Genomic DNA, 71,312 nt, shown 5'->3' with positions numbered 1-71,312 from the left:
ATAACGCGCTCTCGCTGCTGCTTCTGCACCGCATACACCTACTGTATACACGCACTGCAGACAGAGTACGTGTGAACCTGCATAATGTATAACAAATCTATTTCAACACCTGAGGCACCGCTACAATGAGCTCTATGACCAAAGCATGGCAATAAAAAAAACATGCCTAATAATTCAGCACTCCTGAATATAAGGAGTTTTTCACTTCCAGCCTTCAAGACAATTATATATCACTCATAAACTGATTAAATAACAAATGTATAGTATTTATTAAGAATGATGTGATTTGGAATTGGTAAAATGTGCTTGGAAAAAAATATCACCAGAATATCAATGTGACTAATTATTATTATTATGCACTCGGCGAAAAAACATTTTTAACGATTTTATTGATCTATACGCACTTGTAAAATATTTTTGCCTGCATTACAGCTTAGTCTTCATCTGTGAGCTGAACTGTTTTACTGTTACATCCACCATGAGATTGTGTAAATGTCATGTCACAGAATGTCTGTCATAGGTCAGTACCAAATAAGTTTCAAATTATTTACAGAATAATATAAATATATATCCATGTGTATGTATTAAAAAAAAATATTTTTATGTTGCAATTAACATAATTCTTAACCTAATTATGTAAAATAATGTTGCCTGAGCCCTACAAATTGTACTAGGTTTTTTTTTTTTTTGGCCCCAAAACTGACAGAAAAGGATAAGGCCTAAGAGATTTCTTAAGCTGTAATGATGAAAAAATAAAAAACAACAACACACAATTACTGATTTTTTTTTTCTTTTTTTTTCTTCTGGTGATTAAAGAGATGTTAACTCTCTCTCTCTCTCTCTCTCTCTCTCTGTCAGGCAGGCCCTCAAGCACCCCCACCCCCCTCCCTTCACACACTCAGTCACCAACAACAAAGTCAGTCACTTCAGTCACCAACAGCACACACACTCAGTCACCAAACCCCTCCCTTCTCTCACACAGAGAGAGAGTGGCCTTAGAGAGTGAGATCAGATGTCTGACAGTTTTTTAATTTTCTGTTATCCATACAGTGTTGTAAAATCGTGAAACTATGCATATTTCCTCAGAATGACTTGTTCTATGTATGAAAAATGGGTTCGAAGTGTTTGCAAGCTGCAATTTAAAAATACAAGACAATTAATGTTTCCCTTTTTACTGTCATTTCAAAAAATCACCACGGCAAAACCATTCAAGCTATCCAAAATCCATTCGCAATTTAAGTTCCTCAGTGTTTTGGCATCATGTAGAAAAAGTTTGGTGTGTATAGTGTAATTTTCCTCTGAGGAGTATGCATTAATTCACAGCAATATTTTTCCAAAAATCCACATTTAAACCAAAATAGCCAACTTCCTGTTGGTCGTAGCTGATAACTGTGAATTAGAAAGTTGTCCGTCTTGATAAGAATAATATATGTACTGAGTTTGGTGTCTGCAGCTAAAACTAAGCCCCCCACTTTTGACAAAAGGTGGCGCTATAGAGTGCCCCCTCCACACCCTATTATGATCTTTTGCCATTGTATATCTATCATTAATTCTGATATATGTTTTGTGTTTCATGTTATTCTGAGCATGTTATCTGCCTCAAAATCACCAGAACAGAATATTCAAGATTGACACGTTGCCATGGCAACACGATATTAGATATCAATATCCCCACAACATATTTACATCGTCCGTGTTTTGTCATTATTCTGATGAAGTTTGAAGCAAATCGAGTAAAAATAAGATGCTGAATTCAAAGCATTTTGAAAATGACACATTTCCTGCTACCAGTTGGTGGCGCTATAACTTTGGCTCCTAATAGTGATATCTATGCGATCGGCATCATACAATGAACAACCCCCTGAAGTTTGATTAAAATATGTGGATGTTATTAGGCACTTCCTGTTTCTCATTTCTCGCCCTATTTTCAACGCCTCGCCACGAGCAAACCGTTCGAGATATCAAAAATCCTCTGGCAATTTTTCATCCCCAATGTCTTGAGATCATGTTCACCGAGTTTTGTGGCGAATGGGTGGAAATCCTCAGAGGAGTATATCAAATTCCAGAGCATGCACCTTTTAAACAACCCTGAATAGCTGACTTCCTGTTGGCGGAGCCTATGACATAGAGTGCAAAAGTTGTTCGGCTAAATGAGATCTATAAGTGTACAGAGTTTCATATAAATACATGCAAGTTTGTGTGAGCTATGGTTCAAGATTTCTGACTGTGTTCCAGGGGGCGCCGTAGAGCCCCTGTGCCACGCCGGGAGCCAAGTCTCTGCGGCGTCCTAATGACCGCAGATTCCAATGTGTGTGCCAATTTTCAAGAGTTTTTGAGCACTTTAAGGCCCCCAAAAAGCCCTGTTTAGTCGAAAGAAAAAAAAAAAAATAATAATAATAATAATCCTAAAAACAAGAGAGACCTCCCCCCACCCACTCGCTCGAGCCCTAATAATAATCCTTAGAAAAACAAGAGGGCCCTGCGCCCATTGGCTCGGGCCCTAATAATCCTTAGAAAAACAAGAGGGCCCTGCGCCCATTGGCTCGGGCCCTAATAAGAATAATCCTTAGGAAAACAATAGGGCCCTGCGCCCATTGGCTCGGGCCCTAATAATAATAATAAAAAAATAATAATAATAAATAATCCTAAGGAAAACAATAGGGCTCTCGCCCTCCAGGCTTGAGCCCTAATAATAAACAAAGCAGATACAATAGGGTCCTCACACCATCAGTGCTCGGGCCCTAATTAAAGCTGCAAGGAGCGATGAAAGGCCCCTCGCACCCGGGCTCACCACCAACCGGTGGCCATAGGAAAACAGCGAACGTTGGGCCATATGCTTATAAAAAGGTAATACATTTCCTGCTGCCAACTGGTGGTGCTATGATTATAACTGAATATCGGCATGTAAATGTCTTCAGGCCAGGACTCTTACCAAACATGCAAAGTTTCGGGCAGATCAGACATTGCATGTTTAAGTTAGTCTAAAAGAAGTAATTTCCTGCTGCCAGCAGGTGGCGCTAAGACTATAAACAAATATTGGCCTAAAGATGAGTTCAGGCCAGGACCCATATCAAACACAAGAACTTTGGGCAGACCAGATATTGCATGTTTATGTTAGTTTAAAACAAGTAATTTCCTGTCGCCAGCAGGTGGCGGTATGATTATAACTGAAATACTGGCCTTAAAATCTGTTGAGACTAGGAATCTTATCAAACATGTGAAGTTTAGGGCAGATCAGACATTTCATGTTTAAGTTAGTTTAAAATAAGTAAATTTCCTGTTGCCAGCAGGTGGCGCTATAATTATAATTGAATATTGGCCTTTAGATGTGTTCAGGCCAGGACTCTTATAAAACGTGTGAAATTTGTGGCAGATTGGGCATTGTATGCAAGAGTTACAACAACTTCCTGTTTCATATTATTAATAGCATCCTTTAAAACATAGTAAGTGTTGCTAACATGTTTGAGAATATTTCTAGCATGATTAGCACACAATGGCATATTTTATGGTGTTGCTAATAGTGCATAAAAGTATTAAAATATGTCACTTCCTGTTGTCAGTAGGTGGCACTATAACTATAACCAAATATGAGCATGTAGATATCTTCAGGCCAGGACTCTAATCAAACTTGTGAAGATTGAGGCAGATTGGACATTGTATTCACGAGTTACAGTAATGTTCTACTTCACTGCATTAATAGCATGCTTTAACACAGAGCTAAGTGTTGCTAGCATGTTTAAGCATGCTTCTAGAATTTTGCCAGCCTATTTAACACATGTTGATGCTTTTTATTATTTTGCAAGGAGTCCATAACAGTGTTAAACATGCCACTTCCTGTTGCCATCAGGTGGCGCTATGACTATAATCAAATACAGGCAAGTTGATGTGTTCAGGACAGGACTCTTGTGAAACGTGGGAAGTTTGGGGCAGATCAGATATTGCTAGCCTGAGTTACAGCAACTTCCTTTTTCACTGCATTAGTAGCATGTTTTAGCACTTAGCTAAGTGCTACTAGCATGTTTTAGTATGTTTTTAACATGTTGCCAGTGTATTTAGCACTTCCTGACACTTTTTGATATGTTGCCAGGAGTCCATAACAGTGTTTACCATGCCACTTCCTGTTGCCAGTAGGTGGCGCTATGACTATAACCCGAGTAAAGGCATGTTGATGTGTTCCGGACAGGACTCTTGTCAAACGTTTGAAGTTTGGGGCAGATTGATCATTGTTTGCCTGAGTTACAGCAATTTCCTGTTTCACTGCATTAGTATCATGCTTTAGCACTTTGCCAAGTGCTTCTAGCACGTATAAGTTTGTTTCTAGCATGTTGCCAGCCTATTTAACACTTGTTGACACTTTTTAATATGTTCCTAGGAGTCCATTACAGTGTTAACCATGTCACTTCCTGTTACAAGCAGGTGGCGCTATGTCTATAACTGAATTTGAGAATGGGTGTTTGTTCAGGGCATAACACCTATCAAACGTATGAAGTTTGGGGCAGATCGGACATTGCTTGCCTGAGTTACAACAACTTCCTGTTCCATAGTATTAATAGCATGCTTTAGCACTTAGTTAATGTTGTTAGCATGTTTGGGAATATTTCTAGCATGTTTAGCACACAATGGCATATTTTTTTTGTTTGCTAATAGTGCATATCAGTGAAAAGACATGTAACTTCCTGTTGCCAGTAGGTGGCGCTATAGCTATAACCAAATATGAACATGTAGATGTCTTCAGGCCAGGACTCTAATCAAACTTTTGAAGTTTGAGGCAGATTGGACATTGTATGCTTGAGTTACAGTAATGTTCTATTTCACTGCATTAATAGCATGCTTTAACACTGAGCTAAGTGTTGCTAGCATGTTTTAGCATGCTTCTAGAATTTTGCCAGCCTATTTAACACATGTTGATGCTTTTTATTATTTTGCAAGGAGTCCATAACAGTGTTAAACATGCCATTTCCTGTTGCCATCAGGTGGCGCTATCACTATAATCAAATACAGGCATGTTGATGTGTTCAGGACAGGACTCTTGTGAAACGTGTGAAGTTTGGGGCAGATCGGATATTGCTAGCCTGAGTTACAGCAACTTCCCTTTTCACTGCATTAGTAGCATGCTTTAGCACTTAGCTAAGTGTTGCTAGCATGTTTTAGTATGTTTCTAGCATGTTTCCAGCCTATTTAACACTTGTTGACACTTTTTAATATGTTCCTAGGAGTCCATAACAGTTTTAAACATGTCACTTCCTGTTGCCAGCAGGTGGCGCTATGACTATAACTGAATTTGGTCATGAGTGCTTGTTCAGGACAGAACACCTATCACACATGCGAAGTTTGGGGCAGATCTGACATTGCTTGCCTGAGTTACAGCAACTTCCTGTTTCACGGCGAAACATCAAACTTTGTCAGGCCGCCAGGGACACACCCCTTGACGAAAACTCAAAACCTTCGCAATTTAACATCACAAAGGTCTTATGATGACCCTCACCAAATTTGAAGACAATCCGATTAAAACTGTAGGAGGAGTTCGTCAAAGTACGGGGCATGGAAATGGCAAAAACTGCACAAAAATCCTACAGGAAATTCAAAATAACTTACTTCCTGTTGGGTTTTGGATTTTGTACCAAGAGACTTTTTTGTTGATAATGGTGTGTTACACGTGTGTACCAATTTTCATGCATGTACGTGAAACGTAGCTCGAGGCGCACTCCGTTGAAATTTAATAGGTGGCGCTATCGAGCCATTTTGCCACACCCACTTCTGAAACCTATATCAGATGTAAATTTTCGCCAGTTCTGATGCGTGTGCAAAGTTTCGTGAGTTTTGGAGCATGTTTAGGCCCTCAAAAATGCGACTCATTGCAGAGAAGAAGAAGAAGAAGAAGAAGAAGAAGAATAAACGGAGCAATTCCAAGAGGGTCCTCGCACTGCAGTGCTCAGGCCCTAATAATCCTTAGAAAAACAAGAATATATTATATACTAAATATAGCTGCAAGCAGAAATTAAGGGGCCAAGCACAACAGAGGTAAAATGAAGAGCTAAGGAGCTGTCTTTAATTACTCAGTTCTCCAACCCTGCTCCTGGAGGGTTGAAGCTGAACTCTGCAGTATGGTAGCTCTCCAGGAGCAGGGGTGGAGACAAATTTTAAAGACTTTTGTTGATACAACATTTTACTACAGAACTCAAAATGACAGATGCCCCAAAAGGCCCAAGGAAAATTAGGTATCGTTCGATTCACCATTCTGATTTTAAACAAAGTGCTTATTCTTTAACAAAATATCTTCATGTTTATGGCAGAAGATACAATACTATACAATACAATCTTGAAGATACGGTACAATCTTAATATTTACAGTCGCAATTTATTCTGAAGCAATATTTTTATCAGTGTTCTTTCAGCTTTTACATACTCAAATCTGCATATTTTTATTTACCTTTACAAAGGCCTGTTTTTAAACATAAAAGATGAATACTGATATTTGAAATTATTTAAATAATAAAAAAAAGATACTTTAAATGAGAAATTAAAACCGCCAGTAGGGGGCAGCAAGTGACTGTTAATAAGTGAGTCATTGCGATTGAACCGAATCATTTTCAAAGTTTGATTCATTCAGGAACGAAACACCATCATTTTGCTCAGAGACAAAATAGCCCTGTGGCCACTGATCTCTATTATACATCAGTGGTTGTGGCTTTGTTTGGAATTATTTATGTTGTCGAAAAATACACTATCCATTATCAGTCACCATTTAAACTGAATGTAGGCTAATGAAATTAGAAGAATCATTCTCGCGTCTCGATGCTTCGCTTGTTATGTATTTGTAGGGTGGGCGGGTCAACACGATGTCATATTTTCCACACTCACCACGTCGAATATAAATCAGCCTTGATACAGAGAAAGGGACTGATGGCCGGCCAGCCAGGATTCGTCTTTGGGAGAAAAATGAGCAGATTTTTTTCTTTTTATTTAATTTTATTTATTGTTTTTATATTTTTTATTTAAATTTATGTGTGTACTTCTAACATGTTTGGTTGGTAAAATAAATGTTGTAAATTCAAATCAGAGCATCTTGAGCATCATGTCTGGAATGGATGTATTCTTGAGTCTATAAGGTAACAATAATATAATAAGATAACCTTGTTTGAAATGGGTTTGGCTAAAAGAAAATTTTGGTTTCGTCTATACTACTAGGTACTTGTACTATACTGAATTGGTTAAATAGAATTGCATTACTAAAAAGAGACTAAAATACAATTTTCATTGACTAAAACTAGACTAAATGTCATCAGTTTTCGTCAACTAAAACTAGACTAAATGTCATCAGTTTTCATCGACTAAAACAAGACTAAAATGTTATCAGTTTTCGTCGACTAAAACTAGACGAAAATAGTCATGAATAATTCTGTAAATAAGAATTAATAAATAAGACTAAAATAAGACTAAAATGCTCAGACTTTTAGTTGACTGAAACTTGACTAGACTAAAAAGAGTATGAACGTGACTAAAACCAATAAAAACTAAAATGACAGCTTCACACAAAGACTAGACTAAAACTAAAATTAAAACAGGCCGCCAAAAACAACACTAGTTACAACTAACCCTGCTGTGTCGTGTTTACCTCAGCACTGGCTAGCAATCACTTTGCATTTTTTCACATCTTTCAAAATGGTACCATCTTTTAGCCAAGAAGACGATAATCACAACAATATAAGATTGGACTAGAATACTTTTACACATTCTTCAAAAATCGAAAAATAACTACTATAAGAAAAAATACTTACATGCTGCTGAAAGAGTTTCTCCTGTGGTTATCATCCAAACTTCGCTGAAATTTCTTGAAAGATGGTGGGAAGACATCTGCCGACAGTGTGGTGAAAAGCCCGGAAGCACATCGTGGTTAACCATGTGCAACTATCTTAAAAGTCTGTATTACTTTTTACACCGTGTTACTTTGTGCCCTGCTCTCCCATACTGTGTTTCATAGTCAACACATGGCTTTTTGGCTAGGTTTAAAACAAGGAAAAGTGCACTTTTAGATAAAACCCTCGACGTTAACAACACCTTTAAACAAAAAGGCAGCAGTATTGAAGCATTTCAGATTTCTTAAGCACGTTGACGAAGATACTGCTGACAAGAACAAAGCAATTTGCATGATTTGTCATGATGAAGTGAATTATTGTATTAGTACTACAAATCTGTGGGACCATTTGACAAGACATCACCCATGTTGACCAACTCCTTTTCTTGCAAAAAAAGTTTCCAGTGAGGCAGTGTTACTTTGAGACTACTGTTAGTCCAGTGTGTTAAAGTATTAGATTTCTTGCACTGTTCATTTACTATGTTTTAAGGTATTATGTTTTATTTAATCTTAAATGTATAATAACCTAATTCTGTATAAACAAGGCATGTGACTGTTCTGATGTGCACAATTTTCAGCTCTTATTCTGAAGAAAAAAATCTGACTACTCATTGTATAGATTTTTGATTTACTGAGGTGGGTTTTGTTTTAATGTTGTTTAATGTGTACCTGAAATAAATAGTTTAAAAAACAAGTATGTGGCTCTAAATTTCTTTTCGTTAATTCATCATTTGTAAACTGATGTTCACTGTTCAGTTTTGTAAATATCAATGGCATTTGTATTAAATCTTTATTCATCAAATCGAGAATCGAATTAAGAATCAAACCGATTCGAAAGTTTGTGAATCGGAATCAAATTGAATCGAGACATCTGAATCGATACCCAGCCCTAATGTAAACACAGTCAGTTATGTTTACAGAACAGCACAAGACATCTGATATGACGAAATGGATATGTGCATTAGTGTGAATGCAGCCTATTAAAGGTGCCACTGTCTGTGATCTCATCGGTAATAATTAAGCAGCAATAATGCTGAGTAAAAAAGAAAAACCCATAACCTATGATTGTCTGTAAACTTTTGGATACTTAAAGAACTCTCAGATATTGAAAGTACTTTTTGTTAATCACTTGTAATTGTCTTTTCCCCCCTTTATTACATTATATTTGCTATATTAGTATACTTTGAGTCTGTCCAAATACACACACTTGCGGTACTTGGGCACTTGAGAGGAACTAAGCAGGAAGTAAGTCTCAAGACACTCCCAGGTCTTAAAAATGCCAAAGAGCAGTGCCCTTAATGCACACTAAGCCACTTCGGAGTGGTATTCAAGGCTAAGGTATTCATCATGCATCATGTTCTGGAAATAAATCGTGAGACTTTTTGCAGAGATCTCGCAAGATGTCACAGAAACATTTCTAGTGTTAGTCAATTATTAATAATAATTAGGTATTGCATATTGCATTTACTAGTAAAATAATAAAGTGTTGTACATTTTATTGGTGCAAAGATAAGTATGTGTATTTTGTACATTTGCAACTACTTTTTATCACTTAACTACAAACACCACAAAATAAATTGTTATTCAATTGTGTCGTCTGTTATAGCGACTACTGAACAGACGTTCATAAGTTTATTTTAAAGGTGACCTATTATGCCCCTTTTTATAAGATGAAAAATAATTATCTGGTGTCCCCAGAGTGTGTATATGAAGTTTTAGCTCAAAATACCCCACAGATAATTTTTATAGCTTGTTGAAAGTGCCACTTTTAGGGTATCATCCAAAACATTTCATTTCTGTGTTTGTCCCATGTGAGGCAGTCCGGTGTAAAATGATTAGCACAAACATATAGGACTTTTCCAATTTTTTTTCCCCGGGACATTTCCTTCGAAAATTAAATTTAACCACTGTGGCCTCAGTGGTCTATGGAGACTCCTATGTTCATTGGTGCATCCCAGCATACGACACTTATAATGCCTCTTTGGCACAGACATTGTATCTCCAGCAGCTACAGCAAGAAAACAGTAATTGCGGACTGCTGCTTCTCACTCTTTTTTTCTTTGGTTTTAATTTGGCAGTTTGCAAACAAAGTACATAATCGCCATCTACTCAACCCTCTATGGACACCATGGCAATAGAATCGCCATTGGCTAGTAAATTTTTTAGTTTACTCATCAGACTAATATTAAATATTTGATATACTATTTTATATATGTGACCCTGGACCACAAACCAGTCTTAAGTGTCAATTTATCAAAATTAAGATTCATACATCTCAATACATCATTATACATTATACAAGCTGAATAAATAAGCTTTCCATTGATGTGTGGTTTGTTAGGATAGGACAATATTTGGCCGAGATACAACTATTTGAAAATCTGGTATCTTTCTCAAAATATTGAGAAAAACACCTTTGAAGTTGTCCAAATGAAGTTCTTAACAATGCATTTTACTAATCAAAAATTACGTTTTGATATATTTACAGTAGGAAATGTACAAAATATCTTCACGGAACATGATCTTTACTTAATATCCTAATGATTTTTGGCATAAAAAAAAAATATTTGTGGCTATTGCTACAAATATACCCCAGCGACTTAAAGGAGCCATGTGTAATGTCTGGCAAAAAAATCAAGTCATACTCCACATTCCATACCAGATGGGGGCAGTATGCCTCAATAAAGTGAATTGGTCTACTCTAGAGTAACAAAACGAGAAACGGAATAGTCTCTATGCTCCGCCCCTACCTTCACAACAACCCTAGAGCCATAGCCGAAGCCTAAAGGACGTTTTGCCTCCAGAGGAACGTTGGGTGATGTCAAGTGATTTTGAAACATGACATCTTCAAGCTACTCCCCTTCACCTTTACCAGTGAATATGTTCATATTCGTTTTGTTCATATTACATTTTGAATTGTATATACACATTATTTGAATTAAATTAATTTGACAGACAGCATTCTGTCAACATCATTGGTCAACATCAGACAAGCTGATGTTGACCAAGCTAGCGCCAACCAACGTACGGGGCTCTCGCTCTCTCCGTGAGACACACGCAATTTCAAAAACTTGACCGCTCTGAATATAGTGAGTGCGCGCGCGGCCGGGGCTCGCTCGCTCGCTCGCTCGCTCGCTCGCTCTCTCTCTCTCTCTCTCTCTCTCTCTCTCTCTCTCTCTCTCTCTCTCTCTCTCTCTCTCGGGTTCATTATCATCGAAGACATTTCAAGCTTCTTAGGTTATGTTACATTTTAGCATCTGCTTGGTAGAGACGGGCTTTGGTAGATAACAGGTGAAAACCGGATCGGATCTGTGGGTAAGTTATAGCTAGCTAATTATCAAACGCAGCTACGGTTAGCCATCGCTAACATTAGCACGTTTATCGAACAGCCTTCGATACATTTCTATGTTTATAACTTCCCGAAAAAAATACGCAAACATATAAAACAAACTTCTAGCGAAATACTAACAGCATCTTACTTACCAATCCAAAAGAAATGGTGCAAGTTCGGAGTCGAAGCTCATTTCTTTCAAGTCCATCAGTTGTCTCCAGCGATGGAAAGCAGTGCCGATGTTTACTCTGTTTCTGCTCCTTTTCTTATCGGATTTGATTTGTGATTCCGAGCGCGGTTGCTTGACATCAGCTTCAAGTACGCCCACAAGCCATGCGAGTTATTCGTGTATTGCAGGTTGGCTGGTGGTTATGTTGCCCGCATACCGCCTCCCATGGCCGAAACTGGTATTACGACACCTGTCGGGCCGTGGCTAGTAATGCTAATGCTAATTAAGGTTGATATCTCTGCAGCACTATAACTTGACATTTTTTTAATGACATCATCGCCCTTATTTCTTCTCATTCTTTTGATGCGTGTAGGTCATTTTTTGGATATTTTTACCTCAATTTTTACACATGGCACCTTTAAGACTGGTTTTGTGGTCCAGGGTCACAAAGTCAGCTAAACATTATGATATGATATTATGGTAATTAAGCGTTATATGATGATAGAGCCTACGTTCACTTGAACTGATTTGCTGAAATCAAAACAGGAATGATAATAGATGAGCACCAGTCAATGAGATTGTCCTTTGTGCATTAGCTCCGCCCACTACAGGAGAACCTGGCAGTTCTTAAAAGTTGAAGAATTCCAAAGGAACACTGTTATTTTGACAGGAAAATACAACAAAGAAAATTATTTACATGTAGCGCGTTTATTCTACATGTTATGTAAGACTCTCTCGCTCTGTCTCTCTCTTTGCGTGTGTGAGACAAAGCGACGGTGAGTTGTGAGCCTTTACACTACAGTTTAGGGTCAAATACAGGTGCGCTGCGCATCCATTCAGATGAATTGAAAAATAGCACAGATTGCTTGACAGAGAATGAAACTGTGAGAGTGGTGTCTATGCTAATAGGGCAGAGAGCGTAACAAATGGTCAGGACTTTTCCCTAGTATGACATGCATATAGGGAGAAATCTGGAACCGCTCGTTTGTAGAGACCGTTTATGATTTATTGGGGGGAAAAAAAAGTAGGTGGATATATTTTTACCATTGTTGGCTGTTTGTTTTCACACATTCTGCTTATAACCTTATAAAAGGTTATAAGGTTATTTTTTGCATAATAGGTCACCTTTAAAATAGAAAGTATTGAAAATCAAAATAAAGCTCTGTAATGCTTGAACATCTGGGCCAAATACAGGAAATATGTCATGTAGAGGCGGACAGAGTAAACAGCTTTATTACTTGAGTAAAAGTACTGATACCCCTTGCTAAATTTTACTCAAGTACAAGTAAAAGTACTACAGTCAGATGTCTACTTAAGTAAAATTACTGAAGTACTTGTTTTTAAAAGTATACTTGAGTATCAAGAGTACAAGAGTACATTTTCTAAATATTGCATTACTACTGCCACAGTGCTTACATTTATGTACAGAAACGTCCTACATGGAGTTATGAAAAATTTTAATGTTAATACCTTGGAGAATGTAAAAGGAATTGAAAGTAAAATCAAATCATTTCCATGACAGTATTAAAACCCTTCATCTCACAGACATACAGGCTAAGGCAGGAGAAAATACTTTCAGCTGAATAACACCATTCTCACACACACAATCTATGTGTGACAACTCTGTGTGTGTGTGTGTGTGTGTGTGTGTGTGTGTGTGTGTGTGTGTGTAGTGTACTTCAATTTAATCAAATGTCATGAAGGATAGCTGAATGTGATTGCTGATATGCTGTGTCCCAATCAGTGGCGCCTGCACAATCCAATCACGTTTGAGAGGGAAACAATAAATTTCCGAGATTTTTCTTTTTTTCCGTGGCACAATTTTTTTTATCGGGTCCCAGAGTGGATACATTTGAAAATGCTGCCTTTGCGTTTTCGTCTGGACGGCGAATCCGTATATTTTCTTAAATGATGAAGTCATCAGCCCACGTCTCGCCCTAATCAGACACCGATACGTCACGTAATAGCAACAAAAACATGAACAAACACTGAACGATTGTCTTTTTATTAACTAACATTAACACAGATTAATAAATGTATTGTTCCATGTTCGTTTGTGTACCACGCGCAAGGTTTATGAGCATAGACAGTAAAAGAAATGGACACAGCGACCCCATTGGAACTCAATTGAGACAAGTGAAGCCCATTTTTAGCGATTTTTAGAACTTCCGTTTCTGACGCGCAGACTCCAAACTAAGCTTGATGAGGTCAGCAACCTGTCTGACAGATGTAAATCTTCTAGTAGCTGTGCGTGCAAACTGCCATAGTTAATCTTGCAGAGGAGGGCGAGCTTGAGCGGGGAGTTCTTTGGCGTGAGTGAGCAGGAGTAAGTATTCTGATTAATTATTTTGTATAGTATTTTAAAATGTAACGCCAGTACGCCATTTCTCTTGACGTCTCCCCGATTGCCTGCGAGCTTCTCCTCCTATCTGTACGGTAATTTCTCTACTGTGCGACAGAGAGTCGAGTGGTTATGAAGTAATCGTTAGCCTATTTTTTTTAAAAAACTGTTTCTACGGGGCCATAATGTAACATAGAAGGTAATGGAACCCTTTATACATTGTCGTGTATCTTTAGAAATAAATAATGGACAAATGGAGTCTTTAAACGCCACAGATGTAAAGTTATTCGCTGTCAAAGTGACGCCAAAATGAATGGGAGTCAATGGGATGCTAACGCAAGTGAAGTTCTGCTACAAGATGGCGGCACGCGGCCGACTTCAACTTCCGGTCGACTTCCTTCCCCCCTGTTTATGAGCATAGTCCAAGTCTTCTTCTCCTTTTTTAGTGTATCTCTGTGGCAGAATTACAGCGCCACATGCTGGTCTGGCATGTATACTACATGGTTTTGCGGTTTCGTGTGGACGCATATTTCTTGAGACGAGGAAAAAAAAGATCGGATTGGGGTAAGCTCCGTCTTCCGTGTGGACGGGGCCGAAGAAGTAACGGGTACTTACGGTTATGGATAGAAATGTAGCGGAGTAAAGAGTACAATATTTGCCTCTCAAATGTACTTGAGTAAAGTCACTCCCCAAAAATGATACTCGAGTAAAGTACAGATCCCTCAAAATTGTACTTAAGTACTGTACTCAAGTAAATGTACTCCGTTACTGTCCGGCTCTGTATATATATCTATATATATATATATATATCTATATATATATATATATATATATATATATATATATATATATATATATATATAGATATATATATATATATATATATATATATATATATATATATATATATATATATATATATATATATATATATATATATATTAGTGGTGGGCCGTTATCGGCGTTAACGTGCTGCGTTAAACGTGAGACTCTTATCGGGCGATAAAAAAAATATCGCCGTTAATCTATTCTCAAAGTTGGGTTGGGAACTGGGTCTATACTACGATGACTTTCACCGTGATAGTTTAGCGCGGATGTATACCTAGACGAATTGCACTGTAGGGGGCGAGAACGAGTCCTCTAACCTGTGTGTATGCCTACTGTGAAATTACCAAGCTTCCCCCCCCAAAAAAACCTCGACAAGACTCACGCCTGTTTCACACATACTCCGTCTGCAGCGCGTATGCAGTCCGTGTGTGTGTGGTGCAGAAGCAGCACTGACTCATTGTGCTTTCACACAGGACACGTTTGCAGTCCGCTACTGATCCGCGGCTTAGTCCACAAACACAACATTTGTTCATTATTCTATATTTCAAACCATGTTTAAAAAAAAAAAAAATTGTGACTTTTATCACAGAACAGTAACAGTCTTTCATAATCATAGGCATTAGTTTAAACTTAATAAATATAAACAACATATTATTCATGCATTTGACTTCTAGGTTTGCATAATAAGCTGCTCAAGCAAGCGGCAAAACATTTAAACACAACAATTGGCCGACTTTTCTTGTTGGAATATCGCAAATATTTAAAATTAAAGCACCACTGACAGAAACAGTCATGCTTTTTGCGTTTAAATCTTTATTACAAGCAATCGCACGGTTCTTAATGAACTTTGTTTTCTGCTTCCATAAAAGTGCATAGGCCTATATCATGTTGCCTCGTTTATCTAAAGGTGCCTTGCCTTGCTAGGTAATTAATCTCAAAACTCGACATTAGTAACTTACTTTTAGCAGCATCAGTCGCGCGCGCTCACAAGGGCTGCATCCGAAAACTGAAAAATGCTGCCTTCTAAGGACGCATTCCAAGGTAGGAAGGCATCAAGGCACATCCGAATTCAATGTTAGCTTCATTTCCTTTCAAATGAGATGCCTTCATCTTGCCGATTTTTAAAGGCAGCACAGATGTATCCTTCGCTGCCTTTGATATCCCACAATCCTGAACGTTACATTCCGTGACAGTTAAGCCAAAAAATAAAGATGGCGTCTGAAAGTTGCGCTCGGTGGTCAGTTTGTGTGTAAATGTTTGTTTTTGATCAAAGTTTTCCACTTTTGATGTAATTTCTAGCGAGAAATTAATATTGCAGTAATGAAATATCCACTTAGTTATCACCAAAGCTCTCTATATTTAGCTGTAGATCATTTAACCGTTACACTGCCTCAGAAGCCTGCCCAAAATCAGTTTCGTGAGGTGCCTTCGTGCAAAAACGCTGCCTGCAAAGTCATTGCCTGATACGGCAGCGAGGCAGCAAGTCACCTGCCTAAGTTTTCGGATGCAGCCAAGATCTCCCGGTTGTGAATTGAGTTCACTAGAGACTCGCACTAAACGGTTCATTTAAATCAGTGAGTTGTAGACTCGAGAACAGCTGCAATCAGATCATTCTAATTCGTGAATGAATCGTTTGGTGCGATTTGCGAACCGATTTAAAAGGTTCATTGAAAAGAATCAGTTCGTTCTTGAATCAGACACCGCTTCTGCGTCTCAGAGCACGTGATATATTATAAGGAGTAACGATATGTTATGAAATGTAAAAAGTTACTTAAAATAAAACTACTCCAGTAAAGTACAGATACTTGAAAAATGTACTTAAGTACAGTAACGAAGTAAAGCTACTCCGTTACTGTCCACCACTGTAAAACTCTATGTACAATTTGTGACTTGCCCATCTACTTACCTTTGCTTTGGAATGTTGCAGGGCCGGTGCCAGCAGGTGGTAAGGCAGATGTGTAGTAATAATACAAGGCCCGCTAGAGGCTTTTAGAACATCAGCGGCGTAGTACTGCTCAAGCCATGGTGCACGGGCCCAGTTTGGCTTAGTTTGGGCTATAGTTGGGTCCCCTTTACTCAAAACTAGAGTGATGATTTCTTGTATCCATGTGGTTCCTATGAATCAAGGGATTCAAGGGAAGAGAAAATTAATTATTGAAAGGCACAGATAATATCTTGCCTGAAAAAAAATGTTGTAGCTTAATATTTACTAATTACAACAACAACAACAACAACAACAAAAAAAGTAGCTTACTGCACAAAATAAAATAAACACATAACCCAAATAAAAATGGTCCTTTAAAAGAAGGACTAAAGATGAACACAGAAAATGCATTTCATTATTACCTGATTTTGGGTAGGTGACAATTACAGTATCTGTATCATGAAACTTGAAGTTGGTCGCATAGTTCAGTTAGCCTTGAGTATGCATGTGCCCAGGAAACATAAAGCTGTGAAAAGTTTGGTGACATCTAGTCGAGCCATATCTGTATGTGTGAATCAATGTCTGCAAAGAGGAATATTAAACAGACAGTCTGGTGATCTGACAATGGTATTAAACTGTCAACTTACATAGGAGGAGAAAATGGAAGAAGACTGATATCACAAACCTATAAGCTGAAAGGGGAAGAACACAAGCATGGTAAACAGAAATTACCTGAGAAACCGGTTAACGAGTAAATTCCAGGTCAAACCTATGACAAAGGGATTTGTTGTTTGCAGTAATATATAGCTTGCCTAGCAAAGCTTTATATATACAGTATATATATATATATATATATATATATATATATATATATTTTTTTTTTAATTTCCAAATTATAATTATAATATCATCATAGGACATTAAAGGTGACACATCATATGAAAATCTGACTTTTACAGGTTTTAAGTGCTCTAATCAGGTCCCCGGTGCAGCTACCAACCAAGGAAACATGAAAAAGATTAACCTAGTAACTTTGTTTTAGTAAGCCTTTTTCTGCAAACGTCTGAGAAAATGAGCGGTCAGATTTAGCTCCTTTGGTGACGTGGCAAAGGGATCTTATTATAATATTACTGCCCCTTAATCTGTAAGTTTACACCCATGACGTGTCATTTTGATTTTGCAATGGTTTACAGTTCTAATGCCGTGGCGAAAGTCTGAGCAAAACATACTACTGTTCTGCCTCTGGCTGCACAGAGGAGCACAGAACACTTTAGAGTCCCAGCCTCAGAGGAGACAACAGAGCAGTGGATTTATTGATTTATTTACTTTATATTGCTGCTGCCTGCCACATAGATCTAAAATAAACATGCAATTATTTACCAGCAGTTTACATTCACAGACATAACCAACTGTTTTTGTAACTCGTGTGTGTGTTAACCAAGCTGCAACCTCCCGTATTTTGTATCTATATAGCTAATTTTGCCCTTCATGACAACTGTGAAGGGGGTGAATTTTTTATAACTCCATTTAAATCTTATTACTTATCACTTTTACTTTTACTTCACTACATTCCAGATCGTACTTTTTACTTCACTACATTTCATAAAATATATTGTTACTCCATAATATAATATATCATGTGCTCGGACACGCAGAAGCAGTTTCTGATTCATAAACGAAATGATTCTTTTCAATGAACCTTTTAAATCGGATCGCAAATCGCACCAAACGAGTATGATCCGATTGCAGCTGTTCTAGAGTCGACAACTCACTGATTCAAATGAACCGTTTAGTGCGAGTCTCCAGTGAACTGAATTCACAAGGAAGAACCGGGAGATCTTGTGAGCGCGCGAGCGTCTGATGCTGTTAAAAGTAAGTTATTAATGTCGAAATTTAGGTTTAATTATTGTAACTGAAAATCATATTTAGGTCAAAACTGTCAGTTGTTTGTGAACTAAATCTGCTGGCCACTGAAATGCTTTTCAATGCTTGGAAAAAAATCATCCTCACTAATTGAAGACGCCATTTTGTATTGTTTTGCGTTTTTTTTCCCGCATTCATTAATATGCATAGTGTGCAAGGTCTCTGTGTGTGACGAATTTTTCGGATCACGAATACGAAAAAACGCGTGCGAAAATTTCGGACTCAGTGTGCAGTGACCAAGCCTCATCACGCATCATTTCCCACTGCCATAATAAACGTCTGTTATAAGCCTTCATGCAGAACAGAACAATTTCGGGGAACGGAGCTCAAAAAATGTGAAGGATAGGTTCGAGTGATTTAAATTTTATCTAAAGTGTGGATTTACAGAGGTGACAGACACCGCTCCAAATGATGTAAACGAATAGACGTACCTGTGAGGAGACGAGTTTTCTCGACTATTGCTCCACACTAGAGTTGCTGAGGCTGAGGTAAATTCTCGAACTTGCCTCGAGGTATGCAGAGCCTCTGCCTCCTTACGACTTTTTTTTTTTTTCAACAATTGCACAGTTTACATGAGCGTTCATCTCCATTATAAAAATAACACATTGTGCAGTTTCCAACAATGCAAGTATTTTAACATAAACAAAAAATAAACAAAAGACTCACATCATCACATTTTGCCAGGGGAAGTGCGGACTTACAAAAATATATCAAATTGTTTACACACCTTCACAGTTTTTGTCGCCTTTTGATTAAGAGAATACTTAATCGTGTTGACATATTGCTTGACCTCAATGTTAAAGCCAATAAAAGATGTTTTGGAATGCACAAACTTACATTTATGAATGTAAGATTTTGCCAAGAGAATAATGAGATTAATAATGAAAGTTTCACTAGGCCTAGTCTTAGTTCTGTTGAGGTCATAAAGGCCAAAAAGAACATCCTTCCAAAACAACTTGAAATCTTTCTCAATTTTTTCTGCAATAAAATTACAAATGTCAGACCAGAAACTCTGGACAAAAGGGCAGATTTTTTAACAATATGATCATTAGATGGGTAAAACTTATGAATTATTTTAAATGATACTTCTCTAATTTTGTTGGTCAGCAAATATTGGTTGGTAAGAGCCAGACCTTCTTCCAGTCAATGTTTTGCACAAATTTATTCCAGTATGGAACCACATATGGGACTGTGATAATATCTGTTTTGAACAGGGATCTAATTAGTTTATTGTTCTTACCATTGTTACAAGAAAAACAAATCTTACCAACTGAAGTATCAGTCAGCGATAACAAAGTTAGTTGTTGTGTGTCCAATCTTGGTTGAGCTCTATATAACATGCAGACACCAGAGGAATTTGCTCCAAAGACTTTGGCATAATCTCCAGGAGACACAGGAATTTTGTATTCTTCTAGAAACTCATTATAAGAGTAAAGACAACCAATAAATAAAGATTTGTGTTTAAACAGTATGTCTTTGTTGTTCCATATGTAATATTTGTTGGGTGAAAAGTTGTGTTTGAAAATAAGAGACCATGAAAGGAAGGCCTGGCGGTGAAAGGATGACATTTTTATCGGGACTTTATCAATATTATAATTACAGGTTAAGAAATAGCTCAACCCACCCAGTTTTGACAGAATATGACATGGTATGACATACCAAATAGAATTAGGATTTTTAAAGAAATGTTTCAACCAATTTACTTTAAAAGTATTATTAAGAGTACAGAAATCGATAAAGTTTAATCCACCCTTTTCATAGTCATTTGTTAGAACTGACTTCTTCACATGATGAGTTCTATTTTTTCCATAAGAAATTAAAAAGTAGCTTGTCAATCTCAGTAATATGTTTTTTGTCCACATACAGAGATAGAGCTGGATATGTTAACCGTGATTTAGTAGGGTTCTGCCTCTGAGGGAGAGATCCCGCAACAACCACTGGTTCAGCTTTTTTCTGGTTCTTTGAATAATAGGGTTGAAGTTCAATAAAGACCTTTTTTGTTGGTCCTTGGTAATTGTGATACCTAAATGAACAAGTTCACTCTTGACTGGGATACTACAAATGGAAGATTTCATGCTGTCCTTAATAGACATGATTTCACACTTATTGATATTCAGCCTTAAGCCAGAGGCCATGGAAAATTTTTCTATGGTATTTATTGCACCAGAGACTTGATTTTCATCTCTAAGAAAGAGAGTGGTATCGTCCGCCAGTTGAGATATAATACTAGTGTTGATAAGTAACAGTGGGCTGTCGAGATCGGCACCATATTTAGCATTATAACTCAGCACCATAATATAACCTTATCATCACACGTAAAAAAAGAATAATGTTCAATATGATATAACCGTATAAGTAAGAGACGTATAAAGATTATAACGTTACCCCCCCTTTTTTTTTTCTTTTTTTTTGAACCAGCAGGAACTTCACCTGCTATCTAAGTAACACAAAATTTTACCCTGAGATAAAACAATTCAGAGTAATTATCCTGGAACGACCTGAACACGAGGCACATCTTAGACAAACCTTCTGAACTAAGCTTGACAGATCACAGATGAATTTCCGAACCATTCACGAATCCTTTTCCTCCCACGAAATAGGCCTTTTTTCCTTCATCCCGAGCTTTCTTTATGTGTGGCCACAGTTTTTGTCTGTTCTCTCTGTCCTCTTGGGTTAAGTCCTCTGAGAAGCGAAGACCGTTGTTTTGGAGATAAGAGTTGTTTTTTGCTGCTTTCCAAACTGCATCCCTGTATCTTCGAGAGATAAATCTCATGACAACGCCTCTAGGTTTCGTCTGCTCTTGCCGAAGTTTTCCCGACTGGTGCGCGATGTCTATAGCAGCAGGGAGGCTTTCCTTTTCCTCCGGTAGAATCGCCTAAAAAAAACACTGGTTACTCGCGCCCGCACATCCTCCTCCCTGTCCTCTGTCAGCCCTTGGAGCCACAGGTTCCACCGGCGGCTGTATCGCTCCAGCTCACTAACCCGGTTCATGGTTTTCAAAGCAGAATCCTCGTTCCTTTACACCCTCTTCTCAATGTAAACCACCTTTGCATTTAAGACTTTAATGTCGCCGCGTACAGATTCCACCATTTTTTCGAGGGTGTCGCTCCTGTTGTTAATAAGATCAGCCAAGGAGCGCACTGCATCATCTGAGCCGAACCCGGCTTCTCTAGTAAAAGTTGGTTTCTTATGAAGCGGAGGCTTACTTGGCGTTATGGGCAAGGGCAGAAATTCTTCTTCGAGGCTTGTTTGCTGGTTGCAATCCATTCCGTCGTTGGTATACTCGTGGTCGCTAGCTAAGCAGCTAGCCCCCTCCTCGTTGGACATGGAGTCGTTAGGATGCTTCTGTCCGGACTTTCTAGGCATTATAGTTGTGTTCGTTTAGTCTTTCACTGAGAGTTTGTGTTAATCTTTTCTTGTAAATAATTTCAGCTGCATTTGCAGAAGCTGGCGGTCAATATGTGCTTTAAAACCGGTTTAATGCCGAGAGCTCGTAACCTTGCGGCTATTCACTCCGCCATCTTGCCCCTGCCTCCTTACGACTGTAAATCAGACAAATAGAGAGAAGACGTAAGCCCCTGCCATTCGTTAAGCCACTCCCATCGGCAGGGCCGCTGCTGGCCAAATGGGTGCCCTAAGTAGAATAGTATTGTTGTGCCCCCTCCTCCTTCAAAAAACAAAAAAACAAAAACAAAAACAATAAAACAAACAACAACAACAACAAAACTTCTATAGGGGCTCAAAATAGACCTTTAATAAAAAAGTAAATAAATAAATTGTAATTAAATTGTATTATTTATACATTGCAGTTGTAGCTCTAGACAATTACATATGGCTATGATTTTATAAATACATTGTCTTATTGATTTTATAGTCTCAAGCATTCAGAAATCCCACAAAATAAAATTAAGCAGTTTTACTACAATAACCATGGATAATTTTGGTAAGGGTTGTGATGTCCACATGTTTTTGTTGAAGAAATTAAAGAGGCTGTAGCATTTCTATCGCAAAAGGGGGGCAAAAAAATAAAAATAAAAAAATAAGTGGATATTTGAATTAAATGTTTGGTCAATATAAAACAAGAATTTCATCGTCATGTAAGTGTAACAACATCAATTGCCAAGCCATTGCCCTTACGAAAATTAACCATGTTTTTTTTTTTTTTTGTAGTAACTATGGTTTAACCATGTTTTTTTGTAATAACTATTGTTTAACCATGTTTTTTATTTTTTGTAGTAACTATGGTTTAACCATGTTTTTTTGTAGTAACTATTGTTTAACCATGTTTTTTTTTTGTTTTTTTCTTTTGTAGTAACTATGGTTTAACCATGGTTATTTTGTAGTAACCATGTTTTTTTTGTTATTTTATTTTTTTAGTTACTATGGTTTTACTGCAAAAACCATATAGTTAAACTATGGTTCATTTTGTAGTAACCAAGGTTTTTTTTTTTTTTTTTTTTTTTTTGTAGTTACTATGGTTTTACTGCAAAAACCAAATAGTTAAACTATGGTTCATTTTGTAGTAACCATGTTTTTTTCTTTTTTTTTTTTTTTTTTTTTTTTTGTAGTTACTATGGTTTTACTGCAATAACCAAATAGTTAAACTATGGTTCATTTTGTAGTAACCATGTTTTTTTTTTTTTTTTTTTTTTTTTTTTGTAGTTACTATGGTTTTACTGCAATAACCAAATAGTTAAACTATGGTTCATTTTGTAGTAACCATGTTTTTTTTTTTTTTTTTGTAGTAACCATGGTTTAACTATGGTTTTTGTAGTAAAACCATAGTAACTACATATGAACCATGGTTTTACTACAATAACCTTGGTTTAACCATGGTTTTTGTAGTAAAACCATAGTAACCATAAAATTAACCATGGTTTTTGTAGTAATGCCATAGTAACTACAAAATTAACCATGGTTTTTACAGTAACCATGATTAGTTTTGTAGAAGAAAACCATAACTGCTAAAATGAACCATGGTTTCACCACAGCATTTGCAGCAGAACCAACTACAAAATGAAGAATGGTTTTACTACAGTATATATACGGATTTAGCTATTTCTTACTCTTAATAGAATAATCATAATTAATCTTATTATAATAGTTTGTGAAAATGAAACAATCATATAAAATTTGGCAAATGTGTTTTTTTTTTAAGTTATTACAACAAATAACATTTATAAAACACAGCGTTGAATAAGTTACATTTTATTAAAAGTTAAAAAAGTTATTTAAACTGTAGCAATGCAAAATTGCTTTTCACTGTATTTTTGATAAAATAAATGAAGACATTAAAAATTATATATATATATATATATATATAGTGTAAAAGTATATATTTTGACATGGGTCTACTAATGAGTTTATCTGGTTATCTATGAATTATTTTTCATACACCCAAAATGTCATAACTATTTATCGTTAAATATAAATTTTTTAGCCTACTGAATTCTCAGCATTTGACATGTTTTATCTTTGAATGTAAACATGGCAAATAAAATAAGCAATTGCAAATTGTGAGTTTTAAATTTATTCTAAGTCTTCATAAAAGTAAATATGTTTTCATAAAATTACTAAATTAACATGGAATCTAACAAAAATAAATTAAAAGAGCCAACAATATCTTAAAGGCATCTTTTTAGATAAGACAAAAATACAGCCATATCAGATACATGTTTTAAAATGAACAATCAATGAATGAACTAAAAAAATGTATGATCATTTTATTTAATCTCTTTATTACCGTTGATTTATGACAGTGTTTCAACACTATACCAACATCCAAATTTAAGCACCATTTCAAAATATCTGTATATAATCCAGACATATAAAGCCAAGAAAATATTTAAAAAGCACATAGACATTTCCATACATCTTTTAACATGCGCATCTAATTGTCTTTTACCACTAGTATATAGGACTACTTGTGTTTAATAACAGTACAGTAACAAATCATTATGTAAACAGATAATTGTGTAGTTTACAATGTTTAAAACACACACACATTTCTGTTGTACGCGTGCATTAAATTTTCTCATGACACAAGAGTGTTGAACTGCTGGACTGGTCTGTTAAATAAATAAATAAATAAATAAATAATTGTATGGTTTACAATGTTTAACATTCATACATGTTCATCCAGCTAGTACATTGACATGATTTTCTTTTAACAAATGAAGGACACCAGTCACATCCATACATGCCATTAAACTGTGTGCTATCTTTTAGCATCACAAGCACTTACAACTGCATAAACTCTACTAGTGCGAATCTCATCACCATCAATCCTCTGTAGTCCAGTCTCTTTTAAAACTTCCATCTACTTATAACATAGACATCTGATTGTCTTTTAACATTACTATATAGGACTACTTGTGTGTTTAATGACGGAGTACAGTAGTTATGAATCATTGTGTAAACAGATTTTGAAGTTTACAATGTTTAAAAACACATATTTCCTTATTATTTTTCAATGTGGATTAAAATTTCTCCTGACACAAGAGTGTTGAACTCCTAGGACTAATCTGTTTAATAAAACTTAAATGTATGGTGTACAATGTAGCTTATAGATATTTAGATAAAGATATTTGATCTAATAACCCAAGTGGGTAAAGCTACCTATCTGTTCAGATGCTTGTAACAACACTAAACTAAGCTTTTAGTCTGTTTCGATTGTTTACACAATTGGGATCACATACTGCTTTTCCCTAATCTTGATGAAAACACTTTTTTTTTTTTTTAGTGATGAAACCGGAACTGCAATTGTTTCGAGACTCTCCGTTACCTCGGTCACAAAATCAATATTGAAGTTTAATTGTCTGTCTGTGAATGGCGCTTTTGCTTTTATTTGAGAGGACGACCTAGAATTAAAGGCATTGATGTGCAGGAACAATCACTAAATCCACAGTCACAATGATCCCTCAGCAAAACTAAATGCTGAATACGCAAAAAGCTTCCATCCTGAAGCATCGTGGTAGAATTAATGCGCTTTCGCATTTTTGTGTACGTATCGGAAGTGTACAAAATGCCATCATGTAAAAATCTTTTGAAGAACTACAATGGACGAAGTACGATAATGTGAAATGTTCGGTTAATAGCAGCAAGTTGGCTTGGTGACAGTGGTTGAAATTTTGGAGTGCCAAAGAGATGTAGACTGTTTAAAATGAGCAGATTTTTTTTACCTGTCTCATTCCCCTAAGTCTCCTGCAGTAACAGAAAACAAGACTATTTTTTGTTCTATTATTGTTTGTCTAAAGATGTAACGCCAAAGGAGAAATGTGTGGGAGATCTGTTCAGGAACACACTGGGTACCATGAAAATACAGCATGAGATTATGATTATTACTTTCAAATGCAAATGCTGATATACACCACAATGGACCCCATAACTTGACAGTATCAGCTAAATCAGCCTTCAGCTTTATGGGGGAAGTCGAGGGCTAGTGGTTAGAGAGTTTGACTCCTAACCCTAAGGTTGTGGGTTCGAGTCTCGGGCCGACAATACCACGACTGAGGTGCTCTTGAGCAAGGCACCGAACCGCAGCATAAATCATGGGTGTTCACGGTGTGTGTGTGCACTTTGGATGGGTTAAATGCAGAGCACGAATTCTGAGTATGGGTCACCATACTTGGCTGTGTGTCACGTCACTTTCACTTGTTAAATGTGTTAGCTGATGAACATTAAAGCTGATGTGTTCTCTGCCATATAACGGTGCAACTTGTATCACAAATTTATGTAAAGCAAAATCAGCCTTTTGTATAAGTTGTTGAAATAAATAGACATAGTTAATTGCAGTCTGCCTTTTACCCCTGATTTGTGGCTGTCAGATTGCATGTGATTTTACAGTGTTAATTTCCATTGTTCCCAGCTTAAATACCCTTTTACAAACGCAGCAAAATCCTTCTCCGTTTTGCCCATCAATGGGCTGCAACCAAACTGTTCACCTTCCAGCCACTTCTTCTGGAATTTGCACTTTCCTATTTTTCTGCTTTTATTCCTGTCAGTCAGCCGCTTTCCAAAAACCCTGCGTAATGGCAATTTTGCACCGGCCGAAAGCAATTACCAAACTGGTTCCGTGTTTAACACACTAATGTACATATTTTGCAACAGCAAATCAAAGTTATTAATTATGAAGGCTATATTCAAAATAAATTGATAATATACATTTTTCTTCAATACTATCCAGGGCTCCAGACTAACTTTTTTTTACTAGGAGCACTGTAAGCCCCTTACTGAACATTTTTAGGAGCACAAGCAGAAAATTTATAGGCACACCTTAAATCAACCTGCAACACAGTTTTTCACATTTCCCCCCATTTTGACTGTATTACCAACAAATGCCTTTTACAGAAATTACAATGTGCAGTTGTATTTTAAGTTCACAGGCTCCAGACTAACATTTGAGGGCAGTAGCACCAGAGCCACTCAGATCTACGGACAGTATTTGTTAGCACTGGGGGGGCTGAAGATAAAGCACTGAGCTTGAGTTGAGCTGTAGATCAAATTAACTTTATTATCATTCACAATGTCTTAATATTAATTCAAATCAAAATGAGTGAAAATGTAAATTAGGGAGTGGAAATAGCTAATGAATGCTCCTCTGCAGCCACTGTTATGATTGTAATTTAATGTGATTTTTATTTTTAAATAAGTGTGAGTTTTCAAAATTTTTTGCCAGGGACCTCTGGTTGAGTTGACACGGAATGATCCAACACATACTAGCCAATGACTTCAAAATAAACACTTTACTAATTTCAAATTCAAACAAACCTTAGGTGCAGTCTGAGAATTTACATCAATGCTCCACTCAGCATTTTGTGGGTCATCCACTTCCTACAATAGAAAAAAAACCCATTTTAAACCGCTACAGAATTGCACCGCAAGCGTGAGCGGCACGTCAGCTTCACGTCAGCATAACTACATCGTCACTGCAGCTGGGTATTCACACTGGAAGCGTTTGTACAGCGTCACAGCAGCGACTCTAAATCTACATATAAGCCAGCATTTTTTTTTTACAAAGACAACTATAAACTTGATAGTCTTGAAAGATTGTTAAGATGGGGAGGTATACAACATTCGCATGTAAATAGTAAACAACAAAAACAACCAAGAAAACCGCTCCGATCTTGTCGTTTGTCACTTCGATATGTTTACAAGACTGCAAACTCCGCAGATAAAAACTCGGGTTTCGGGTTTAATTTGGGTAGTGACAGTGCTAAATAAATTATAAGATAAATGTATATTTCTTGACTTGTTCACTTTAGTTTTTATATATATAATATATTTATGTGTGTATATTCTGTTTGGGTTAAAGTATGGTATGTGTGTGTGTATATACAGGTCCTTCTCAAAAAATTAGCATATTGTGAAAAAGTAAATTATTTTCCATAATGTAATGATAAAAATTAAACTTTCATATATTTTAGATTCATTGCACACCAACTGAAATATTTCAGGTCTTTTATTGTTTTAATACTGATGATTTTGGCATACAGCTCATGAAAACCAAAAATTCCTATCTCAAAAAATTAGCATATTTCATCCGCCCAATAAAAGAAAAGTGTTTTTAATACAAACAAAGTCAACCTTCAAATAATTATGTTCAGTTATGCAGAAATGACTGCTTCAATGCGGCGTGGCATGGAGGCGATCAGCCTGTGGCACTGCTGAGGTGTTATGGAGGCCCAGGATGCTTCGATAGCGGCCTTAAGCTCATCCAGAGTGTTGGGTCTTGCGTCTCTCAACTTTCTCTTCACAATATCCCACAGATTCTCTATGGGGTTCAGGTCAGGAGAGTTGGCAGGCCAATTGAGCACAGTAATACCATGGTCAGTAAACCATTTACCAGTGGTTTTGGCACTGTGAGCAGGTGCCAGGTCGTGCTGAAAAACGAAATCTTCATCTCCATAAAGCTTTTCAGCAGATGGAAGCATGAAGTGCTCCAAAATCTCCTGATAGCTAGCTGCATTGACCCTGCCCTTGATAAAACACAGTGCACCAACACCAGCAGCTGACATGGCACCCCAGACCATCACTGACTGTGGGTACTTGACACTGGACTTCAGGCATTTTGGCATTTCCTTCTGCCCAGTCTTCCTCCAGACTCTGGCACCTTGATTTCCGAATGACATGCAAAATTTGCTTCCATCCGAAAAAAAGTACTTTGGACCACTGAGCAACAGTCCAGTGCTGCTTCTCTGTAGCCCAGGTCAGGCGCTTCTGCCGCTGTTTCTGGTTCAAAAGCACACGCCTGTGCACGGTGGCTCTGGATGTTTTCTACTCCAGACTCAGTCCACTGCTTCCGCAGGTCCCCCAAGGTCTGGAATCGGTCCTTCTCCACAATCTGAATCAGGGTCCGGTCACCTCTTCTCGTTGTGCAGCGTTTTTTTTTGCCACACTTTTTTTTCTTCCCACAGACTTCCCACTGAGGTGCCTTGATACAGCACTCTGGGAACAGCCTATTCGTTCAGAAATTTCTTTCTGTGTCTTACCCTCGGCTTGAGGGTGTCAATGATGGCCTTCTGGACAGCAGTCAGGTCGGCAGTCTTACCCATGATTGCGGTTTTAAATAATGAACCAGGCTGGGAGTTTTTAAAAGCCTCAGGAATCTTTTGCAGGTGTTTAGAGTTAATAAGTTGATTCAGATGATTAGGTTAATAGCTCGTTTAGAGAACCTTTTCATGATATGGTAATTTTTTGGGTTTTCATGAGCTGTATGCCAAAATCATCATTATTAAAACAATAAAAGACCTGAAATATTTCAGTTGGTGTGCAATGAATCTAAAATATATGAAACTTTAATTTTTATCATTACATTATGGAAAATAATGAACTTTTTCACAATATGCTAATTTTTGAGAAGGACCTGTGTGTGTATATATATATATATATATATATATATATATATATATATATATATATATATATATATATACACACACACACACACACAAACACATACATACACATACCATAATTTCACCCAAACAGAATAATTAAACAAGTTTTAATGGGTAAATCTTCTATAAATATTTTTGATTCTTCATTTTCTTTTCTGACATTCTCCAGTTCTTGTTAAAACACACTAGACATGCTTATTCTGTGCATTTTGTGTGAAATCATATTTATTTTGTCCATCATAAATTGTGCTTTCACTTTGAGCGTGAGCAGCGCAGCAAAAATAGACTCAGCTGCGAAACCTCTCGCTTCACTGCTGTTTTCGCGACGCTCCTGCTTGACGCTCAAGTGCTGCTCCTGCTGCCAGTGTAAATGCACTCATTGGTTAACATGCACGGCGGAAAAAATATGGTGCTGCTCGCGCTTTTGGTGTGAAACGTGTTTTATTATTTTAAATTGCAATTCGAATTTTTTTTTTAATGTTTTGATTCAAGATTCTGTCACCATCTTTTCATTCTGATTTCATTCCAAACCCATATGCTTTTAAAATCCACAGACCACAAAATATATTTAAATATTTAAAAGAACCTCCAAGCTGCAGATTTAATTTCACATATTCTAGCATCATATTCTAGTAGGGTTTTTTCTCATTATTTTAATCATTCTTTGTAAATGAAAATTTGTGGCAAACTATGGTTTAACATATTATTCTACCCCAATTCCATGACTTGTTATTTTGAACAGTACGGGAAAAAACTGTAATAAACCTTTTTTCATTTGACATCACTGCTTTGTTATTAATATATAGCATGTACTACGCTTAGCCCAAAAGATTACAGTGCAAAATAAACATCAAAATGAGATTCTTTTTTCAGTTTGTCAAAAGTCACGTAAACGTTATAATTTCCTAAGATGTTGGCCAGCAACAAATTTTTTTAATGTCAAATGGAAAACTATCATTTCATTTTTGGAACTCATACTTGACAGCTCAATGTCATCGTAGCTTCAATCATATGACAGAAAGAAGCATTAATCTGAATAACTAACTAAATTAATGAAATAGAGCAAGCTCTTGTAAACTTGATAATCTTTTTGTAATATCCTTTTGTGTTCCATTGATGATAAAAAAATAATAATATGAGGTTGAATAATAGATATATTTCATTTCTGGGTAAACACTTCATTCTACACACCTCAGATTCCTCATCTGAACTGTTAGTCCTCTCATGGTCAAAAGAATTATTGCTTTCCTGTAAAACATAAGTCAATAAGTCAATAACACGCAGAAAACAACGCGAGACGAAAATAAAAGTGAAGTGTGCAATGTCTGTACCACAAGTATGACCTAATATGGAATTGCAAAAGCAAAAGTTTTATCAGTCAGACTTTCTAAAATACTGCATGTCATTGGTCAGATAGAAATACCAATTGTTGCAGTATGTCCTGCAGAGATTAGCTTGAATCCTAATCAAACATTATAATAAACTAAAGTGTAATATATAACTATTTTAGCTTACCTCTGGTTCAGCTTCTGGATATTCATCCACATCTTCAATCTTTGCTGAATCTGTGTATTGCTACATATCACATTACAAATATTATTTGGCTGAGATTTTGGGACCTTTCATCTTAGACAAAAATACCCTGGGACACTTAAATCAAATAACATTTAATACTGACCTCACGTTCAGTTTCTGGAAGTACCTCAAAATCTTCTGAATTGGCTGGTTCCTAAAAAATATTGTATAACAGAAGTATTTATCTATCATGCCATTGCTTGGAAAAACGATTCAAAGACCACATACTTGACTCTTTAAAATGTACATTATAACTAACGATTAACAGGTGTTTCTGTTTATTTGCCTTAAAAGTAAATTTTACTAAAATCAAAAACTTTTTTAGTTAGTAACTTCTTACATAAATTTAATCACACAAACCTGAGATTCCATTTCAGAACATATGTTGCCATGTATTGTTTGGGCATCTTTTGCCTAAATGTTTTAAGATATAAATGGATAAGTGTTTGTCCACCATAACCTTGTAAAACAAGACAACTGATACTTATGCACTGATGAAAAAAAAAAATTAAAAGCTTAAGTTAGCATGAAATTGAAGTTGCGACTGACTTCGTGTGGTACTTGATGTCCAGCTGCCTCTCTCTGGAAATAAGTTACTGGGTGAAGCTTAATTATGTTTATGGACAGGGTTTAGGAGACTTTTCAAGCTCCACTCATTACATACAGAACTTGGCTGTTTGATTGGATTGTGAAAATGATTTTTATATTGAAAATAGTTTCACAAAAATAAACAAACAGATAAATTGTTTACAGTAACATTAAAAAAAATGATATGATCAATTTAGATTTTTTTCCTGACTCAAAAATATAGCACATGAAATCAACCAAAAAACATTTTTCTTGATTCATAAACAATACACATTGTATTTTAACAACTGATGATTTCTGTGGATATCAATGTAACCTAATGCCTCTCTACATTAATTATTTACCTGCAACCAGCGCCTTTTGGTAGTTGCAGGCATCTCGGCCTCCACATCCAAAGGATACTTCTTGTATGGGCCTCGCTGCGCCATTATCAGGTCGATTTGATTTAACAACTGTTTAACATTTTCTAAACAAATATGTAAAGAAAGATTAGGCACAGACGTATCGCTGCTAAACAGAATAAAAGACTGTAGGCCTAACATATTACTCACCTTCATGTCGTCCACGACCGTACTGGTTGGATTCTGATAGCTTACTGATTTAAGTCGACAAGACCTTGTTCCACGGCAAAGTTCCGATTTAAAAAAAAATGTAAATGAAAACTAAGTGATGAGTAACGTTACCCGTAAATAGACATTTTGTATGAAAGATTTTATCAGTAGACAAGAGCTTGATAGCAGCCAGTAGCACGCTCACAGTTCAAAATGAAAAGGGCGCGAAATACATGTATAGAACATACCGCATGTATGCGTACTCGCGTGAAGTAAACGGACGGTTACAGTAAAGTTTAAATTGTGGTTCCAGTTCCAGAATAACTTAGATCGTACAGATCCGCTTTGTTTACCTTCGCGAGGACGGAGCGTCGGAATTAATCGCTGTTTGCCTCGGGATTACGTGCGGTCCACTTTACAATTGGAGGAATTGTAGGCACAGCCTAAAGATAAAAGGACGCCGGGGAAAAATTGGATGTGACACCGGTAGATGCGAGCCTTGGAGCCTCGGCGTCGTGGGGAGCGTGTGCTGGTCGAGCAGAGCGGCTGCTGCAATAGAGCACGGAGCTCGCGGTGGTGTCTGGCGGAGAAGGCGCGATCCTGGGCCCAGTATTGGCCAGAGAACTGAAAAATCCCCAATATAGACCGCGTCTTCTAAATGAGAGAAGCTGAGTCTACCATATAATGGCAAAAGGTGCAAACCAAATGCTGATAAACCGTCAATGGATAGGGGAAAGTCAGCTGTATTTATACCCTAGTGTTGATTATCTTAAGTGAGCTCCACCTGTGCTAATTAGGCTAAGTATCTGACGTGCTCCTCCCGAACCTTGTTAATAAAACATCATTTGCTGAACCACAGACAACGTAAGGGTCCAGTTCTTCTTCTCCTTAGCCCAAGTAAGACGCCTGTTGCCCAGTGGTCCAAAGTCCTCTTTTCAGATGAGAGTTTTTGTATTTCATTTAAAAACCATGGTCCTAGAGTCTGGAGGAAGGGTGGAGAAGCTCATAGCCCAAGTTGTTTAAAGTCCAGTGTTAAGTTTACACAGTCTGTGATGATTTGGGGTGCAATGTCATCTGCTGGTGTTGGTCCATTGTGTTTTTTGAAAACCAAAGTCACTGCAAACGTTTACCAAAAATTTTGGACCACTTCATGCTTCCTTCTGCTGACCAGCATTTTGAAGATGCTGATTTCATTACCAGCAGGAATTGGCACCTGCCCACACTGCCAAAAGCACCAAAAGTTGGTTAAATGACCATGGTGTTGGTGTGCTTGACTGGCCAGCAAACTCACCAGGCCTAAACCCCATAGAGAATCTATGAGGTATTGTCAAGATGAAAATGAGAAACAAGAGACCAAAAAATGCACATGAGCTGAAGGCCACTGTCAAAGAAACCTGGGCTTCTATACCACCTCAGCAGTGCCACAACCTGATCACCTCCATGCCACGCCGAATTGAGGCAGTAATTAAAGCAAAAGGAGCCCCTACTAAGTATTGAGTACATGTACAGTAAATGAACATACTTTCCAGAAGGCCAACAATTCACTAAAAATGTTTATTTATTTATTTATTTATTTTATTTAATTTTTTTATTGGTCTTATGAAGTATTCTAATTTGTTGAGATAATAATTTGTTGTGAATTGGTGGGTTTTTGTTAAATGTGAGCCAAAATCATCACAATTAAAAGAAACAAAGACTTGAACTTCTTCAGTCTATGTGCATTGAATTTATTTAATACACGAGTTTCACAATTTGAGTTGAATTACTGAAATAAATTAACTTTTCCACGACATTCTAATTTATTGAGATGCACCTGTAAGTGCCCTGCGAAGTGGACAACACAGGATATTCCACCATGATTCCAGTTCGAAGCGAATGTTTATGTTCCATTCAAAGTGCACTGAAGTGTGCGAGACATGAATTTAAATTGTATTTATTTACAGAGGTATATGATGTCAAACTTGTCCGTGAAGACGTTGCGCAGCATAAATCCATGAATGAATGTTCCGAAGTGAGGTAAACTTCAACAGATTTCCCCTGCTCAGGGAGTAGGGAGCAATAAACACTGTGTAGGGACCATGTCAATGGGAACACAGTTCATGCACGGGGGTCACTTCTAATGAGCTGATTATACGAGTTAAGTTTGTTAACAAAGAGCTTGTTGTTTGTTGTTTCTCCGATCACAAATGCAGACATGGTTTTATGTTCACGCATTGCGATGCAGTGCATAAAAACACAGTATAAGTCATTATAATCCATAATTATGTCCCCACTGGATGCAACAAATGGCTCGCTTGTAATGGGTTTTATTGTTTTTGTCTTGTCTCGCCGGTGTTCTGACCGGGACATGCATCACAGTATGACAAGGGACGTAACATTTCCATCACACACTTGAGGCATTCGGCCAAGCACAAAGCACTGGATAGCTGGCCAATCAGAGCACACCTCGCTTTTCAGACCGATGAGCTTTGTAAAAAACTATGCGTTTCAGAAAGGCGGGGCATAGAGGAGAAACAATAATGTACAGTATGTGGAAAATAATGTGTTTTTAACCTTAAACCGCATAAACACATTTAATTACACCAAATACACCAATTAATGTACTTTTTAGCAACATCATATGACCCCTTTTAACTCATTGTACTGCTACCTCCACTGTTTAGCATAACCAAAATCAGACTGTTTTTGCTTTGTTTCAAAATGTTTGTAATGCAAGCTAAAACTGCATTGAAAAATATAAAAATATATATTACCTTTAACTTTGAACTGTCTTTACCTTTGATTTATGTGTGATTATGTGTGTGAAGAATAGAACATTTTTATCATGAATTTGTAATGGATGTTTGAACGTGTTTTTTTTTTATAAGGCAATCAGTTTGGAAGTAAACTAGATTGCTGTTCAAGTAAATACAACTTAGTAATTCCAAGTCGCAAGAAATGTTACTTGAGTTAGCTCAACTTAAATAAATGAGTTGTTTGAAATACGCACATAGTATATTGTACTTAATAAGTTAGTTATTGAAAATAGTGATTCTTATTTACCAGAACTTGTGTGTAAGTTTACAACACTAAATAAACCTTTGTTAGTACAAATGACTATTCTTACATGGTTTTTTTTTAACTAATTAGAATTTACAGTGCATGGTTTTGCATGAGCCTTTTTTACAACTACAGTAAGAACTTTGAGGTACAAATGCAGTGACAAGGAACATACAGTAATAACCAAATTAAAACAAAGTCTTTCACAGACTTTTCCAAGATTTGTTTGAGCAGAAATGTGTTATGAAAGGGCTTTATGTTATTCTGGCTTTAAAAGAAGGTTTGCTGGTTCTACTGAGGCAAGCCTTGAGTCACTACTCTTGTGGCCTTGCCTAAGTTGCTTTGGATAATAGGTGTCTGACCACTTCATCATTATTGACACTGTTGTCATAAAACGTCCTCAGTTCAAAAGATTAAAGGTGAAGTGATTATTTGTGCAGCACTAACATAATTAAACAGAATTGCAAAAACAATAGCAGTGTCCAAAGTTGTACCCTATCCCCTTATTTGCTATCCTTTATATAGTAGATTGCATATAGTTCACTGCATGAGAAAGCAGTGAATGAAAATGTATTAGCAAATTCAAACTGCAAATATTGTGAGTTATTTATTTATTTATTTATTGCTATTTCATTAGACGAGAGCCTAACAGTACATTATTGAGTGGTGAGTGTTAATTAAACCTATTCCTAAGGATAAAATGTGTTATATTAAATTTCATTAATATGGTTAAATCTGAGTTCAACTAAAGTCTCTCCAGCCAAAGTAATACCTCTGAAGGCAATGCTCCAGAGAGTGCCCACATCCCCCAGATGGACTTTAAACATTAAAATGAAAAATCGCTCACTCATTTACTGTACTTTTACATAATCACTTATTTCACCTTTCTCCATAGTTAAAACTAAATACATGGCTTTTATGGAATATCAGTTTTACAGTCCAACATTATATATTAACTTACATTCAGCACCATTATGATGGGAACTTAATCCCTGACACTGGTCTTTTAGCCTGAGAGTGAGAGAGAGAGAGATACATCTGTGGATATAAATAAGCTGAAAACAAGAAGAGCTGAGATAGGTAGAGTTATTTGAGGAACAATTCATAATTAAAAGCTACAGAGTCTGTAAACAGTGTGTGGTGATGGATTGGGTCAAGACTGTGTGTTTAGTGCTCTGGGTTTTCACATTCAACTCAGTAGCAGATGATTTAAAGGAACATGCCCTGAAACTGATGACTGACACTCCACTTATAGATGGGTAGGTCAATCTATTTATCTACTGTTAAAACAAAAAAGAAGAAAGAAAGAAAGAAAGAAAGAAAGAAAGAGAAAATTGGTGTAGCATCACAAATAATTACAAAGAAACAGCAAGTAATTTTGAAGTAGAAAGACTGAAATAGTACTATTTTGTGAAATGTACTCTTATCTATCTATCTATCTATCTATCTATCTATCTATCTATTGTGAAAAAAAGTTTTATAACATTTCTAAAAAACAAGATATTCAAAAAATATTCCCTGAAAACAAGTTAATCAATACCTTATGGCAATTTAGGTAGCCTAAACATTTATTATTATTATTTATTTATTTATGTATTTATTTATTTTTAATGTAAAACAAGATCTCAAAGGAGAAATGTCACTATGAAATAAGCATTTTTATTTATATTGTAGTGTTTATTATAAATGTTTTTATCTGTACTAATTATTTTTAAATCATGTGCCCTCATAATCTTTAAAATAAAAACATTGTTTTATATAAAAAGCACTTTCAGAATCTGAAATCAGATTGGATTCCTTCTCATATACAAAAATTAGTGCATGTAAACAATGTTTCATTTTACAAATGTTTTGCTGCAACAAAAAAAGCTGCTACACAGAATAAAAAGGTACAAAAGCTGTCGTGAGGTGGGGCATGTTGCTTTTCGAAAGGTACAAATAAGTAATTGTAATAAACAAGTAATAAAGTGTAATTCACAGATGCTTGAATTTTCAAGGAAACTTTCAATGATTGTTTCTCTTGTTATCTATGATTCTAGTTGAAAAGTGATTTGAAATCTCTTACAGGCACAATGACCTTCCCTGGCAGATGAAGAGTTTGTTTAATAATCAGCTCAACACGGTGGACTTGTACAAACTAAACTCCACACACACCAACATCCCAAAAATCAAAGAAGGGCACATCTCAGCACAGGTACTGTACAAACACAAACAAACAGGCCTACATACAAAACATAGGAACATTCACCATAATGGGCAAACGAATGTATGGTAATATTTGTTTTTCTATTGCAGTTCTGGGCAGCATATGTACCATGTAATACGCAGTACAAAGACGCAGTCAGACAGACCTTGGAGCAGATTGATGTAATTCACAGGATGTGTCATAAATACCCAGAGGTCTTCAAATTTGCTACTAGCAGTCAAGGTAAGACAGTGAAGCAGCAGTAAATACTGTACAAATCCTTGCAATAACTCAAACAGATCAAATCAAATAGCCTAGCGAATAGAATCAAACAGATGTCAGTATTGACAATGACACATTTGCAGTACACCCAGGGCTGCCATTTTCGCTTCAACATGAAAGATAATTCAAATTATGCAGCTTGTTACAGTAAGATAGATAAAATGATAAAACAGATGGAAAATTCCATAATCTTATATAAAGAAGGTTAGAAGTGACCTACTGTAGCAACAACCACAAACACTGTAACAACCACCTATCAACACCATGTTCCCCAAAACATCCTGGAATTATTGTTGTATCTATGTGTATTTATAATTGTTTATAGCTTTTTATATAAACTAAAACTAAAATGTTGTTGCAGATATATTGGATGCCTTTGAACAGAATAAGACAGCGAGTCTGATTGGGGTAGAAGGTGGACATTCAATTGACAGCAGTTTGGGTACTCTGCGCACCATGTACCAGTTGGGTGTCCGATACCTCACTATCACACATAGTTGCAACACACCATGGTGAGTGGCTATCCTTGTGAGAGTAATTACCGTACTTCATAGCACTTTAAATAAAAAGACAACAGCATAAATGTGTTTATTTCAAAGTACCAAGCACATACAGGTCCAGCAAGGTGAGGAAATAACAGTGAATTATGATTTCATTAGTTTGGAATTAAGTAAACATAAACATGCCAGGAAACTATGCCAGAGGTGTTTTATTAAATAACTTTTTTTGTGTGTAACACACCCACTTAACACTGGCAACAGTAGTGTGTGAAAATCAAGGGAAATTCCTGGCTTGTTTAACTTTTACTTGCAGCTATTCCACAGAATTCATATTTTGCATTTAAGGTGGGGCTAAAATAAAAGCTAAATCGGATTTCCAAAGAAATGGCCACATAAGTGCATGTTCCTGTCTGATAAGAGAAGGGGTTTTAATTACAGCTGAAGACTCTGTTGATTTCTTTACCATGTTTTGGTCTCACTTCCTTCTAGGGCAGACAACTGGCTGGTGGACACAGGATCTGAGCCTGAAGCACATGGTGGTTTGTCTGATTTTGGCAAGGTTAGACACAGAGATGCTTTATTGTCAGATTTGTACAACAATATTTATTTTCCCAAATATAAAAACATTCATGCAAAGTAAAAAGATTAATTATTACAAAGAATATATACCATATACCAAAGACTACATAACATATACCATTACTTTGGATATAAACAAAATGTTATTTAATGTGAGTCAACAATTTTAGACAAAATTGTCTTTTTATTTACAGTATTTATTTATTAATTATTTGTTTACTTTTTGTAAGGGGTGTGTTATAATAATGTACTTAAACTTTTCTCAAATTAAATATAGAATAAAAACATTTTATTATGGCACATTATTTACAGGACAGTTATTAAGCATTTAGTGAACTCTAAAATGTTATTAACTTTGGATAGGGTGGTGGTTAATGTAGGCCACCCTGACTTGCTGTCGTCTTTTAGAGAAAGCATTACTTATTTTTGCTGTCTGTAGTGACAAATTTGATTTGTCCTTTCAGCAAGTGATCCGGGAAATGAACCGCATTGGAATGCTGATTGATCTGTCTCATGTGTCTGAGAAGGTCATGAATCAGGTGCTGGACATCTCTGAAGCTCCTGTTATCTTCAGCCACTCTTCTGCCTACAGCATCTGTAATCATAAGAGAAATGTTCCTGATGATGTTCTTATGAGATTGGTAAGTGCAGTTTACATCCTCAAAATGTTACATAACAGAGTTTATTGCCCAAAAGGATAGACCTTGACACACGTACACTTCCATATTCATAAAGCATATGTACTATGCTACTTATTTACCGATATAAAGAGATGTTATGAAAGATAAAAGCAAATGCTTTAATTAAGCAGAATCACTTGAATAATCATGGCTATGATTCGCAATGGTACAAGTCTATAGGTAATCACTGCCATTCTGGTATTCAGATAGGGTGGTTTAACTACAGTGGTTGCAGGATTGCTAAATGACTATAGAACAGGTATCAACATGACTCTAAATTTCTTGTCTATTACCCCCCACTGCTGCTTATACCAATGATGTAAATAAGCATACACTCTAAAAAAATGGTGCTATATAGCACTAAAAGCGGTTCTTTGGCTCGTAATCAGGGGAACCACTTTTAGTGCTATTTAGCACCTATTTTTACAGGTGCTATATAGCACTTTGTCAAATGGTGCTATGTAGAATCATAAGAGGTGCCATATAGCACTTTATTGATTCAACAAAACTGATGCTCAACAGTGGTTCTTTGGCTTTTAATCGTAGGGGAACCTCTTTTGGTACTATATGGCACATATTCTTAAAGATAAGAAGCTTAATTAGCACATTTGTCAAAAAGTGTTACACAGAACAATTAGAGGTGTCATATATGTCTACCATAGCTAAATAACACTTTTACTTAAGATGAATGATAACTAATCATTTCTTACCAAATTTCAGCTTTAAAGAAATCAAATTCCTGTACTACATGCTTACTGAGAAACAAAATTTTGGGCACAGTGGTTAACCAGAAAAATGAAAAATGCCACATCATGTCGAAAAGGTTGCCAACCCCTGCTTTAGATTTTTCAGTTAATCCAGCATAAACTATCTGTAACAACATTAGAGGAATAATTTACTCAAAAATTTAATTCCAAACCCATACACTCAAAAAAATGTTTTGGTCTAAATTTACATTTTATGTAATTCAATTACATAACAATTTTCCATCCAATAAGACTACATAGTTTTAATATAAAAGAAATCAATAAACTTAATGTGACTCATATGCGTCAGTCATCTGCAAATGAAACAGGTAAGATTTATGTAATAGTTCATAGCGAAGTCCCCACACTGCTCAGTGTTCATGTGTTTCCACACTACAGAGTGTTAAAGGAGCATTGAAGCAGTGCTGGAGTTAAGAAGATAATTATGTGATGATTGACCATTAATGATGAACAGCTGCTGTTAACAAGCAGAATCACTGAAGGAAAGAGAAACTCAAGAACTACAACTGACTTCAGCCACAGACGATGAAATCAACTGGAAAAAAATAAAAATAAAAGACATTAAACATCTCAAGATCTGATTAAACAAATCATAAAACAGCTTTACCAGCTTCTCATTACTAGCCAGGTTGATTGTATTTCTGTCAGACATCTAGAGAAGCTCTTATTGAGAATTAACAGAGGTTTAGATGTTATATTGTTTCATTTGAAATCACCATCAAGGAGACCAGTGTTTCCTTTTGTGGGCTCTTGACCCTTGATGTTTTGGTGGTAATATTTCACTGGTTGTTTTAACTGTGTGTTTATTAAAAAAAAAAAAAAAAAAAGTCAAGTAAAAAAAAAAAATTGTCAGCAGATGATCAACTAACCTCATTAGAAGTCCAATTTCTGATTAAATAGATGTTGTATTGCTTTAGCATTGTTTATAACTTCAGATCTAGTAGTTTTGTAAAAATCAGATAATTAAAATAATTTACAGATCACTTCGTGCACAAAAAGTTTTCATCGGCAGCAATTCAAAGACCACATACATCAAGAATCAACATATGAATCTCAACAATGGTGAATCAACAAAAATGATTCATGTTGCAGTGCATGGTGGGTATCAGCATAGTACAAGACTCACCCATGTATCCCAGCATGCATTGCAGCATGAAGTATTTTGTTGACTGTAACCATTGTTGAGATTCAAATGCTGATTCTTGATGTCTTTGTATTGCTTCAGATTAAAACTTTTTGCGCACAAAGTGATTTGTAAATTATTTATATCATCAGTTGTTTTTTTAACAGTACTACTTGATCTGAAGCTATAAACAATACTAAAGCAATTCATCATCCATTTGATCAGAAATTAGACTTCTAATGAGGTCAGTTGATCATCTGTCATCAACTTTTATTTATTTTTCTTTACTTGGCATTACTGGTTAAGCTAAACATGTTTTTTAGGAACACACAGTTAAAACAACCAGCATAACAATACCACCAAAACATCAAGGGTCAAGAGCCCAACAAAAGGAAACACTGGTCTCCTTAATGGTGATGTCAAATGAAACAATATAGTTGTTACACTAGTGCTTTCTGTTTTCGGTTTAAGAGATGAAGTCAGCGACACTGACTCATCTCCGCAGCACCTGTATGAATGTTTCATACGGATTACATAATGTGAGAATATTTTTTTTCTGTTTGAATTGGTTCATTTAAAAGTTCATTTAAAAGTAAAATATATCTCTTTAGATATATTTTACATGTCTGTAATAAGGCAAGCATCTACGGAGTATCGGAGTATTGAAGTTATCATCATCTACAGTGCATAATGTCATCCAAAGATTCAAAGAATCTGTAACAATCTCTGTGCGTAAGGGTCAAGGCAGGAAAACCATACTGGATGCCCGTGATCTTCGGGCCCTTAGACGGCACTGCATCACATACAGGAATGCTACTGTAATGGAAATCACAACATGGGCTCAAGAATACTTCCAGAAAACATTGTCGGTGAACACAATCCACCGTGCCATTTGCCATTGCCGGCTAAAACTCTATAGGTCAAAAAAGAAGCCATATCTAAACATGATCCAGAAGCGCAGGCGTTTTCTCTGGGCCAAGGCTCATTTAAAATGCACTGTGGCAAAGTGGATAACTGTTCTGTGGTCAGACGAATCAAAATTTGAAGTTCTTTTTGGAAAACTGGGACACCATGTCATCCGGACTAAAGACGACAAGAACAAACAAAATCGTAACCAACTCCCATTTCAAAAGTCTTCACCCCTGAACGTATTCGCTTTCATGAGTGCATGTGGCATGGGCAGCTTACACATCTGGAAAGGCACCATCAATGCTGAAAGGTATATCCAAGTTCTAGAACAACATATGCTCCCATCCAGACGTCGTCTCTTTCAGGGAAGACCTTGCATTTTCCAACATGACAATGCCAGACCACATACTGCATCAACTACAACATCATGGCTGCGTAGAAGAAGGATCCGTGTACTGAAATGGCCAGCCTGCAGTCCAGATCTTTCACCCATAGAAAACATTTGGCGCATCATAAATTGGAAGATGTGACAAAGAAGACCTAAGACAGTTGTGCAACTAGGAGTCTGTATTAGACAAGAATGGGACAACATTCCTATTCCTAAACTTGAGCAACTTGTCTCCTCAGTCCCCAGACGTTTGCAGACTGTTATAAAAAAAGAGGGGATGCCACACAGTGGTAAACATGGCCTTGTCCCAACTTTTTTGAGATGTGTTCATGCCATGAAATTTAAAATCAACTTAATTTTCCCTTGAAATGATACATTTTCTCAGTTTAAACATTTGATATGTCATCTATGTTGTATTCTGAATAAAATATTGAAATTTGAAACTTCCACATCACTGCATTCTGTTTTTATTCACAATTTGTACAGTGTCCCAACTTTTTTGGAATCGGGTTTGTATTTTTTCCCAATATAAATATTAGCAATTGCACCAAATTGCATTTTTTGCTCAGTTTGGCCGTTTGAATAAAGCAAAGGTGTTTTTTTTTTTTTTTTTTTTTTGTTTTTTTCTTCCTGAAGTATGAACTCCATATTCCCCTATATCCTACTATTTGATTTTTTCTGACTATTATTTCATACATTAGGCTTTACAGGTTTAAGGTCTCACATATTATTCAGAAAATTTAAAAATCTGGTTTGTAATGTGAGTGTATATAAAATGGGTGTTTAATTAAAATGTTAATTTTCCAAAATATTTCTATTTCAGAAAGAAAAGAAAGGGATTGTCATGGTTAATTTTTATAATGACTATGTAACCTGCCAAAAAACTGCTGACATCTCAGATGTTGCTGGTGAGTCATTTTAAAATTAACCTCAGTGTCTGCTACCCCCCATACGCTTCTTCATTGAGCACTTTATGATATAAAGCACAACATTAAAATGTGACTCCACTTATCTATTTGAAATTTAGATCACTTTGACCATATCAGGAAAGTGGCTGGCTCTAGTATCATTGGATTTGGAGGAGATTATGATGGTGTGCCAAGGTAAGCATGCTGATTTGTGAATAGACTGCCTGAATTTTAATCTAATGATCATGCAGCTTGATGCCATTGTGGTACATTTCACATTTCACATATTTTATGCAATGAGAATTGCCTTTAATTGTTTAAGACAAATGACAGGACTACATACATAACTATTAATAAACAATGCTATGGTTTTGAACAGAGTGCCAGATGGTCTAGAGGATGTATCAAAGTACCCAGACTTGGTGGCTGAACTACTTAGCCGTAAATGGTCAGATGAAGAGATCAGAGATGCTCTGGGACGAAACTTGTTGAGAGTGTTCAGAGAGGTGGAGGAAGTAAGAGCAATGCAAACACAGTCGTGCATATATCAGTTTTAAACTCAGTATAATATCAAATCTACTGCCCTGTTTGCTCACTGAACCTTTTTCTATAATTTTTATAAATTAACTTTTATGTTTCAATAGGTAAGAGATCACCAGAATGGAACCAAACCAGATGATATACCCATCCCTTTTAAAGAAGTTCAAAATTCCTGCAGGACAGACTTTGGTTATCAATATGCATCCAGTTCAACATGCATACAGTCTTTCTATCCAGTAGTCTTGGTTCTAACACTACTAAATAAGTTATTATAATCAACTCCTCGGTGGACTGTCTATTCCTGTAGCACTGTTTTGGGTTATGCAATGGATTTTTGATAAAGAGCTGGCCTGTAGAGAAATTCTGTAAGAAAACACATTTTAGAGAGTTTAGTTCAGAATAAGTGTTTTCAGAACCGTAGACTAAAAACAAAAAGAAATTAGGAATGTAATAATTAAAAAATGACCACTTTTCTGTGCAGTGCCATACTGTTCAGTCTAATGTATACGGATGATAAAAAAAAATATTAAATACAAACATTTAATAAATTCATTAAAAAATTAAAGAAAGAAAGAAAGAAAGAAAGAAAGAGAAACCCATATATAGGCTAATATTTCTGAGAACAATTAATACTTTTTAAGAAAAAAGTAAATGAAAGGTAGGACCAAGCATGTAACTGTTTTATGTGAATAAATTTAACCTAAATTTCGGTCTGTTCCTCACTCAGATTTGATGATTGACTTCAAAGACTGATGTATATGATCACAGTTGTGTGCTGACAACATCCAGAGTGTGTCAGTCTTGTGCTGTCTGTAAAAAAATTAAATCCAAAAGCTCCACTAGAGGACAATTGAACATCCTGATATATTAAAGACTCCTTGCATAACAACATAACTCTCTGTGTGATCTTCTTGTAAACATTGGTGAAGCCATTTTATTATTTTTGTATTGTTTGTTATTTCTGTTATCTAATTCTAACCTTTATAATAACCTTAACATTATCTTCTCTAACTCATTTAAGTTAAAACTGCATCATATTTAAAGAGAGTATTTTAATTGCTCTAGAATTGTACTTATTTACATGTTTGCTTTATAGCTGTATGTAATTAGGCTTGTTTGAGATTCGCCTTGCCTCTCCTGAAATGTAGGTGAGAGTAGGCGGCTGCAGTAAGGGGAGGGGTCAAAAAAGACCTTTGAAGTGGGACACTTCCTGAATCTCGCTGTTTTGTCGCCTGTAAACGTCAGCAATGGAGGAGATCGCGTTCGCGTTTTTTATCGCAGACGAAGTGGATGTAATCAAAATACCACTGTTTTGTCATCATGTGCATCAATTCCTGTGTTCTGCTGAACACAAAGGAGGAAATTTAGAAGAATGTTTGCAAACAAGCAGGTTTCTGCCACCATTTCACGTCCATAGTATTTTTCCATACTATGCGAGTCAAAGCTGTTTTGTAGCAAACATTCTTCAGAATTTCTTCCCTTGTTTTAAGCCAGACCCTGACACTTCTCAGATGAAACCACACAAAAATGAGGCATAATGGCTAAACAGTCCATTTAGATATGTATGTGTGCATGTATATTTTTAATAGATTGATTTATTAATTCACACAAACATAGAATAGAATAAAGTGAAAATTACAAGGAAAAATTCTAATTAAGAGAAAAATAAAATAAAATAAACGCATGTCCTAATTCTTAACTTCACTAGGCTTGTTTTGTTTTTGTTTAGTTCATATGTAAATATAAATAAATAAATGGATAATCTAATTTGAATAAAGAGAAAATGTATCAGTTGACATTCTCAGCCAATGAGCATGAAGCTGCGTCGTCAGTCAGTCGTTTCCCATCATGCTTTTGAATAGCGCAGTCGGTGGAGAGCAACTGCGCACGACTGCTCAATCCGACACAGCCGCCTCGCTGTCGCGAGAGTTTTTTGGCACACATCAGCATGACATCAGAGCAAGGCGGACGTAACTCTGACACTTTGACACTGCCCCTCTCCCGGGGGTCCGTCCTCCACCGGAACCTCCTCCCAAGTTCCCACCCACACCTCCCTCTGTTGTTTCTACGGTGCGAGGTGGCACCTTCTGAGAGGGAGGAGTAATGTCACACCCCTAACTCATTATGTAGGTTTTTGCCCCTGTGACCCAGTTTCTGTCTCCCGTGGTTGGTCAATTTGATTCCAGGTGTGTCTAGTTTCTTCCCCATGTGTTCCATGTCCCCGTTAATTTAGTCATTCCTCTCACCTGCGTTTCCCCAATTATCTTATGTATAAAGGTCCTAGTCTGTTCAGTCTGTGTTTGTCAGGTCTACAAGTCAGTACGTGTGTTTTCCTCCTGTTTTCCATGTTGGATTTACCCATGTGTCAGATTAAAGACTATTTTGGTTATCCTCGGCTCTGTGTTCCTTTCGGCACAGTAGTGTGACAGTAATACAAATTTTAAATTAATTTACTGGATATTGTGTTATAAAATGCATAACTCTGTGTCATACTGTAACACTGATGCTTTGTCTTTATGCTGATGCTTGTAAAGAGTTTAGTCAATGCCCTGCCCTCTAAAATCTCAGATACTTGAATTACTTTGTTTCTGGTTGATTTTCTTTTCTTTCTGTAGGATAAATCTGAACTGTGTAATTAATACTGTGGAGGAGAGACTGACAGTGTAGAATTGTGTATATAGCCCAGATACATTTTTCAAAAAGATGTATGCTTGACTTGCAATAGAATGGGTGTATTACGGGCTGAACAGGACGTGAGACAAGTGGATCCATTTGCAAGCTTTATTAGCCAAGCAATAGAAGAGAGGATGAATTAATAGGATTTAACCTGTTAATCTGCAACCCCCATTATGGGACTCACAGCTGAAAATGCCCTACCTAACTTAAAATTGCAACAGTTCCTGACTTCAGTGTGCTACACACACAATCAGTCTTTGGAAAGAAAACCCTTTGGGCTTTACTATCCATCATCCAGAGTTGATATTGCTCAAAAACATAAAAAGTTAAAGACACCGAAGTACCTTGAAAAAAATTGTACCACACTGATTTTTTTTTATTTCATATAAAAATACATGAAATCAGTACTGTAATGAAAAGTAATGAGTTGAAAGTAATAAATCCCCGTTTGAATAAAAATATTTACCGAATGTATTGAAGGGTTCTACAAATTATTTTAGTCATTAAACATACCACTTCATAGTTTTTCAATTATAAAACAATAGACAGAATCTTAGACATCGTATAAGTGATTTATTTGAGCACTAGAAAAATACAATAAGAACAAATAAGAAAAAAAAATTATTAACTATGTATGACAATTACAATACATCCTGAGATTGCTAGAAATACAGCATTTACACTGATAGATCCTCATATAGTCAATAATCACATGCTGATGTGCACTCAAACAGATGGTAATCATGCAGATACAGACACATTCCCCACAAAACACACACACATATATGAAAAATGTTGAAGAAGAAGGAAAAAAAAGAAAGATTTATTATTTGCCCCCCCCCCCCCCCCTCCCCCCATCAGATGACAGGTGCGTCACAGCGCTCGTCACGAGAGAGTGTCAGAATTAAAATAAAAAATATTCCACGTATCTTTGACTTTTTTGTTTTTGTGGATGGTCTCATTCTGTTTGTGACACTGTATGCAACAAAACAATGCTGTTTTTTTCTACCAAGACACCGTTTTTTGAGCTTAAGTTATTCCATAACGGATACAAACAATACTGTCCCTGAAGACCTGAGACGTAAACAAAGGAATTAGTAACCATATTACAATGTTATTGCTTAGTTGGACTAAAAGTGCTCTTTGGAATGTCATTCAGTGGACCCTTACCTTTCTGACTAAACCGGGATTTACAGCTGTGGATGTGTTTATGACTCATAACAACGAATCTGGTATGTGCTGCATTTTGATTATGCATGTTTTGATGTGTACTGCTTATACAAATTTAGCAAATACATTCCTTATAAGCTTTCAATCTGTGATCTGCCGTTGACGCTTGAGGTTTAGACCTTTATAATGATATTAGATTAGATTAGATTCAGCTTTATTGTCACTGCACATGTAGGTACAAGGCAACAAAATGCAGTTAGCATCTAACCAGAAGTGCAATAAGCAGTAAGTAGAGAATATACAAGGTCTACAATATGTACAATAACTATACAGATAAGTATTATGGACATAATTTACAGATTTTAAATACTATCAGCATGATATACAGATAGGTGTACTATGAACATACTATACAGATGAAATATGTGAAAGTGTATTTACACTATAGGCAGAACTATGAACATATGAACATAGTTTACACTATTGCAATGGAAAGTAAAGTGCATAGAAGATATTTCAGTGTACAAATGGTTATTCAGTGTTTCTGGATGAACAGACAGTAGTGCAAGTAATAGCAGGTTTACTGTTTTGCTTGTTGTAAATAAATAAATAAATCAGTCAGATGTAGTGATGAAGTGGGGGAGGAGTCTGTGTGTATGGTGTGGGGGGTGTCAGAGGGCAGAGTTCAGCAAGGAGACAGCTGTAGGAAAAAAGCTGTTCCTGGATCTGCTGGTCCTTGTCCGGAGGCTCCTTAAGCGCCTCCCAGAGGGCAGGAGGTTAAACAGTCTATGGTCAGGGTGAGAGGAGTCCTTAAGAATGCTGCGAGCTCGACGTAGACAGCGTTTCCTCTGGATGTCCTCAATAGCAGAAAGTGGTGTCCCTGTGATGCGTTGGGCAGTTTTTCACCACCCTCTGCAGTGCTTTGCGGTCAGCCACAGAGCAGTTCCCATACCAGACTGTAATACAACTGGTCAGGATGCTCTCGATCACACACCGGTAAAAGTTTACCACTATGGCTGAAGACAGTTGGTTCTTCTTCAGTGTCCTGAGGAAGAAGAGGCGCTGGTGAGCCTTCTTGACCAGGCTGGAGGTGTTTGTGGTCCAGGACAGGTCCTCCGAGATGGTGCTCCCCAGGAAGAGCTGGAGACACGTTCAACAACCATCCCGTTAATGTGGATGGGGTCATGCATGCTTCCTTTCTTCTTCCTGAAGTCCACAATGAGCTCCTTTGTCTTACTGGTGTTAAGGAGCAGGTTATTGTCCGCGCACCATGTGGCCAGGTGCTGTACCTCTTCCCTGTAGGCAGTCTCATCGTTGTCACTGATGAGGCCAATCACCGTGGTGTCGTCTGAAAACTTAATGATGGAGTTGGATCCATGCACAGGCTTGCAGTCGTGGGTGTAGAGGGAGTAGAGGAATGGACTCAGCACACAGCCCTGTGGTACGCCGGTGTTAAGTGTGATGGTGGTGGAGCAGGTGTGGCCTGACCTAACATGCTGAGGCCTGTTGGTCAGAAAGTCCATGATCCAGTTGCAAAGGGAGATGTTAATATCCAGGTCTCCAAGTTTTGTGGTCAGCTTGGAGGGAATGACGATGTTAAATGCTGAACTGAAGTCAACAAACAACATCCTAACGTATGTGTTGTTATTGTCCAAGTGTGTGAGTGCAGAGTGCAGCACTGTGCATACTGCATCCTCTGTGCTCCTATTTCTGCGGTAGGCAAATTGATGTGGGTCCAGTGTGGGTGGGAGGCAGTCTTTGAGGTGTGCTAGGACCAATCGCTCAAAGCACTTCATAATGATGGGTGTGAGTGCTAGTCATTCAAGCACATAGGGGAGGAGTGTTTCAGTACTGGCACAATGGATGTGGACTTAAAACATGTTGGCACAGTTGCTTGGGTGAGGGACAGGTTGAAAATGTCTGTGAAGACCCCTGCAAGCTGCTCTGCACATGCTCTAAGCACACGTCCAGGAATGCCGTCCGGGCCGGCAGCCTTGTGTGCGTTGATCCGGCTCAATTGCAGTGTGGACATCTGAGGAGGTGAGTTTGAGAGGTTGGAGATTTGCTGAGTGTGTGGTTTTGGTGGCCGTCTCCTTGCTGTCGCTGTTGAAGCGAGCATAAAAGTAATTTAGCTCGTTAAGGAAGGAGATGTCTGTGACCGTTGGAGTGGAGTTACTTGACTTGTAGTCACTGATGACCTGGATGCCCTGCCACATGCGTCGGGGGTCAGAGTTGGAAAAGTGTTCCTCTACCTTCAGCTTGTAGCAGTATAATATATAGTTTGTAAAGATTAATTTTGTCCAGTTTAATTTATTCGTAAATATAGACACATGCAAACAAAGAGCGTTCAGTGCAATGGCTTCCAGGTGCGGGTTAAATGCCCTGATATACTTCAATCAAAATGACTGATATGATGTTATTTCGGACAAAATCAGGCCGAAACAAAGTTTCGTTTTGAGTTTGTTTCGGCAGTTCAAAACAGCTGACCAAAGCGAACTTTCTGGGGGAGTTCATTTGGCTCCTAAACACCTTTGAGCTTCCATTGGTCCATGGCGATTACGCAATCGGTGGGTGTGTTCTGAAACTCCACCTTCTTTGACATGCAATTTTTTTTCCCCTGGTTTGTATTCAACGGAGGTCAGGCAAGGGAACAACATCTCCTATCACTTGCCAATAAATACAATGTGTCGATTAGCAAAGCTGGCACAGATATATTAGCACCTGTACAATTGCTCGTGGACATACTTTAAAGATTCAGAGAAAGCATTTATTTCCAAGAAAGAAATTGCAACGAAGCTTGGTGTCAACGACCCGGAGTTATGCAAAAAACAACACAGAGAAACATCCGAAACAAGTTTTCCAAAGCCATGAAAAGAATGAAAGGAAAGAGTAAAGATATAAGGTGGCAAGTACCAAATACATGTGTTTCAAATAAATGTTACACCATACTGCTGCTGCTGTTGTTGGTTTTTTTTTTCAATAAGCAAATTTAAAGGGTATACAATAAATGAAATGCCAAACGAACATACAATAATAAACTTATTTGTGTTATCAAAAGTAAATCATGACACCAAATAAATTATAAAAAGGTATAACAATTTATCCAGTTTAATAAAATAAATGAACACTAATAAAATAAAGTAACAAAGTGACTCCGATATTTTTTTCCACATCATGCTAAAGTTTTCAGACTATGAGACATTCACACTTCCTATAAAGGACTGATTATGAAAATAGAATGATTCTTGCGTATTGCAAACATGATACTTGACTCTGAACTGCTGCTAATCGTTATTCTTTTGTCTATAATATTCTGACCATTGGGTCCCATCTCACACCTAGATTGCCTAGATTCATCATTTCATAGCTGTTGTGTTTGGGGCATATGCGCGAGTGTTGCGACGCATGTTTACATTAATCTTCACCCCGCCTCCAGCAGTGCGGGGGTGTCGGAATGTTTGAAAACAGTATACCGTCGATCAGCCTTTTCAAACTTCTTTTTGCCTCCAAATGAAGAACGAAAATAAACTTTGTTTTAAGTATACCAGAGCCTATAGAGGTTAAATCATCTCTCTACACAACCGTTAACACCTCCTGCAATCCCCCTCTCCCCCCTCCTGCACTTCAAATCAGTGAGGACGATGTGCGCCAGGTCTTCAGGAAGAACAAAAGAAGAAAGGCACCAGGCCCAGATGGTGTTACCCCTGCCTGTCTGAAAACCTGTGCTGACCAGCTGGCCCCCATCTTTTCACAGGTCTTCAACAGATCTCTAGAATTGTGTGAAGTCCCTTCTGCCTTTAAACGCTCCACCATCATCCACGTTCAAAAGAAACCCAAGATAACAGGACTTAATGACTACAGACCTGTGGCTTTAACGTCTGTCGTCATGAAGTCGTTTGAAAAACTGGTTCTGGCTTATCTAAAGGACATCACTGTACCTTTACTGGACACCCTGCAGTTTGCTTACCGAGCAAACAAGTCCATGGATGATGTAGTCAACATGGGATTGCACTTCATCCTGCAACATCTGGACAAAACAGGGACTTATGTAAGGATTCTGTTTGTGGACTTTAGTTCGGCTTTCAACACCATCATTCCAACAGCCCTCCAGATCAAACTAACCTAGCTCTATGTCCCTAGCTCTATCTGTCAGTAGATCACCAGCTTTCTGACAGATAGGCAACCGCTTGTGAGGCTGGGGAAATTCATGTTAAACTGTCGCTCCACCAACACCAGAACTCCTCAGGGATGTGTTCTCTCCCCACTGCTCTTCTCCCTGTACACCAACGACTGCACCTCTAAAGACCCCTCTGTCAAGCTCCTGAACTTCGCTACACTACACACATCGGTCTCATCCAGGATGCTTACAGACAAGAGGTTGAGCAGCTGGCTGTCTGGAAAACCCATAACAACATAAAACAGAACACTAGGGGTCGACCGATTATCGGCGTGGCCGATTATCGGCACCGATATTAAGCATTTTTATTGTTATCGGCATCGGCCATTTTCAAAACCGATTTGCCGATAAAACCATTTTATTTTGAAATGCGCGATCTGGCACTGATCCAGCCACCTCAGTCAGAGCGCACCGCTCTGTGGCCTAGACTAAGCCCCGCCCATCGTCCGTCTGATTTGTTGGGAGTCACGAGCCTGGCCAATCAATACGGCTGGCGCGGCTGGAAAATGTTCCGCTCTCACACCAAAAGCACAGGAGCTGCTTCAGTGATCATCATCACACATCAATAAGTTATCTCTCGAAGGTAAGAATGCAGTAAACGTTCCTGAAGTTGCAATAAATCACTACACTGAATTTGCAAAACACCTAAATATAATCGATTTATGATTACAAGCCCCGTTCAGTTATTATACTGTGAATTCCCGGTCAATGTCCGTCATTGCAGTGATATGCTTTAACGGATCATCACATCAGTGCTGAGATAGTGAAACTAAAACCTACTTCTCTCACCATTTGGCCAACTTAACGTTGTATTGTGAATAGATTATCAACACGAATGAATTCACTCACGTCTGCTGCGGTTTTTTTTTTTGTGTTGTTCACATAGCTTCACTGAACAGCGTCCGTTCCGTTAGGGCTCTTAGACAAAAAAAATGCGCATATTTGGAAAAATATTGCTTTTTTCTAACATGATTGCAAAATAATTTATCATACAGATTCAGAATTACCATTATGCAATTTTGAAGAGCTGAAAGGGCATCAAGCGCGAGCTCTGACGCCCTGACGCGACGCGAGCTCCCTATTCCTGATTTAGTTATCTCCGCGGCCGCGCTCTCTCATTTGACTAATAACCCTATGCTAATAGCGTAAATTGTCAATAATCTCACATTGCACGTTTCTGGATGACGCTGTCCTGTATACTTCCTAGTTTGTATCGCCGTGATAAACAGTCTAAAAAAAAAAAAAAAAAAAAAACACTATTACAATATGGGTTGTGTGTGATTTTAATGCAATTCTGGGTTGCAAATAAAATGCTAAATATAACACACACACACACACACACACATATATATATATATAGATATATATATATATATATATATATATATATATATATATATATAGATTACATTTATTTTCCATTATTTGGTTCATTTGTTGCTGTTTAAATTTGCTTTAAGTTTTACTTAGTTTACAGAATGCTGCTGATGGATGCTCCCAGCACTTTTTATGTTTGTTGTTATTATTAATATTAATGTTGTTATTATGAACAGTTCTCAGAATTAAAGATGTGTTAAAATAATTTAAAGAGAGTCTTTGTCAGAGGCCTTTTTATTCTTAATTTTGACATTAATTTTCATTTTTACACTAGACACATATCGGTTCAAAATAGCGGTTATCGGTCTCCTTGATCTGTAATAATCGACATCTGAACAAAAACACAAAAATACACAAATTACAAACCCTACTGAACACGCTCAAAACAGTGAAGATAATAGTGCACTTCAGGAGAAACCCCCTTGCACTCACCATCATAGACAGCACTGTGGCTCCAGTGGAGTCATTCAGATTCCTGGGAACCACCATCTCTCAGGACCTGAATTGGGACAATCACATTGACTACATTGTTAAAAAAGGCCCAACTAAGTTTGTACTTCTTTCGCCAACTGAGGAAGTTTAACCTGCCACAGGACCTGCTGAAGCAGTTCTACTCAGCGGTCATTGAGTCTGTCCTGTGCACTTCAACAACTGTCTGGTTTGGTTCAGCTACAAAATCAGACAATTGCAAGCATACTTGGCAATAAAGCTCTTTCTAATTCTGATTCTAAATAGACCGCTGTAATAGGTGTCGAAACTTGATTGATACACGTCAGGAACAGCTGATTGTCAGCTGATGCGAGCTTGACTGACATTGCCTGTCTGAACCATAACGATGCTCAATTTCAGTCAGGACCACTTTCGTCAAAGAATATTTATTACAACAAAAGCATACAGTTAATGTTGGTGGTATGGTTCTGTTCTAGGCGAACTCCACGCGTCCGTCCATACAGCCATGCCTGGACATAGCGGGGTGATTAGCAAATCAAACCCCCAAAACAAACCATATTCCAAAACACCCCAACACAACTGATGCAGTGGTAATAGATAATATCCAATTTACGCAGCCAATGTTGAGCACTGAGGGGGGGAACCATCACCCCAAACTGAAGCAATATATTTGCAACAAGCACGTTGCTGTAGTCAAATAATACAATAGTATGAATATAATAGGGTAAGCTACACCCTTAGTGGCAGCAAAATCGATAGAAGCATGTTGTGTACTACAGACTAGTGTAACTAGTGGTAGTCTGGTCCGGGAAGCATGCACCCTACATCAACAGCTCCGCTGGCTGATGTGGCAAAACATGAGAGAAAACGACGAGGATGATTATATACAAAGTTAACCTTTATAGCAGTCAGGAGAGAAAAGGAGAAGAAGTTACATCGATTCCATAGCTCTTTGCGCATCTAAAATGTCTTTGATTCCAGGACGAACATAACTATCTCATGCAATGGAAGACTATCATCCCAGAGCTTTCAGTGTGGGAACTGTTGTGACAGAGGCCGCTGTTGTTGCTGCTCCTATGCGAAAGGAGGGAGTCATGTAGTGCTTCGGGTAGAGGCCGCAGGATTGGCAGATCAAGCAGAGACAAGCGGCAAACCAGGATCTGGACATGGCTTTTCTCTCCTCAGTGATGAATAGAGGCTCATCGGGACAAGCGTGAGGGCGAAAACTGAGATACCGGGACATGGAATAAAAAGGACAACATGCTGTATTAGAACAAGCAATAACAACTGGAATGCCTTTAGATTCTTTGTCAGACTTGGAATGTTTAAGGAAAATTGTAAAATGCAGCTCTTCGAAAGTGACATCAGACACCGTGAGATCATATGAAGGATTAAAATAATTGTTACGTGTAGTGAATTCCCCCACCCTGAGAAAACCATAAAAAGCACAAAGAAACACAGCCTACAAAAGTGAATCCACATAACGATTGAAACACCCGTCTTAGTTTAATAACCAATTTTTTTTTAACAAGAGAGAGAATAAGTGAAAGGCGCTTGTCTTTGCTTTTTGACGCTTCTTTTTTAATGTCGTCGAGTAGCAGACAAAAATAGGAATGTCCTAGCAAGCTGCAGACAGATGGATCCAAGCATCTTAAAATGAAACTGAATGCCTGAAATCTGACTTTTAATAAAGGAAGGCTGCATTTTTTGATCTATGATATATGAACATACAATAGCAAGGTTGACAGGCAAAACAGAAACCGAAAGAGCAGCACAAAAGGTAGTAAAGCGAAGCCAAGAAGAGTCATAAACTTTTAATGTAGATTTGGTTAGGCTAAATCTCATGTACAGTGATGCTGCAGAAAGATAAGACTGCAGGGAGGTGTTTAGTCGAGAACTGTCAGTGCAAATGCTGGGCAAGGCAGGCTTGAAGAAGAGGCATCTGGGCACAGTATTTTTAACTCCTGAAATTTAAAACGAGATAGGCAGTCAGCTATTTTGTTGTCAAGGTCAGGTATATGTGCAGCACGAAGCGTGAAATTGCTATTAATATGTCCACGCCGCAAAAATCTATTAAAGGGATCCTATTATGCTCTTTTACAAAGTCTTGATTTTGTTTTGGGGGTGTACTAGAACAGGCTCTCAATCTAGGTTGTTCGAAAAACACATTATTTTTCACATATTTTACATTATTACAATACCTCTTTTCCCAGTCTGGCATGAATGGCTTGAATAGTTCCTGTAACAAGTAAAGGCCCACCTTCTGGAATACGAGATGTGCTCTGATTGGTTAGCTGGGCCAGTGTGTGCTGTGATTGGTTATCTGGGCCAGTGTGTGTGGAATGATTGACAGCACTCAGCGACTGGTCGGGAAATGTCCTGCCTGTTACCATAGCTGCCTGCTGTGAGCTTCTATATTAAATATTGCATTAAAATCAAATCAATTTGAGCGCAATTTAAACCTGGATGATTTTAACCACTCTAAGCTCATCTGTCTTGGTAACACTAGCTCCGACATAGTGATAACACTCATTGTCTTCTCTAGTGCAGGTCAACCAGGTCTCGTCCCATTCGTCGATCTTTGTGATATCACAGATCCCGGAAGATATTTGTTGTAGTCCAAACGAGTGGTTCGTTGTAGTTTTTGAATTGGACTTTGAGCTTTGTAACCTTGCAGATCTTTTTTATGCTCAACCAGCAACATTACAGACTCAGTAAAGTTAAAAAAGTGAAAAAAACATAATAGCACCCTTTAATAAAGGGAACCGAGGAGCGCCCCTTATTAATAATGTGAACCATTGCTTCATTATCGCAGTAAACGAGAATTTGTTTCATAGACCGCTGTAGATAGTGTATTAGAAGGAAGATCTAACAAATCTTTTGGCCAAGCGCTATGGGATGAAATTAGACTCAAAATGAATAATAGATGCACGCACAATTATTAATGTAGTGATTCAAATGTGCATTTGTGCATCAGGCGATGCGCATGCATTCATTCACGTCTTTTCTGAGTCGATTCTATTTGATTCATTTGAATTTTGAGACTTTCGTTCCACCCTTTTAGCCTTGCCCAATCCACACACACACAGCTTGCGATCCACACGCAGCTGAGCAGAGAAAATCAGCGACCACTAGATGGCACTATAGCCCCACTCACATGTGCGCATTCCAGAATTGAATTACAGAAAAAAAAGGTACCGTCACAAAGTTCTTGTTGGACAAAATTAATATAAGCTATTCTGTGTCTTAAGACAAGTTAAGTTAGAACAAATTCAATAAAACATCTTTATTGTATTTCTGTGGGCAAAGGAAAATAAAAAAAAAAACAACAAAAAGAAACCAAGAAAACACAATGGCTGTTTCTCAATTCCAAGAACGCACTCGTGGAGACCGGTCTTGCTAAGCTTCCTTGGAAGAACGAACTCGGAAGGACGCGAGAACACACCATTACGAGTATTGAGATGTGCTGCGTTCTTGCTTAACGGACCGCATAATCACAGCATAAGCAGCGGCCAATGAACCATAAATATAACATAACATTACAAAAAAATTTCATAACTTATTAAAACATTTATACTATTATAGATATTATTTAAATATAATTGTATAACGTTTTATTTTACAGTTTTATTTGTTTATATGACTATGTTAAGATTCATTTTATTGTGCCAATAAAAAATACTGCAGACTTTCTCCAGGTCTCATATCTTTATTAAAATTAAGTAAAACAAAACGATAAATGTTTATTTTTAAGAGCCGTCAAGCATTTGCGAGAGCAAGTTTAAAGCTTACAGGCTTCCATACACCGGCCGCGCGCAACGTCTTCTGTGATTTCTAACGGCTCGATTCTATCAAGTCTGCACTCGATGCATCCTCGATATCAAGAACACATCCGGGCACTTCCATGCGTCCTCTGTACTTGCGTTCTTGAGAATTGGAATTGAACTTCGATGCTTCGACGGTTAATGATGACGTATAGCGAGAACACAAGGACGCAAGATCGCTAAAGAACGCATATTGAGAAACAGCCTATGTAACGTTCATGAAACTGTACACAATGCGCACATGTGAGTGGGGCTAGTGCCATCTGGTGGTCGCTGATTTTCTTTGGCTCAGCTGTGTGTGGATCGCGAGCTGTGTGTGTGGATTGGGCAAGGCTAAAAGGGCAGAAAGAAAGTCTCAAAATTCAAATGAATCAAACAGAATCGACTCGGAAGAGATGTGAATGAATGCACGCGTGTCGCCTGATGCGAGACCAATCTACTTTAAATGAAATAAAGAGAGCTTAGAGGCTTTTTTATTATTTTTTATCATATTTTACTAGATATCGAATGAACATTTAAACATGAGCGTATGCACTGGAGTCACAACTTTTGTGAGACCGAAATGCACATTGTACGGTTACTTTTATGAGATGAATATTAAATAGTGGTGAGTGGCAGATTTTTTGTTCTGTGCGAAAACAGGATGGTCCACAGTAGTATTTCGCCATCTGACAAACCCCAATGCATGAAATTATGTGCGGGATTAGATCATACAAAAACAAAAAATTTAAAATCTCCACAGTCTGCCTTTGTTCGTAATCGTACAGTGACGTTGTACCAATGGCAGTTCAACTGCACGATGCGACATACACATCATATGTTAGCATTGTAGCGGTAGTTCTGGGCGTATATATCAGTAGACAAGCGTTTTATAGCCATTCCAGTTATAACTTTCAAATGATTTTACTTGCTTGCTGTCCTGACACAAGCGTTTCTGCGCTGGCACGCAAAGTCACACAGCACGAATAGAGAACCAAGATCTTCACAGCTAATTGCTCTTAAACTGTAGAATTCACTCAAGGTTTACATAAACAGTAATTTAAATCTTAGTTAATGTATACACAAAACTGGACATTTGTAAGTACATGAAATCCATGCAATTGCATTAATGTTAATCAACACAAAAAAGTACTTACTGCTCTTGACTGATTAACTTTAACTTTGATTAGAATCATGAATTCATACAGTAAAGTCTACTTAAGTTTACTGAAAATCCTGCTTACTTAGATTAGGTTAGGTTACTTTATTCATAACGAGAGGTGAAAATGACAGTGACAACCCTCCATAACACAAATTTAAAAACACATTTAAAAATAACACAACAGATACCTACAAGTATGATGCAAGATACATGGTATAAATTCTCCAAGATTCCCCTATCCTACAGCTTATTTAACACAGTTAAAACAGTGGGAACAAAACTGTTTTTATATCGTTTTGTTTTACACCTTGGGATGGAAAACCTCCGTCCAGAGGGAAGAAGCTGAAACTCATTGTGCAAAGGATGGGAGTCATCATTTAAAATAGAAGACAGAAATTAAGAGTTTTGATGTGTGTGAATTTCATAAAATAAGCATTTGGTTATATTCATTAATGTTCGAAGGCTCCCCTCCTGTGGCTATTAATGGTACTGCAGACAGTGTATTTTGTCGCTCTTCTCTTGCCGTACTCCAGTAGACTCGAGTGTCGCTGCTGTGGGTATGTATGATTTTTCACGCTCTAACTCATTAACAGATTAATTGTAATATGTTTTAAGTGAATCTTTTCGATGCAATTTCTTTCGTACATGTATTTGAACATACATTTAATTCAGTTAACGCTCTAACATATGTACTGAATTTCCACATGCGTCACACGAGTGTGAACGAGTTTAGTTCGAGCGGTTATTGTCTGTCTTAACATTCTCTGACAATTATTTGTATTATGAGTTGAATGTCTAATTTCTGTTTTTCTAGTCTTGAATGTCTGCAGTAATTTATCTTCAGCCAAAGTGATTTGTGCCATTTTATTTCCAAAAAGGTATTTTGCATCCGTGTTTTAGTTATAAATGTTAACAATTGATGTTTTCCTGTTATCAAATTATTGTCCTGTATGAGTACACTGTATTACAGGGATATTGTTTCAGTTTTTATATATATTGTTGTGTTTACAGTTTTTCTCAAATGCTAAAACACATTTCACAAACATTTCCTCCATGTTCCCGAATGTCTAAACACAACACCCTTTTCTAAAGCTACATAAACAACCACACCTTCTCACTTCAAAACTCAAACTTTCACACCAAAAGAGCAGCTCGAAGCTTTCAAAAATGTAAACACTATACACAGTACAGCAAAACAATTGAAAACACAATGCTCAATTTGTGAGAAGGTTGTTTGTTTCATAACTGCCAATGCATATTTTTAGAAACTTTACAGTAATGGATGTTCTTAGATCTCTGCAGAGGATTAGGCATTTAGATTTGTGAGTTTCATATGAAGAGTATAAATCTATAGTAAATTCTGCATGTACACTACTGTAACACAACTCAATGCAAAAACAGAATCTATTGCACATAACAGTACTCTTGAAAACATGATCAGGGTGTGAAGTTTTTTTATTTACTTCATTCACACCACAATCACTGTGCGGCATCATGTCGCTGAGCTGCATCAGGCCACATCACCTCATCCACGTCGCAGGCTATATTGTCTCTTGCCAGGCACTGCGGGAAAAACTCCCTGGAATGGCGAATCCATCCTTGGAAGGCCTCCACTGGGATGTCAACACAGGCCAGCTCCATTGCCCTTAGGAGGTTCTCTCTAGTGTATGGTTGTCTGTCATAAACCTTCCATCTCCATGAGAAGAACTCCTCTATAGGGTTCAGGAAAGGGGAGTAGGGTGGCAGAAAGACGTTTAAAAAGTGGTTACTGTTGGTGGTGAACCACTCTCTGATTTGGTTTGTTTTGTGGAAGCGTACATTGTCCCAAATGATCACATAAATGTGATGTTCGGGCCCAGGATGGTGTTGTTGGCGGTCCAGGAGGATGTCTTTTAGGTCCTCTAGGAAGGTGAGGAGATGTTGGGTGTTGTAAGACCCAAGGACAGCATGCCGGTGGACAAGCCCCTCCAAACCCATGGCCACACAGAGTAATATTACCCACCCCGTTGGCCAGGAACCTCAGTGATGGCTCTTTGGCCAATGATGTTACGGCTTCTTTGCCTTCGTTTCTGCAGGTTGAAGCCAGCCTCATCCAGGAAGAGGTACTCATGAGGTCTGGCCATCGCGTCCAACTGTAATATCCTCTGTGAAAATGTGAAAGTGCACAGGTGTTCAGAACAGTCAATCAGGTAGCACAGTATTGTCCAGAAGTAATGTAGGCCACTGAGCAACACAGTATGTCCACTAACTGTACTGTGAACATGGATGTATACTTACATGCACATACTCGTAACGTAGGTCTTTGTGTCAGGCAGTGTTGCGCTCAAAGGGAACCCTATAGACCTGTTTCATCCGCATCTTCTGGCGCCGGAGAACTCTGTCTATTGTGGCCAAGCTGACATCAATGCTCTCAAAGTTGACATTATCGGCAATGACTTTTTCTCTGATCTCCCGGAGTCTGATGAGGTTGTTCTCACGAACCATATCCACAATGAGGGTTTCTTGTGCTGCTGTAAATATGGTAACCCTCCCACCTCTATGTGGCATTCTTTCAACTCTAAAGAAAGAAACATGTGTTGTCAATTGATATGTTTTACAATACAGTAACAACTGATTTGAAACCAATAGACTACTTTTACAGGCTTGTAAAATTGTATTGTGACAAAGAAAGCAATAGAGTACAATACCTGTTGTGTTGTCTGAATGCCCTGATAATGGTGGCCACGGTAAACCTACTCAGGTTTGGACGTCTCATAGTCCTGCTTCAGCCATTGTCATGCCATGGACAATGACATGGTCAGTGACTGTTGCTCGCATCTCGTCCATAATGATGGTGCGAGGTTGTCTTGCTCTCCCTCCTGGACCTTCTCCTCTCCCTTGTTGGCCTGCTCCTCTTCCTCCTCTGATTTGAACTCCTCTTCTTCGTTGGCCTGCTCCTCTTCTTCCATGGCCAGCTCTTCTTCCTCCTCTGACTCGAATTCCTCTTCCCCTGACTCTGCCTTCATCCATTGTGTTTGTTTGGAATCTTCAGCAAACTGTGCACTCTGAACTTGCTTTTATACATGTGGTCACAGCATTAGCAACAAGTGTCTTCAATTTTGAGTCGTTGTGTGTAATGAATGACGCCAGGTGTGTTCATTGTGTTCAAATATTGCTGACTGTGGCAAGCATTTTGCATCACATGAGCTTTCATTTAAGAATATGAGCAGAGTTCTTTTGCAACTTGTTTTAGCAAAAAAAAAATGTGTTAAGATTTATGAGAACGGAGGATTGTGTTTTGTGAATTGTTTCTTCATGTGAAATGTGTTTATGATATTGGAAAATGATGGCTAGATTTAGTAAATGTGTTTAGACAACTGGTCATTTGGTTCAGAGGATTGGCTTTTGTGTTTTAGCATTTGAGAAAAACTGTAATATGAATCATATGAGTTTGGTCGTACCCCAGCAGACTCGAGTGTCGCTGCTGTGGTCTTGAATGTCTGCAGTAATTTATCTTCAGCCAAAGTGATTTGTGCCATTTTATTTCCAAAAAGATAAAGGCAAGCACAAAGAAACCCACGTGTGAGTGTGTTTGTTCACATTCGTTAAACCAAGGTATTTATAAGATTGCACATACTCAATAGTATGGCCTTTTCTTAAAGTAGCTTTGTTAATGTGAGTCTTCCTCCTAAAATCAATGAGCATATCTTTAGTCTTTGATATATTAAACTGAAGGTAGGATTTCTCACACCAGTGAACAAAGTCATCAACAACTGGGCTGTGGCTGATCTCATCCTCCTGAAGCAGACTAACAATAACAAAATCATCTGAATATTATGTAATGGTTCTATTGTCATAGCTGCTCTGACACATATTTGTGTAAAGAATAAATAATAAAGGTGACAGCACACACCCTTGAGGAGACCCAGTAGAAGAGCTTTTCTGGTCAGACAAAGTACCACTAACCCTCACTCTCTGTGTCCTATTTGTTAGAAAGTCAAGAATCCAACCTACCAGGTTATTACTTAACTCAAACTGTTCTAAAAGCCTTTTGGTTAAAATGTGGGGTGGAATTGTATTAAAAGCCGAAGAAAAGTCTATCAATAAACATCTAGCATGTGTCCCATTCCCATCTAAATGTCTAAAAAGCAAATTAAGCAATATAACTCTAGCATCCTCTCTGAGGCCTATATGCAGATTACATTGGATCCAGAGCATATTCAGTCTGCCTCAAGATCTCAGACCTGACCAGTTTCTCAAAAATTTTCATTAAAACAGAAGTCAGAGCGACCGGCCTAAAATCATTTATAATTTTAGGATGACTAAATTTTGGAACTGGGACAACCACTGCATCTTTCCAAAGATAAGGTACATGTTGTGTCTGTATTGACTTGTTATAAATATTGTGAAATACAGGACTTTTGCACATGATTTAAGTAACCGGCCACAAATATGATCAGGTCCAGGGCTTTTGTTCACCTTTACTGAATCTTTTTCAACATCCTGAAGATCAATGTTGAAATGCTGAGTATCCATAAGGTTAAGACTCATTTCCTGAATTTCTTTTTCTAAAATCAAAATGATCAAAACGACAATAAAAATCAATAATCAGAGTTAAAACCATCCAACATAACATGAGTGCTGCTGTTTGAATTATTATGAAGGCCTGCTATACATTTCATACTCACCCAGCCCGAACCAGAATTATTTGCAGCCATCGTGTTCTCCAGTTTTACTTTATAATCTCATTTAGCTTTCCAAATTTCAGTCTTCATCTCTTTTGTCGCCAAATACAAATCAGAGGCTGCTCCCTGTTTAAAGGCAAGTTTTTTCCTGTGTAAGCAGGACTTCACAGATTTTAGGGTTACTCCATCCCAAAATGAAAATTTTGTCATTAATCACTTACCCCCATGTCGTTCCAAACCTGTAAAAGCTTTGTTCGTCTTTGGAACACAATTTAAGATATTTTGGGTGAAAATCGGGAGGCTTGAGACTGTCCCATATATGAGCATGTTACATTCACCACTGAGTCCAAATCAATACCACAGGACTGTTTAAAAATGTCCCAGTCAGTACAGCTGTAGCATTCCTGTGAACTGGACACAGCTTCTTCAGACCATATTCTTACGTCCTTGATCTTTGCTTTCCTCAATTAAGATTTATTATTTGGGGATCATAAGTAATTGCTGTGGAACTAGTTATAATATTTTATCTTGAGTTTAAGAAAATTATTATCTGGTGTCTGTTAATCACTAAAACCCACACATTACAACACATAATAGCCTTTATTTAAAAACAATCTGCATTTATAACATTTGTCATACAGACTAAACATGCAGGCTTAAAGGGATAGTTCACCCAAAAATCAACATTTGCTGTTAATTGACTCACCCTCAAGTCATCCAAGATGTAGTTAACTTTTTTTCTTTAATTGAACAATAAAGGAAATCTTTAGGTGAAAAAAATTGTCTTTGAAAACATTGCAATTCATAAACTACATGTCTCTGGCTGCTGGCTTTTGAGAGTCAAATTAACATATACAGACAAGACCAAATTACCAAAGACTCCTGAGGACACATTGAGGCCTTATGAAGCTAAACAATCAAAAACCAGCAGCCATAGACGTGCAGTGTATGAATCGCCAAGGATCACTATTTCAGATAAAAATCTTCTTTACTATTCTACTTAAGAAAAAAAGTACCTGACATCTGGGATGGCCTGAGGGTCAATAAAATAACAGCAACTTTCCATTTTTGGGTGAACTATCCCTTTAAAGTGCTCTAGTTGTCAAACATTATATTTGTAATACAACTGGAAAATTTATTTAAACATTTGTTTAATGAACTTAAAAAAAGACTAAAGTTAAACAAAATGTTTGCAAACAAACATGTACAAATATTACAACTGCAGAAAAAAATAAATGAACCAGGTGTTACAGTTCAACTGAAGTCAAGTAATGTCCAGTCACTGTATTTACATAGTGCTTTTTACACTACAGATTGTGTCAAAGCAGCTTTACAGTATTAAACAGAAAAATCGTGTGTCGAAGGAACCAAAACTCCATCGTTCTCCTCTGGCCAGACAAATCCAGCAGTTTAATTGCAGGCTGCAACACAGGTCAGATTGTCAGGACAGGTTTGGTTCCTATGGTCTTGTTCCAATGGCTGTCTAGGTGACGAGGTCTTCAGAGGGAATCTGTCTCCAGGGCTCATCTAGTTGTCCTGGTCTCCGCTGACATTCAGGGCTGTCGAGGGCATCTCAAGGTGCTTATCCAGCATCTGATCTGGATACAGACTGGATCTGGTGGCTATGGTGACCTTGGAATAAGAATGATACAGTCTAATATTAGCATAGATGCCACTGAGAACAATAAAGCACATTTTAATTGTAGTAAACACTCTTAAACTTTTAAACATAATACCTTAAGTCTTAGCGTTGAAAGTACACACACACTATGCAGTTGCAGTGGAGCAGTCTGGTCACATGGCAGTGTTTGGAGACTTAGAAGAAGTGATTGACCAGCATCTGAAAACTTGCAATGATGAGAAAGCACCAATGAAACCTTTGGCCAGACCCTAATGGAGAAATAAAGTACAATTTATCTTAAGAAATGAAATGATGCCTTTTAAATCTTTTAACAGTAAACACAAATCCATAACGTCTCACCCAATTACCCAAACAACCTATTTTCAGGTCAATGAAGCTCTACACTCAAAACCATTCACTCTTGCTGAAAAACCAAACTTTGGCCTCAGACATCACACACAAGCCCTCAAAAACACACACACTACAACAAAGTCTTACACACTGGTGAGATAAATTCAAAACAATACTACAAAAACAAAAAACAGTAATAAATTGTTGCTTGTGGTTCTCCCCCTCGAGGAACATTTCACATGATGAACATGTGTATACATTAGCACATTTTCTATTCCTTAATGCACTGTACAGTACAATACACCAAACAACAACAAAAAAATATTCTGCCCCAGCATCACATCTTTGGTCTGGGACAGACATCACAGGCTATACTGGCCCTAGCCAGGCAGCGGGGGTAAAATTCTCTTGCATGACTGATTCACCTCTGTCACACATCAACTGTAGTGTCTATAGTCAGTCTTCTTCCATTCCATCATCTGTGTGTCCTACAAAAATAGAAGTACTAATTTTACAAAAGTACTTTTTACAAAATGGAAGCAGACAGAAACTCTATCTGTATGTAAGGCAATTTGATGCGTGTGTTGTAACAGAGTACAGCTCTCAAAAGTTACAGTAGAGTACACTGAGGTACATCTACCTGTTTTCCTCCATGAATGTTCTTATGTTCGAGGCGACAGTTAAGCAACTTAAGTTTGGCTGAACTCATTGCCCAGCCTCCCTCATAGTCATACCATGGACAAGGACATGGTCAACTAGTGGCACAAATTTCATCTGAGACTCCTTGTCTCCTTGCCCCTCATCCTCCTCCTCCTTTTTCTCTTCCTTCACCTCTTCCTCCACTCCTTACTGCTCTTGCTCATCCTCTTCCTCCTTTTCAGCGTCCTTGACCCTTCAATCACATCTCTCTGGATCCATTTTTCCAAAACTGAATGAACTGAATGGGGCTATTTTATCTATCTATTGAAGGTTCTGATTGGTGTGTGATAAATTTTGACTCTTAGTTTTTCCACGTGGGTATCTGTGTGCTAATTGAGCTCAAGTTATGCTGACTTGAGTGAACAATATTGAATGCTAGTGCTTTCTAAATGACCACATGGTGTAAGCACTGAGAAATGTAAGGATTTGTGTGTATACTTTTGCAGTAAGAGTTCACCAAATCTGACTCATGTGTTAAAGCAGGGGAATAGTGTTTATAGTTCAGCAAAATGGGTGTGCTTTCTGAAAAATGGCGTTATGGTCTTAAAATTTTAGCTCAAAAGCCTGCTTATAGTGTTTAAGCAATCGAGAAAAACTGTAAATTTGTGATGAAACAGAAGTTGCAACCAATTTTTTTTCTTTTCTTTTTTTTGGCACAAAAAATCTCAATCCATCGCACAACACAGGGAGCATTGATGTTGACTGTTCATTAGTTGCAAGGATTTGTAACAGAACATGCACACTTCATATTATAAGTCTAACTTAAACGGCATTAAAATAATATCAAAATATGCCTGCCTATTATTGATAAATACCAGTGGTGACATTTTACATTACAGCAATTATCCTACCTTCCGCATTTTATGTATTCAACTTATTACACAGATTCCTTTTACTACTGCGTTAGTAAATAACTGGACACAGCTTTGAGTATTGTTTCCAAAACGAGAAAACATCCCTAGTAAGCAAGATAGTGTTTAAAAGTTGTGCATCATGTAGTAACCATATCATGAAATAAAGTTATTGTATGAACTAAAATAGGCTACTTGAAATCTACATAAAAAGAGCAGAATGCAAAATGTATAATATGACAATGATAAACATAAACCTACAATCTAGAAACCTAAAACTACAGAATTCTTTAATTTGATTATTCATAATCTCTCTCTCTCTCTCTCTCTCTCTCTCTCTCTCTCTGTGTGTGTGTGTGTGTGTCGTGACTCAAGTGTGTCATGTTAATCAGACTTATCACCTTATAGGCGACTTCAATTACTTTATTTTCTAACTCAATATCTATCAGATGTACCTGTTGTAGAATCGCTGCTGTCTCTTTATGAATGAATGGAATATTCATGTGAGACAATGCAAAGTAATAAATAGCAGTGGAAATTCGGACTAGGGGTGTCCTGGGATTTTACTATAGTGCTCATAGGCTACATGCTCTACAGTGAGAGAGGTGGGCAAAGGTAACCTGATGTAACGGTTTTCTTTTAGCTTCTCCCAACCGCCTTTATCTTCACATTTTTTGCTTGCTTATCACAAGCCCACCACTCTCCTCCATGTCAGTTTTGGTTTCTTATAAGCAAAAATCGATTGCATTAGCACCCCCTTTTCTTGGCCGTCACTTTATATGACACTTTTTCTTTGATGATGAACCAGCAGGGCGACGGCCGTTGGATGGACGGCTGTTCTGGACTTCTCCAGAACATCCAGATGGCCAGTCTGCCCCTGGCTGGGTCCTTGATGACCCTACAACGGGATAGAAGAAATGGTTTACTGAAAAGTTCTTAAAAAGCAGGACTTCATTTTATACCATTCCCTTGAACTAATGGTTCTCAAACTTTATATACCAAGTACCACTTCAGAAAATATTTGGCTCTCTAAGTATACCACCATAATGACCAACAATAAATTTCAGCAGCGTAGTAGGCCTAACTATTCAGCTACAGCTCTACACAGTTCAAAAATGAGGCAGTTTTATTCCTAATAAGAATATTTATTGTTGTCAGCCACTTCAACATTGTAAATACACAGTTTGAACATTAACACTGTACTGTGCTTTCATACAGGTAATTAAATAATAATAATAATAATAATAATAATAATAATAATAATAATAATAATAATAATGATTATATTTAAATGTGTTGTACCAAAAGTGAAATAATAACTGTACTGTACTTAAATGTAAAACAACAACAAAAAAAAACTTTACTCAAAGATTAAATTAAACTGTATTAACATTAATTTATATTTAATTTAGTGATTACCACTAGAGGGAGCCTGAGAACCACTAGTCCAGGGGTTTTCAAAGTGTGGGGCGCGCCTCCCCAGGGGGGCGCCAGAGCATGTCAGGGGAGGCGCGGGGGAAAATGATAATAAATTAAAAATATAATTGAGTTTAATTATTATAAGTTTTTTTTTTTTATTATATTTGAATGTTTTTACTTAAACGATACAAAAAAAATAAAAAGTCAAAAATATGAGAAACATTTTTCACCCAGAAGGCCGTAGTTGTGAATTTGCTGATGTTTGGCAAGCCCGCCAATACAGGTATATGCCTATTAATACAATGGAGCGGTTTCTGAGACCCCCCGATTCAATGCCTTCAACTTCAGGGCATAAACCCAAAAGACGACGATATGATGATCAGTATTTGAGTTTAGGATTTACGTGGACAGGACCAGCTGATGGACCACGACCTTTATGTGTTGTTTGTCAGGAGATATTGGCTAATGACAGCATGAGACACGCAAAACTTTGGTGACCTTGAAACCAAGCATGTTGAGGTAGCACAAAACCCTCCAGAATTTTTCCAGAGAAAACTTCAAACCTTTCAAGGTCAGAAAAAAATTGTGGAAGATTTTGTTAAATTAAATGGAAAGGCCACTGAAGCTTCATATCACGTTGCATTGCGTATTGCCAAGGCAGGCAAAGCACATACGACTGGAGAGACGTTAATTCTGCCGGCAGCAAAAGACCTGTGTTCCGTGATGCTAGGAGAGGCAGCGGCTTCTAAGCTCGATTCTGTTCCACTCTCTGACAACACAATAAGTCGGCGCATCTCAGACATGGCACAGGATGTGAAGGAGCAAGTGTTATACAGCGTCAGAAACAGCCCATTTTTTTGCACTCCAGATCGACGAATCCACCGATGTGGCCAGCTGTGCTCAGCTGTTAACATATGTGCGGTACGTGAAAAACATGGACATTCAAGAAGAGTTTCTATTTAGTAGTCCTTTGCCCACCAACACAACAGGTGAACACATTTTCAACAAATTGAACGAATTTGTGAGAAAGAACGATATAGACTGGGAACGCTGCTGTGGCATATGCAGTGATGGGGCAAAATCAATGACAGGCCGCCACAGTGGTCTCATATCGAGGGTTAAAGAGGTAGCTCCGAGAGCCGTGTGGACCCACTGCACAATCCATAGACAAGCCTTAGCTGCCAAGAAGATGCCAAATGATCTTCGGAGTGTCCTCGAAGAAGCTGTGAAAATTGTCAACCTGATAAAAGCACGACCTCTAAATGCTCGTCTTTTCCACGTTTTATGCAATGAATTGGGTGCGCATTACAAACAGCTGCTTCTGCACACCGAAGTCCGCTGGCTGTCTCGGGGCAGAGTTCTATCACGACTTTTTGATTTGCGTGAGGAAGTACTACTTTTTCTGTCAAATGTTCAATCATCACTGACGAAGTACATGAGTGATTCGAGCTGGATCGCAAGGTTGGCTTATTTGTCTGACATATTTGAACGCCTCAACACGCTTAATACATCATTGCAGGGCAGCGACTGCAATGTGTTTTCGGCATTTGAGCAAGTGTCCTCGTTCCGGAGAAAGCTGGATCTATGGGCCACTCGTGTGGAGAAAGGATGCTTGTACATGTTTCCTACGCTGGCTGACTTCATGCAAGAGGCAGTGCCGACAGTGGTTCCTATTCAGCCTTTGGTCGCTGAACACCTAAGGGGTCTGTGTCAGCAATTCACACACTATTTTTCCAACGAGAAAATCCAGGACGAGTGGATTCGCAATCCATTCAAATTCAAGCCAGCAGAAAGTGACGCACTGTCTATACAACACGAAGAGGCTTTGATTGATCTGACTAGTAATCATGAACTGGAGCAAATGATTACACACTCTTCAATTGGACATTTCTGGCTCTCTATTCAAAATGAATATCCTGAACTTACACAAAGGGCACTGAGGAAAATTTTACCATTCGTTTCAACGTATTTGTGCGAATCAGGATTTTCTGTTTTGACATTCATCAAGAACAAATATCGTTCACGTCTTCAAGTGGAGGATGACCTTCGTCTGTTTCTGACGTCACTGCAACCACGAATTAGTCTTCTCTGCGCAGCAAGGAAACAAATGCATACCTCCTCTCACTAAGGTAGGGATATAATTATGTAAGCATATTAATCAGTAGTAAAGAGTGTTTAAATTTTGACATTGTTTAAATTTCTTTCCACACTCTCTGTTACAGGTCATCTGACTGTTTTTGACTGGGGTGGACAGTTCTTGCAATTTTAAATTGCTAAAAAAAAAAATTCCATCATTGTTTTTGTTTCATTATTCTTAGTTTTAAAAACGTTATATTAACCTACATGTTATTACTCTAAAAATAACTGCACTTTTCATGTTAACACAAATAATGATAAAAGTGAGTTAACAGTCTGACATTGTATTGAGTGTTTATCTTTGTGTGTGTGTGTGTGTGTGTGTGTGTGTATATGTGTTTGGGGGGGCATTGGGTAAGTTGTGTCAAAAGGGAGGCCCACTGTCTAACACTTTGAAAACCCCTGCACTAGTCCTACTCGTACCACACTTTGAGAACCACTGCTTTAAACAATCTTTAATTCATTTAAATTGTACCGACATTTGCGTTTATCCAGAAAACACAAACAGAGTATGTTACCTTTGAGACTATTGTACGATTAAAAATATAACACACCTAATGCATGGCATTCACATCAGAAAAATGTGAAAAATCTCTAAAAGACAAACATTAACAATTACCAGCAACACACAACATCAGAGGAGCATCTAACTTTAGCATCTGTTATACAAAAATACACACACACATGTATTTATCTTCTGCAGGTTACATGTTCTTTACCCATTTATAAATGGGTAACGTTATACTTTACTATTTTTGAAAGGTAATAAAGATAGTGATTTTCTTACCTGATTTTGCCCGTATGTTTGCAGGACCTCGCAGATCTGACCCTATGATCACATTCCAGTTTTTGTACTCCATTGTCATGTCATGA

At 37.5% G+C, this 71,312-nt stretch overlaps 1 protein-coding gene and 2 long non-coding RNA genes across 4 annotated transcripts; 1 reads left to right on the top strand and 2 right to left on the bottom strand.

The window, feature by feature from the left end:
* Positions 1-16,372: 16,372 nt before the first annotated feature.
* On the bottom strand, positions 16,373-17,222 carry LOC109046868. The gene is made up of 3 exons (XR_006160358.1): positions 17,181-17,222; positions 16,871-17,030; positions 16,373-16,639 (listed from the first exon to the last, which is right to left on the bottom strand). It is a non-coding gene; the product is annotated as an uncharacterized LOC109046868 (long non-coding RNA).
* Positions 17,223-18,263: 1,041 nt separating this feature from the next.
* Positions 18,264-44,777, top strand: LOC109073555 (dipeptidase 1). 2 transcript variants are annotated; one of them, XM_042760882.1, is made up of 10 exons: positions 18,264-18,320; positions 37,090-37,216; positions 37,318-37,450; positions 37,851-38,001; positions 38,479-38,548; positions 39,033-39,209; positions 43,259-43,343; positions 43,463-43,538; positions 43,723-43,858; positions 43,988-44,777. In XM_042760882.1, the coding sequence occupies exons 2-10, from the start codon at positions 37,112-37,114 to the stop codon at positions 44,156-44,158; spliced, it is 1,104 nt and encodes a 367-aa protein (XP_042616816.1). In that variant the 5' UTR covers positions 18,264-18,320; positions 37,090-37,111; the 3' UTR covers positions 44,159-44,777. The 2 variants fall into 2 exon arrangements, with proteins under 2 accessions (XP_042616816.1, XP_042616815.1); XM_042760881.1 differs by lacking the exon at positions 18,264-18,320 and adding an exon at positions 35,652-36,281.
* A 15,926-nt stretch (positions 44,778-60,703) lies between these two features.
* On the bottom strand, positions 60,704-61,944 carry LOC122145678. The gene is made up of 3 exons (XR_006160500.1): positions 61,386-61,944; positions 60,976-61,255; positions 60,704-60,842 (listed from the first exon to the last, which is right to left on the bottom strand). It is a non-coding gene; the product is annotated as an uncharacterized LOC122145678 (long non-coding RNA).
* Positions 61,945-71,312: the final 9,368 nt, after the last annotated feature.

This window comes from Cyprinus carpio, chromosome A7, assembly GCF_018340385.1.
Source record: "Cyprinus carpio isolate SPL01 chromosome A7, ASM1834038v1, whole genome shotgun sequence".
NCBI lineage: Eukaryota > Metazoa > Chordata > Actinopteri > Cypriniformes > Cyprinidae > Cyprinus > Cyprinus carpio.
The sequence above is the reverse complement of the archived record's forward strand: the minus strand, read 5'-3'. Positions and strand labels throughout refer to the sequence as shown.

Coding starts and splice junctions, on each gene's coding strand:
- LOC109073555 (XM_042760881.1), top strand. CDS start 36,166: ATGGATTGGGTCAAGACTGTGTGTTTAGTGCTCTGGGTTTTCACATTC. Junction 36,282..37,089: donor GACACTCCACTTATAGATGG/GTAGGTCAATCT, acceptor AATCTCTTACAG/GCACAATGACCTTCCCTGGC. Junction 38,002..38,478: donor CATAGTTGCAACACACCATG/GTGAGTGGCTAT, acceptor ACTTCCTTCTAG/GGCAGACAACTGGCTGGTGG.